At 45.9% G+C, this 60,948-nt stretch overlaps 3 protein-coding genes across 4 annotated transcripts in view; all 3 read right to left on the bottom strand.

Moving 5' to 3' along the window:
- Positions 1-7,486: 7,486 nt before the first annotated feature.
- Positions 7,487-26,242, bottom strand: LOC146337907 (membrane-spanning 4-domains subfamily A member 4A-like). 2 transcript variants are annotated; one of them, XM_084814375.1, is made up of 7 exons: positions 26,141-26,242; positions 23,459-23,613; positions 18,351-18,467; positions 15,422-15,478; positions 12,948-13,118; positions 12,342-12,461; positions 7,487-8,055 (listed from the first exon to the last, which is right to left on the bottom strand). In XM_084814375.1, exons 2-7 carry the CDS (start codon positions 23,570-23,572, stop codon positions 7,975-7,977), a joined length of 660 nt encoding a protein of 219 aa, XP_084670501.1. In that variant the 5' UTR covers positions 23,573-23,613; positions 26,141-26,242; the 3' UTR covers positions 7,487-7,974. The 2 variants fall into 2 exon arrangements, with proteins under 2 accessions (XP_084670501.1, XP_084670502.1); XM_084814376.1 differs by lacking the exon at positions 26,141-26,242 and adding an exon at positions 24,576-24,598.
- Positions 26,243-40,898: 14,656 nt separating this feature from the next.
- Positions 40,899-53,963, bottom strand: LOC146337906 (membrane-spanning 4-domains subfamily A member 15-like). The gene is made up of 6 exons (XM_084816334.1): positions 53,922-53,963; positions 47,108-47,224; positions 45,811-45,867; positions 44,768-44,863; positions 43,930-44,049; positions 40,899-42,833 (listed from the first exon to the last, which is right to left on the bottom strand). The coding sequence occupies exons 1-6, from the start codon at positions 53,961-53,963 to the stop codon at positions 42,753-42,755; spliced, it is 513 nt and encodes a 170-aa protein (XP_084672460.1). The 3' UTR covers positions 40,899-42,752.
- A 5,543-nt stretch (positions 53,964-59,506) lies between these two features.
- LOC146337904 (membrane-spanning 4-domains subfamily A member 15-like) overlaps positions 59,507-60,948 on the bottom strand; it is a 20,768-nt gene continuing 19,326 nt past the window's right edge. The window contains exon 7 of the mRNA XM_084815444.1: positions 59,507-60,948. This exon is cut by the window's right edge and continues 327 nt beyond it. The gene's annotated coding sequence lies outside the window, so the exon portion shown is untranslated.

The raw sequence follows: 60,948 nt of genomic DNA, 5'->3' as shown, positions 1-60,948 counted from the left end.
TTTCCTTCCCTGCTTTTCTGCTACATAACCTCTAAGTGGCACTGTGGTATAGGAGAATAGTGCAATTACACATGTGGAAAAGGTGTTTTCTTTCACTTTACTGCCACACACTGAGACATATTACTTTTTGCTTGTCCCCATCAGTGATCTTGTTTGCCAGAAAATAATGGCCCAGTTTCTCCACATATTGATGCTAGCCCCCTGTCTATCTTCAGATGTTAGAGACAGTCCTGACAGAGTTCTCTGAAGTCTTTTTAAGAATTCCCCTGAAGATCATCCCAAATAATATTGGGCTGAAATGCATTGGGCTTCTTAAAGAATAAATTATTTTTCCAGCACCTTGAGACTAGTTCTCTCTTTTTGGATCTATTTTGAATTCTTTCCAGTTTTCTCATACTTTCCAAATTACAACCTGTTTTTTGGAAGGACAAAACAAACTGTCTGCCAGGGCCAGCCCTCCCATGAGATAGGGTGAATCCCACACCACAGGCAGCAGGTCTGGAAGGATGGTGGATCCCACATAGCGTGCTGCCAGGAGAGCTATTGGCCCCAGTGCCACCACTGGCCTATGCCTCTCAAAGTCAGGCATAGGGTGTGCAGACCCTCGGAAGAGCCTTGCTGGCCACTTTTCTGCAGCAGAAAAGCAACCATTATGGCTCTCCAGAGCAGCTGCCACCACCCACCCTATGGCTTTCTTCACATGGAGCTTTTATCCTGCAATTGAGATTGCTCCTTCATGGATGTTTGTGGGCTCTTTACATGACACCGTGACCCTCATGCACTAAATGCCCTTTGTTCCATTTTTAAATAGATCGCAGATAATGAGCTATCAAATTACCCCATTGTGTTCCGCTTGAGTTTCCTCCATGAAAAGAGGAAAAGTGGCATGAAGAGGAGCAAGATCAATGCGAGATAAGAGTCAGATAGGGGGAGAAGGAGGGGGAGGGGAGGGGAGGGGAGGGGAGGGGAGGGGGGAAAGGAAGCAGGTGAGAAAAGGGAGTTGTCATGATCCTGCGTTTAAAAGGAAGCAGAAAGCCCCATTTTCAATGCAGGATTTTAGGCTGGTGGAGAGATGCCCTTTGCCTCACTCTGAGTAAGGGAAAGAACACAGCAAGAGAGCACTTGGCAGGACCCCGGAGTACCGCCCATCCAATGCCTTGCTCGGAGTGAAGCATAGGGCAGGCGGTGGGTGCTCCACCACTCACTCCAAGGGGTCTGTCATGAGAGTGCTTCTCCTCTTCCCCCCTGCCCAGTGTGGCTATTGTGAGAATTATTTATTCATCGGCATACAGTGTTTTGAAGATGCTTTGGATAAGAGGCATTACTGAGTAGCTGCACATGATTTCCTTATTTGAAAACATGATTGTACAAGGCAAGTCCCTCTTGCTTCCAGCTGGTCCTAGCAGACAATGTATATTTGTGGCCATAGCTTTTATGTCAAAACGTATTGGGGCGGGCAGAGAATCCAAAGTACTCAAAGGGAATGCCAAAACAAGTTCAAACACCTTGGGTTGGATCCAGACTATATTAGTTGCACTTCGTTCCCATTAAAAAGAATGGGACTTAAGTCATGAATTGTTGTTGTTGTTCAGTCGTTCAGTCGTGTCCGACTCTTCGTGACCCCATGGACCATAGCACGCCAGGCCTTCCTGTCCTGCGCTCTCTCCCGGAGCGTGCTCAAGTTCATATTCATTGCATCCGTGATGCTATCTAGCCATCTCATCCTCTGCCGTCCCCTTCTCCTTTTGCCTTCAATCTTTCCCAGCATCAGGGTCTTTTCCAGGGAGTTTTCTCTTCGCGTTAGGTGGCCAAAATATTGGAGCTTCAGCTTCATTATCTGTCCTTCCAATGAGCACTCAGGGTTGATGTCCTTTAGGATTGACTGATTTGACCTCCTTGCAGTCCAGGGGACTCGTAAGAGTCTTCTCCAGCACCACAGTTCGAAAGCATCAATTCTTCGGCGCTCAGCCTTCCTTATAGTCCAGTTCTCACAGCCATACATTACTACTGGGAAAACCGTAGCTTTGATTAGACGGACCTTTGTCGGCAAGGTGATGTCTCTGCTTCTTACTACGCTGTCTAGGTTGGCCATAGCTTTCCTCCCAAGGAGCAAGCGTCTTTTAATTTCATGGCTACAGTCACCGTCTGCGGTGATCTTGGAGCCCAAGAAAGTAAAATCTGTCACTGCTTCCATTTCCTCCCCTTCTATATGCCAGGAAGTGATGGGGCCAGATGCCATGATCTTCGTTTTTTTAATGTTGAGTTTCAAACCAGCTTTTGCACTCTCCTCTTTCACCCTCAACAAGAGGCTGTTGAGATCCTCTTCGCTTTCTGCCATTAGGGTGGTATCGTCTGCATATCGGAGGTTGTTGATAATTCTCCCGGCAATCTTAATTCCGACCTCTGATTCATCCAACCCGGCGTTTCTCATGATGTACTCTGCATATAAGTTAAATAAGCAGGGTGACAATATGCAGCCTTGTCGTACTCCTTTCTAAGTCATGAATACCATGTCCCATTTTCAGTGGAACCTTCTCGACTCACGCTCCTCTTCCCCGTTTCCTCCCCATGGTGATCATGGTGCCCTGTCCCTTCAGGTCTTGCACCAGCTCTACAAACTGTACTGAATAGGAAGATGAGCATAAAATACAGGAACAGTCCAAGGGCGGACTTTTTAGCTCCAACCCAAGATAGTAAATCTTAAAATTCACCCATCACTACACTCAGCTAGAAAGACAGGGCAGGGCCAGCCCACTCGTGCATGTCTCGGAAATTGCCCCCCTCCCCTTGAATAACTAAGAGAGTGGGGGAGGGTTGCCAGCTTTTTCTGCTGCTGCCTGCGCTGTGCCTTTAAATCGGCAACAATTCGAAAGGAATCGCGTCTTTCTCCGTTCCTCCGATAGCACGGCACCTTTTCCTTCGTTGGTGCTGTTAAAGGCTGAATCTACACATAGCAGTTATACTGTTATCATACCGTTATCGTAACTATTAGTACACATGACACCAATGGGCACCAATAGTTATGATGATGGTATGATAACAGTGTAACTGCTATGTGTAGTTTCAGCCAAAGACACAGCTGCAGGGGCCCAGTGGAAAAACAAGAGTTGGCAACTGCCTCTCTGTTCTGGAAACAGTCCCCTGTGTTTGTGCTGGGAAGAAGGGGGGAAGGTGGCTTCTCCTCGGCCTTTCTTTCGCACCGATCTCAGCTGCTGCTAGCCTGTGGTCCCAAACTACCCAAGACTCTGCTTTCTGCAGCTTCTCCTCAATGGGACATAATTCTTCCTTCCTCACATACACGCAGGAGGAAAAATACTACTCAAAAACAACAACACTCTTCCCACTCCATTCTCAGAAGCAGAGCTGCTCAAGAAGATTGGAATTAGGGTGGGAGGATAAAGCAATTTTGTTCAAAAGTTAAAATTGTTTTTAAAAGCCAAAGTGGGGTGGAGGAAGCGGAGACAAGGCTGCACTAGAGAGCGGCTCTTCACTGTCCCTGCCTCCCACAGCGGCCTTCTCATCTGCTTGAGGCAGTTAAAACCGAGGCCAGCCAAGACATCTGCTGCCCAAGATGAAAGTGTTACAAATAGCTGGGATTACAGGGTGAAATACAGACTGAGACTCAAAACCTTAATGCAATTTTTAGAACACCTTTAGATAGAATGCAGTTTGTATCAATCCATTCACACTTGCTGCATTCACTCAGTTAGTTACCCATGTGGGACCAACACAGCCCGGTGGCCAGCCAGGTTGTATACTCAGAAGCAGGAGGTGTGCCGAGAGCAACAGCTTCACTGGTGTTCATGCCTTTCTTCGAGTCCTGCTGACTTTGGTGTACCTTAAATACTTTTCCTCCAAAGGCTTTGCACAATGTGGAAAAACATGTCTTTTGACTACATGTCCTGGTTGTACATTAATTTGGCTCATCTTTTAGGAAATTCCTCTTCTTAATGCTAAAGGACATCACTTTTCCGTCAGAGGTCTTGACCACTACTTCACCTGCTTGAATTATAGGAGCCTTGAGTCAGGTTTTGGGCTTATCTTGGAAGTCTCTTTCCCCAGTGGTTTTCCCCAAACACAGTGAATTACATGCATCTTGTTGTTCATGTTCCACAGTTAGCTTTGCCTTTGCTAATAAATGCACATCTGTTGGTTTTGGTTTTTTTTCCCCAATTCTTCAACCTTTTCCTTCTGGTAACTTTGCACATTTCTTCTGACAACTTTCCTTCATTCAAACCCCAGGAACCCTTTCACCCCAGAGTGAGTCATTATATGATTTTAAATGACAAAGGACAAGATGACCCCACCACCCTCCATTCCATTTACAGAAGTTGGCCAGACTGGCAGCTTCAGTGCTGGAGGGACAGTGTGTGGAACTGCCACTGCTGCCTTCCCCTTCCGTAGCCACCAGAGGTGGCCACCTCACTGTACCTAATGGTAGGGCTGGTCCTCCATGCAGCAGAATCATGAACAGCTGGCTGCTGCTTGGCATCTTCCCGCAAGCAAATAACGAAGCATTCCCCACCTCTTGTCAGGAGTGCCCTAGCTGCCTCTTAAAGTCCCCTCCAGTTGCCAAATCAAGACACAGACAAAAGGGATTATTTCCAAGGCTTTATTCCTTTACATCCTAATGACTCTTTCAGATGCTAATTGCCAGCGACTAAGCAAGGAACTGTATCATAGCAGAGTAACCTAAGCTCCATGTACATAGTTGGTCCCCGTTTGGAGAAAGGTGGGAAAAGCTCTGAAACTTATGTGCTAGGAGGGGAGGCTCCCGCCCTTACCCATGGGGCATCGGGACGTAACTGTTCCCGTAGTGCCAAGTGGGCTGAGTGCCTCCTCTCAGTGCCCACCACCTCATGCCTCTCTCTGCACCAGCACCTAGCGTCTAGCAACAACCGCTCTCCCGCTCTTTCGCTGCCAGGGTCACTCTCTCTCTCAGGAATGTGAACTGCGGGGGCCTCTCCCTGCAGCTGCGCCTCTGAGAGATGAGTGGGCTCCTCTCCCACGGGGTGTAGCTCTTCCTCAGAATCAGAGCTGCTTTGGGGCTCTGTGGGCTCAGTTCCAACCCTAACACCTCTGCTCAAACTAGTCTGGCGAGGGGGAGACACAGCACAGGCTAGGGCAGCTTCTCCATTTACATCTGTTAAAGCCAAAATGCAGGGAGGGGGGAAGCAGAGAAGAGTCAGAAGTCAGTAGCAAGTTGCCTGGATTTTTTCCACTTGTCTCTTTGAAGAAATAGCTTCATTGACACAGTAATAAATTGTTTGCTATGCTCCACTTCTCAAGCCATTACTGATTATTCCCTAATTGTCTCTGCTTTGTAAAAAGAGTGATTGCTGTTAAAATGACACCAAGGGTAGGAAATAAAATGGTGAAAAATGAAAACAAAGAGCCATGGTGACATGGCTTGTCGCGCAAAATGTCACTACTCACATCAAAACTACACCTCATTAAAAACAACAAAGAAACAATTAAAAAAGAGAGTAGTGTTGAAGACGACCCACACATGTGGAGATTGTGCTTCTGTTCCAGGTTATATATAATAACAGATTTTCCATCAGGAGAATCACATGGGATTACAAATGAATGACTTCATGTGGATCCCCCATAAAATGTTAGTGGGCAAGGCATGGAGAATCCACAATAAATGCTTGGATGAAAGCAACCATAATTTCTTAAGGCAATTGCTAACAGTTGGAGACAGGTTACCATAAAGACAGAGACATGGTTCACACATGATGTGTAGCCACCATGAGTAAATTTCCTCATGGGGCTTTTTGTTGTGGTGGCGGCTGCCATTTTGAACATTTAGGGTGTGACAGGGATGCACCATAGTTTCTTGTTACATGCGAACCCAGCAAGGTTGGATTGTTGGGGTGGTTGACAAGCCACCCACAACCCTAAAACATCCCATGGTTTCAAGGTGGCTTGTCAAACATCCCAACAATCTACCCTTGCCAGGTTCACATGCAACGAGAAGCTACAACGCACCCCCACCACGCCCCAAATTTTCAAAATGGATGCCGCTGCAACAAGAAGCCCTGTGGGGAATTTCACCCACAGTGGCTTCACATTATGTGTGTGAACTGGGCCAGAGAAAGGGTAACTGTGGGTGCTTCCAGCCGAAGGGCTCCTAGGGTTTCCAATCAAAAGGCATTGGGAAGCTGTTATGTCTTTTCCTCAACAGATTTGTTGTGATAAGAAAAAAGATGGAAGAAGCCATGATAAACGGGAGGGTTGCAAATGGAAGTGGTTCTCATCTGAATGCCCTGGAAAATTCTGTGAAGGAGGCAATGTGATTGCACAATAAAAGCTTCATCTGGAAGTATCTCTTGTCTAGTTCCTTTCATCAGAAGAGAAACCATTCAAACGTAGGGATGTCAGAGAATTCCGCCATGGATCTCAGTGAGGCCGAATGCCAGTGCATTCGGCCCCCCAAACTCCGTGGCGGAACGGCCTGCCACCCCCCCCGCCACCCCGCGGATCCCCCCCCGGACGAGACTTACCTGGGGTGGATGTTCCAGGCGGCAGCGGCGGCTCCGGCGGCGGCTGGTCTTCAGACCAGCTGCCGCTGCTGCCATTTGCAGTCTTGCCTTGTAAAAAAACAAAAAACAAAAAATGACATGATAGGCTATGTAAAGATTTACATAGCCTATCATAGCTAGGTTAAAAAAAAAAAAACACGTACGCAAATGGTGGCGGCTACGGCCGCCGCCATTTGCGTTACTTAGTTTTGGCCGTCTTAGTCTACGTAAATATTTATGTAGACTATGACAGTGAAAATAAAGGGGAACGCAAATAGCGTAGCGGGCGCTATTTGCGTCCCTTTTTGATTTGCCATTTTAGCCTACGTAAATATTTACGTAGGCTAAAATGGTGAATCAAAAAGGGACGCAAATAGCGCCCGCTATGCTATTTGCATTCCCCTTGATTTTCACCGTCATAGTCTACGTAAATATTTATGTAGATTAAGACGGCCAAAAATAAGGAACGCAAATGGCGGCGGCCATAGCCGCCGCCATTTGCATATGCAGTTTTTTGTTTTTTACCCAGAGCCCTCCGCAGCCGGAAATCCGGCTGCGGACAGCTCTGGCCTGGGCCTGGCCAGCTGCTCCGCGGAGCTGCCACAAAGCACAGCCAGCCGTGGAGGATTCCGGGGGGGAGGAACAGATCGCCTCCCCCCCCCCGTCGAGGATTCCGGAGGGAGGGAGGGACGGAACACCTCCCCCCCACCATCAACATAATCCACAGAAAGGTAAGTGACTTTCGTACATCCCTATTCAAACGGTTCCCCCCATATATATTTTTTACATGTATATCCCACCTTTCTTCCATCATGGAACTCAAGGTGGCTACATGTGGTTCCCAGGTGGTCCCCCCTCCAAGCACTGACCAGACCCAAACCTGCTTAGTGCTTTGTTAGATTATGGAACTATAGTGAGTCATCTGAAAACATAAGATGAGAACCTTGGAATGTAGCTTAATACTGTATGTGTAATATTTTCCTCTTTTGTGTATTGATATATTCTTGTAAGACATCTATTACAATTTCTACAGTGTTTCTTTCTCTTGTATTACTCCTCCTCTGTTACTTTCATGTGTTCTTGGCTTAGTCATCTGTTATATTTGTTTTTAAATCCTTAATGATATATTGTTCTTTCTAAAAAAAACAACAACAACTATTTATTCAACCATTTCCTATTTAGAGGTTGTACTTTCCCTCTAAAGCAATTGGTCCAACAATTGGCTTCTGCTCACTAAAACTAAAAATGTCCATTCTACATTTCCAAAATCTCTCTCCACATTTATTCATGGTGTTCTGCACAGTTCATGATATCCACTGTACTGATAAGGATATTCTGGGTTTAGTTCAAAGAGAACTTGCTTGGTCCACAGGTACATAGTCTTTTTGTGCTTGACTTTGCAGCAGGAGATGGAAGTCCAGGAGGGGTGGGTTGAAAGAACAGCAACTCAAGGGATCTCAGGATCCTTCCAAGCACCTGGCAGGCTAATGGCATTGCCTGAGATCACGTTCTGATAAACCACCATAACCTGAAGACATGAAAACCCCAGGATATAAAATTAGTATCAGAGTGCATTTACTGTGCATTTTCCAAATAAATTCAGTTGTTATTAACAATCTTCAAGTTACTCCTCTTGAGCTTTTGCACACAATATGTTGAATTTTCTACAGCAGAGTTTTAGATTTCTTTTTCTTTGTGTAAAAATAGCAGAGCTGTTTCTTGGGGCAAGTGGTAAAGAAAAGGAGCAACTACATAAACCAGAATGCTAAGTAGACTGTGCCTGGGTTCAGATGGCACACAAATCCACCATGCGTCTCTCCCAAGTGTGAACCATGGTGGGTTAATGCAACATGTGGGGAGCGTTTTCCCTGTCCACAATCAGTAAGTTGCCCACCCTCACTACCCACCCTCTGTAGAGTGGGTATGGGGCCCCAGGGTGGCTTACTATGCCATGTGTTGCACATTGCAGGGATGGCATCAGGAAGGCTAAAGCTGAGAACGAGCTGAGGTTAGCGAGGGATGCTAAAAACAACAAAAAGGCTTTCTTCAGCTACGTGCATAGTAAAAGGAAGAGGAAAGAAATGGTTGTTCAGCTATTAAATAAGGATGGCAAAACGATAACAGATGACAAAGAAAAGGCAGAGGTGCTCAATTCCTACTTTGGCTCTTTCTCCCAAAAGAGGGTCTATGACCCCCCTGGCAAAGGCGAAGTACAGGCTGAAGGGCAGGATTGCAGCTTGAGATCAATAGGCATATGGTCAAGGAACACCGAATTACTTTGAATGAGTTCAAATCTCCAGGGCCAGATGAACTGCATCCTAGAGTAATAAAGGAACTGGCAGAAGAACTCTCAGAACCACTGTCTATTCTCTTTGAGAAATCATGGTGGATGGGGGAAATGCCAGATGACTGGAGGGCTAATGTTGTTCCTATCTTCAAAAAGGGTAAAAAGGAGGAACCTGGGAACTACAGACCAGTCAGTCTGACATCAATCCCTGGGAAAATTCTGGAGCAGATGATAAAGCAATCCATCTGGAAGCACTTTGAAAACAATGCCGTGATTACTCGAAGCCAACATAGATTTGTCAAAAACAAGTCCTGCCAGACAAATCTGATCTCATTTTTTGATCAAGTAACCTCCCTTGTGGACCATGGGAATGCTGTAGACATCATATACCTCGACTTCAGCAAAGCTTTCGACAAAGTGCCCCATGTTATCCTGATGAGCAAACTAGCTCAAAGTGGGTGAAACAACGATCCGGTGGATCCACAGTTGGCTACAGAATCGGACTCAAAGAGTGCTTATCAATGGGACCTTCTCAAACTGGGGAGAGGTAATGAGTGGGGTACCGCAGGGCTCAGTCCTGGGCCCAGTGCTCTTCAACATTTTTATTAATGACTTGGAGGAGGAGGTGCAGGGAATGCTGATCAAATTTGCAGATGACACAAAATTGGGTGGGATAGCTAATACATTGGAAGACAGAAACAAAATTCAAAGTGATCTGGATAGACTGGAGCGCTGGGCAGAAAACAACAGAATGACATTTAATAGGGATAAATGCCAAGTTCTGCACCTAGGAAAAACAAACCAAAGGCACAGTTACAAGATGGGGGATACGTGGCTCAACAACACTACAAGCGAGAAAGATCTTGGAATTGTTGTCGATCACAAGCTGAATATGAGCCAACAATGTGATGTGGCTGCAAAAAAGGCAAATGCTATTTTGGGCTGCATTCATAGAAGCATAGCTTCCAAATCCCGGGAAGTACTAGTTCCCCTCTACTCAGCACTGGTTAGGCCTCATCTGGAGTACTGTGTCCCGTTCTGGGCACCACACTTCAAGAAGGATGCAGACAAACTGGAGAGGGTTCAGAGGAGGGCAAAAAAGACGATCAGAGGACTGGAAACAAAGCCCTATGAAGAGAGACTGAATGAACTGGGTATGTTTAGCCTTGAGAAGAGAAGACTGAGGGGAGATATGATAGCGCTGTTCAAGTACTTGAAAGGTTGTCACAGAGAGGAAGGCCAGGATCTCTTCTCCATCATCCCAGAATGCAGGACACGGAATAATGGGCTCAAGTGACAGGAAGCCAGATTCCGGCTGAACATCAGGAAAAACTTCCTGACTGTTAAAGCAATACAACTATGGAACCAATGACCTAGGGAGGTGGTGGGCACTCCCACACTGGAGGCATTCAAGACGAGGCTGGACAGCCATCTGTCAGGGATGCTCTGACTTGGATACCTGCATTGAGCAGGGGGTTGGACTCGATGGCCTTGTAGGCCCCTTCCAACCCTTCTATTCTATGATTCAATGATTCTATGTGTTGGGCTCCCCATGGATAAACGCACACAATCATAGAGATGGCCACCTAGAGCAACTGGAAGTGCTGGTGATGCTCTAGCCCACATGGCTAATATCTATGGTCATGATTGCATAGTGAGGGCTGGCACAGCTGGTGCGAGGCCACAGGCATGCACAGCTAAAGTGGCAGGCGGACAAGGGGAGGGACCTTGGACAGTGGAGTGGTAAGGGAACTATGCCGCTTGGCCTGGTTTGGCGATCATGTGGTGGGAGGACTTGTCATGGGTTTCCTCCTTCTCCTCCCTGCAGCATCGTTCTGCTACACATCTACCCACTCCCCATGATCGTGTGAACACACGCACTGACTGCCTCTGTTTGTGGTCATTTAGGGTGGGTGGCAGCTAATCAGGTGGTGCTGATGGTGAGTGAGTGGTGATTAGCCAGTCAGAAATGTAACCACCTTGGCATGCAACCAAGCAGTGGTCTTCAACCATTTTGGCCCAGGAACATACCTTTAAACCCATGCTGAAACACAGAATCCACTTTTAATTTTTTACCATTGCTCCTCATCTTTCTGGGTTTTTTTCTTTATTTTATTTCTCTCCCCACTTCATTTTTTTTTTTTTTAAATCACCAACAAAAATACAAAATGGTAGTAGCGCTGCTGATGAAACACTCCTTCATTTACGAGACAACCCAAGTGTGGATTAGGATTACTCTAATAGTTACTCTTTATTACTAGCCATGCTTCCCATGGTAACAATTTTGTGGTGGTGCCCAGGTCAGTTGCCAAATGTGCCCACAGGCCCCAAAAGGTTGCTCACCCGTGCCCTAACCAGTTGAAGAACAGTCTGTGCCCTAGAGCAGGGGTCCCCAAGCTTTCTGGACCCATGTACACATTTGGGAATTTGAGATACTGCTGTGGGCACCACCAAAATATGCCTAAACAGTGGATCACTGCTTTGGTATCTACCTGTCACATTTATGGATCTTAGACTGCATCTTATTCAGCAAAAACTTTTGTTTCATGCCTATGAATTTTGTTTTGGACACTGCATTGCCTCATTAATAAGATATTGCCTAATTCAGCTAATTGCTAGAGGTGCAATACAGCTAATGCTTCTCCTAAACATATGTCCAATAGTTTCTTCTTCTGGGGGGGATATTATTAGACAGATAATTTTTTGTACACTGGAACAGTCTTTAATATTCATTGATGTACATACTGTTTTAAATTATTTTCCTGCTTCATGGAAATAGTCAGCATAAATGAATTCTCTGAACACTTTTGACAGCTACAAGACTGCTATGACAACACTGGAAGGATAAACGCTCACCTCCTTCAATGCAATGGATTGAGGATCTTGCAACACTTTCAATATTTGAACAGGGGGCACATAGACACCACCTTCAAATGGATACTTATTTGGAAATTTGGTCTGCTTTTGTTGAAGCCTATACTAGAAAGTTTTATGCATTTTGTATACATTAATTGCTATGGATATATGCAAATCCCTGAATGCATATTTACAATGGATTTTTTAAAGAAATGCTTTCCAGCTGCCATGTTGGGCAGCCCTATGGGTGCCATTGGAGGTGCCTGCAGGCACCGCGTTGGAAACCCCTTCCCTACCATGATAATACCAAGCCCACATCCTACTGGGCAGGTCTTTCACATCATCTGGTGCACAGCGCTCACCTAGAAAGACACCAGAATATACTGTTACCTACAAAATACATGTGACAGCTGGTGGAAGGCGTTATATTCCATAGTTCTGGAAGCAAAGCCAAACTTTCTGGCTAGGTACCTGTTTCACTTTGCAATGGGAGCTTGGGGATGGAAAGCGAAGAATCAATGCTACAAGCATCTTTGACCCAGAGTTCCAACCCAGATGTTCCAGCCCATTATGAAAACAAAGCCCTTATTAAGGTGCAAGAAAACAAGCTCTATTCCTGCATGTCTTTGCCTACTCATGACTACCGAACTCCACTCTTTTCTAAATGTTACCGTTTCACTGTAGGCGTTCCGGCACGTAGCTTTGCACCCAAAGGCAGCAATGGAGACAGTAATGCAGAACTCTAGGATGTTGAACACCAAGAGAAAAGCCAGTATGGCCAACGGTCCATTCTGTCAATAAAACAGGAAATCATTGTTCTGTGTCATATGTATTCATTGCCCCCTGAGCAACGTAGGAACTACGGAGAACTGTGTAGTTTGTTGCCACCAATAGAAATCCATGGAGGCTGAATTTATGAGTTATTATTTATACTTACTATTCATTTAAAGCACTTTTTACTCTGCTCTTCAGTCAAAAAGGCATTAAGACAATGGGATAAGGAGAAACACAGCAGAACTAATGAGCTGCAGCAGTCCCAAAGCAAAGTTATCACCATTCCTATTCCCCGCACACTCCTAGCACCGCTCTGTTCATGTCAAGCCTCATTATAAGGAATGATGCTAGTGACACCATACAGAACGTTCTCCATCAGTTTCAGGTCAACCCCCACCACACACACACACACACACACAGGGAGTAAGAACCAGCCTTTGCTCTTGTCCTGCTGTGGTTGTACTACCTACCCAAAGCCCAGTCCTGGTAAGACATACACTTACATATGAGTACATTATGGCTTCAGAACATCTGTGAGCCCATTCTGAATCAAGATTGTCACAGTTACTCGTATAGAACCATGAAAGGTAATAAGTCAGTGAATCAGAGAGGAGCATGATCCCGAGGCCAGCTGCCACAGCACTCACCACATTCATTCCCAGCATGCCATTTACCTAGTGGTGAGAAACAATCATATTATTATTTTATTAAGGGACTCTGACTCCATTCTGACCCACGCTTCTCTCATAGTGATAATGGCCCCGAGATGTCTGCTGGTATAGCCCCTGCTGCTGGATGTCCAAGAAATAAAATCTGTAGCAGCATTCTCCATAGACACATCCCTCTTGATGAAGAAAAGTTACCAAACTCTGAACCTGGAATATGCAACTTGGAGGTTTCAAGGACATGTCCAAAGTGCCAAACTGCACAATGGCAGAGGATTTACCCTTTCATTTCTCACCTATGGCGGGGTGTTCTGGCAGTCACCAACAACCATTTGGGGATAGAAGGATACAGTTGAGCTTTGGACTTCATTGGATCAGCCTTTGCTGTCCATGGGAACTCTTCTACATCCCACAATATTAGATTCTGACCAGCTGCATCTAACCATCTTAAGTTTCCTTCAGCCTTGGCAAGCACCCTAGGAGTTCCCAGTCTAGCTAGAACTGATGAGGCTTTCCCACTGAAGTCCTCCTTTATAAGGACATCCAGCCTTCTCTCTCCTCATCTGCTGTCCTGTAGGTACCCAGTATAAATGTAGGGCCCTTATCGGCATGTATGACTGGCTACCTCAGGGAAATAAATATCTGGTCAAGATTTCTGTCTGTTCTTGTGGAACCAAATTACTCACACAAGCAAAACATTCACACGAAGACAAACCAAAGCCATTTAGCTGCCACAGTCCTTGTGTGGGATACATGTCAATCCAATTTGGCTCTTGGCTCGACCCCACTTCAGGGCCAGCACTAGACTTCAGGGGGCCCTTGGGCAGAATGCTTCCAAGGCTCCACAAGTGGCACTTTTGATGCCCCACCACCACCACCACCTCACCTTGACAGACCACTTTGGACAAGATTCTCTAGTAGCAGTGTAATTTCTCAATTACACTATATAGTTGCCTATATGATTTTGTTCTCAGCCATGATGACTATAAGGAAGGCTGAGCGCCGAAGAATTGATGCTTTCGAACTGTGGTGCTGGAGAAGACTCTTACGAGTCCCCTGGACTGCAAGGAGGTCAAATCAGTCCATCCTAAAGGAAATCAACCCTGAGTGCTCATTGGAAGGACAGATAATGAAGCTGAAGCTCCAATATTTTGGCCACCTAATGCGAAGAGAAAACTCCATGGAAAAGACCCTGATGCTGGGAAAGACTGAAGGCAAAAGGAGAAGGGGACGGCAGAGGATGAGATGGCTAGATAGCATCACGGATGCAATGAATATGAACTTGAGCACGCTCCGGGAGAGAGCGCAGGACAGGAAGGCCTGGCGTGCTATGGTCCATGGGGTCACGAAGAGTCGGACACGACTGAACGACTGAACAACAAAATGATGACTAGAAACTAAAAAATGCTTTGTCAAGGCCAAACCTGGAGGGACTCTAGCTCAGGACACCTGGAGTCAGTGGCTCAGCTGGAGCCTGAAGAGCAGCAAGCTCAAGATCCTACTCTGTTGACGTGGCATCGTCAGAAGGCCAAGCTACTAGGGTTTATACCAGGCCACTCCAGTTGTATGGATTAATGTTACGCACTTTATGCACCTAAAGAGGGATTCTCCTGATACACTGAGGTTCTTGGTTTGTGAAATTCTGCCCTTTCACTCAGCTGTGCTTCTTATTCAGATCTCCAAAGTCAACATTTTTATTCTCAGATTAGGATCCTAAATACGTTTGGCTCAGCCATTCAGTCCTTTGCTAATTTCCATGGAACATCTTGGATGCGTAATTTATCTTTTTGAATAATTTATTTATTTACAGCACTTTTATCCCACCTTTCAGACAATTATGCTCAACCCATCAAGGAAACTTGGCAGGGTGGTGGTGAGGGTGAGTGGCCGATACAGCAGCACTTTTAAATTCAGCACTCCACACCCACTGCCCGCCATGTCAGATTTCCCCAAATGCAATGCCCGATATTTGGAGCAATCTAACTTGGTTGATGGCCACATGGAATGGAGCCAAGCGCTGGCTTGGATGCCATTCAAAGCACCACTGTCCACATCATTGCCAGAATCAAGACTTTCTGACCCCCCGGGCCCTTGGCAACTACCTGACTATGCCAACCCCTAACACCAGACCTGCCCCACTTGCCAGATCCCATAAATGACCCACAGTGCTATCTCAGGGCAATACATGACAGTATTCAAGACATCAGACCAGGCATTGTAGCACTGGGTCTTAAAAAATGACACGCCACGAAAGTCCATAATGCTGTATCTCATCAGTCTCATCTTGTATAATCACATCATAGGTGAGTTACCAGTTTCTTCATGGGCTTCCTGGCAGCTGCTACAGACAGGGATCCTGAAATGATGTACTGTAAGAGATGGAAATGGAGGTCAGAGACAATGAACAAGATTCAAAGGGACTGCCTTGTATCCCTCTGTTTTTGTTTATTAGATCATAATCAGATAACTGTAAGACTGGATGTCAGACATTTCCCAAGTAAAGACACTAAAACCAGCATACCTATTCTGGTGGACAGCTCCATACAAATTAGAAGATTTGTGGCCAGTAAGACAAGTTTGAGTCTTCATAACTACAACTGTCTGGAGCAGTGGAGAAATGGTGCCCCCCCCCATGAAAAGTGAAAATATGCCCCTGGAGGTTCCTGTGTATGCACAGAGTTCCCTTAAGAAGACTATTTGTTCCAGGCTTACTGAGGGATGATGATTCCCTTCTCCTTCCAAGGAGCTCCTCCTGATAGTCTCTCTCTCTGCCCACTCCATATTATCCTCACAACAACCCTGTGAGTAGAGATGTCCGGATTTTGTGAAATCCATCCCATGTGTGTTTCATGGATTGTGCATTGATATTCACTCCAGTGTCCATTCACAGACGGATTCGATTTTTTTTTCATTACGCAGAAAAATACAGAAATAATTCTGTAAGAGGGTTCACAACAATAGTACGTAACATTTAGTGTATTGTCCCCCATTCCATTCAACTTTTCCCCATATATGTTCACCAGTCTCAGCAGAAACGTGTGTATTTTCCTACGAATAAATTTGTATAAATTTGGGGAAAGTAAAAAAAAAAAAATCTGAAAGTCCACGGACTCTGTGTGGCCTGAAGGGGGCAGTCCACAGTGGATTCTGCAGGTCTGATTCTTAGAAATCTGAGCTCATTTTAGTCCATCTCGAATTTCTTCAGCATCCCTACCTGTGAGGTAGACTGAAAGTGAGCTTCATGGCTGAGTGGGGATTTGAACCTTGGTCTTACCAATCCTGATCCAACCCTCTAACTCAGGGGTGCAAAGCCTCTTTTAGCTTGATAGCCGAATTCCATTTCTGAGAAGCTTTCGGTGGCTACATTGAAGTAGTGGGCAGAGATGAAGGCTAAAGGGGTGAGACCAAAATGCCAGCATATTTAGCTTAAGGCTCTCACTGCCAATAATTAGGCCTTAGGAGAGGAATTTCAGCCTTGGGTGGAGGGACTGCACAAAAGCTGCAATACCACCAAACAATCAGTGGTTGGGGAAAAGGGAAGTGGGTGGGGCCATCTGGCAGATTGAGAACCCTGTCTTGAGGTTCTGAGCCACTAGACCTCACTGTCTCTCATTCTGAAGAGGCTCAAGACAGAAAGCTGTATTCCAACTCAGCAGTGTTGGAATCGCACTGGAGGACAAGGAGGCAATTGTCTACAATCTTCTCCAGAGTAGCATGGAAGGTGCCAGGGTGGGGGGTTTGCAGGGGACATGGGTGAACATTGCTTCTACATGCCCTTCCTCCATCAGGAAGCCTCTGCTGGATCTCGGTGCTTGCTGTGAATAGAAGCTGGGACACTCTGGGACCAACCCAGAGAACAGTGTACCACTTCTAATCTATCTAGAAAGCCAATGCAGTATAGTGATTACAGTGTTGGACTGGGACTCAGGAGATCTGGGTTCTAGTCTCCACTCAGCCATAAAGCTCACTGGGTGACTTAGGGCCAGTCACCAACTCTCAGCCCAACCTACCTCACAGGGTTGTTGTGAAGATGAAACTCAGAAGAGAAGGATTCTGTTTGCTGCCTTGGGCTCCTTGGAGGACAAAACAGGATATAAATGTACCAAATAAATAAATAAATAAATCTATAGCAATGTGGCCTCACTGCCCTGCCTTGAATTTCCTGACCCCTACGACGTTCAATAAGGTGGATGGGGTGCACCATCTGGTCAGGACAATGGATACACTCAGAATCCTGAAGATATGATGAAAAGTGGCATATACTTCTGCTCAGCCGGCTTTTTAAAAAATTCTGCTTCTGCAAGACATAGGAAAGGGCAAGGATCTGTGCAGGCCCCATCCCATAATGTCTGGAATACATATTCAGCTATCTTCTAGCTTCCAAATGTTCACCAGGCTTTCTTTACATGTTTTCAAGCTTAATCCTATGTTTATAAGGACTAGAAACTTTCTTTTCTTAAATACACTTAGGCTGCAATCCTATGCATGTTTAGACAGAGAAAACTCCTACAACTCCCAGCTGAGGAATGCTGGGAGTTGTAGGAGTTTTCTCTGTCTAAACATGCATAGGATTGCAGCCTTAAAGTGGAACTTCCTGTGATGCTGAATTCTCCACTTAGTACCAGATTCCATGATCCCTCCACCTTGCATTTGTGTAATTGTGAATGATACCCAGACTTGACTACATTACAAGACCAATGTTGTCTTCTGGCCATCCACAGATTGCTCATTGGTTCTGAATAGGGATGCATGAGAAATGTGTTTCAATTCATTGTTGATCAGGATTTTACCCAGTTCGCACCTTCCGGACTGAACGCGGACTCAGACACAATCTGCATTAAAATCTGTACATTTCCAAGCTTGCAATGTTATTTGCGGACCAAAAAAATATGTGTTTCACAGCCTGCATACATTTCCAAAATGTGTACATTTCAAAAATGTGCATAGCTGATGCATACATTTGGGGAAAATACATGCAGATTTTCATGCAAAAAGAAAAGAAAAAGTTTGCAGTCTGATATGGACTTAAGTTGGAACGAGCTTTAAGGTGGAATTCGGAGAAGATCGGTGAGCTTGGGTTTTGCTCATTTGCATATCCCTAGTTCTTAAGCTTTTGGTGGCACCTCTGCAAAATTGGGCTTGAGGCCACAATCTGATTCCGAAGGATGGCATGAGAAGAGCAATCCTTATTCTAATGTGAAGCCTGTAGAGCTGTTTAAATACACCTTTATGTAGAATTACCAAGATGCCAGTCCAATATGGTGTCATCACCATAGTGTACTCTGTTCTGTAGTTAGCCATGTGTTGCAGCACAAGCCCCAAAGCGATTCCAGTAATTCCTGCGAATATCTGTGTGATCTGTGAAGAGAGAATAAAACAGGGTGGCTTTGGCTAGATAAAAAAAAGTCTGCACAGGATCATCATGAATGAAGGGCATCAATCATTAAAATGTAAATATCATTTATCTCCAACTCATCAGTACTATACCGTAACAAGGGCCAAAGGGACAAACTTAACATAAAGTGAAATGTGTTACTGCATATGCCAGTTTTGTTTTGTTTTTTTCTTATGCAAATAACCGCCACCTGGGAGTGGGTATGAACATGAGGAGGGCCTTTCTCCTGTCCTGCTGCGATCTCAATGAAAAGCTGCCACCACCACCCAACAGATACACAAAGATATTTGCATTAGGAGGAATGGTCCCCTTGGTATCAATGGAAGCTTTTATAGCAATGCAGATAGCAGTGGTGGGAAGTCAACTTCGTAGGAATCACAGCAGACAAGGGGTCAAAAGGTTAGACTGCTCCTTTCCAACAATTACTGACCAGATCCTACTTGCCCTCACCCCCTATGGTGGCTATTTCCTCTTTTTTTTTTTAGTATGTTAAATGCATTTAAGCTCACATTTCTTTTGGCCCAAAGAGCAAGAGAAAAAGGACATTCTGATATTTCGGTTACAAATGATCACTCTAAGGGCGCAATCCTATGCATGTTTAGACAGAAAAAAGTCCTACTGCTCCCAGCTTTTCCCAACTGGCTGGGGAACGCTGGGAACTGTAGGACTTCTTTCTGTCCTGCATAGGATCACACTCTAAGGGACCAATCCTATGGCCGCTAAACAGTGGCTAGACAGCCATAGGATATCGTGTTATCTGGGAACTGACCTCGGATCCCATGCAATCAACTGTCTAGCCAAAAAGGCAGGGCAGGAGAAGCGCAGAGGGAATGATCCCCTCCACGCTTCTGCTGCCCTGCTTTGGATAGGCAGTCGCCTCCGAGTTCAGAGGCAGTCGCCTATCTGGATAGGATTGCACCCTAAATATATTAACTTATTTGATTAAGGTAGTGTTATTCCATTCCTTACATTAACTGAAATGGTCAATTGTACAACTTCTACTTTTTCAATATTTCCTGATCTGAAACTTTATCCAAAGGCAAATCCTAGTTTCCATTATTATAGGAAGACTCACTAGATCTGTTTTAGAGATGAGGACAAGCTGATGCTACTTCTTGGCATATTTGGTTATCTTGTCTTGTGGGGAGCAGGGTTTGTTTTGGGAAAAGATTCACTATAGTATACTATTGGATACATACTTGCACCATTGCTTTAAGTCCTCTGTTAGGCTACATGAAAGGAGCCTGTGTGCGCTGAGCATTAGGAAATGGTACAGCTTTTAAGCCCCTTCATGGATCACTGCCTTGTTGTGGCGAAGGGGCTTGCGTAACTCAGTGAAGCCATAAGCTATGCAGTGCAGGGCCACCCAAGACGGACAGGTCATGGCAGAGGGTTCTGACAAAATGTGGTCCACTGGAGAAGGAAATGGCAACCCACTCCAGTATTCTTGCCAAGAAAACCCCATGGAACGTATCACAAGGCTAAAAGATATGACGCCGGAAGATGAGCCCCTCAGGTCGGAAGGTGTCCAATATGCTACTGGGGAAGAGCAGAGGGTATTTCCAAGTAGCGCCAGAAAGAGTGAAGCGGCTGGGCCAAACCCGAAAGGACACTCAGCTGTGGATGTGTCTGGCGGTGAAAAGAAAATCCGATGCTGTAAAGAACAATATTGTTTAGGAACCTGGAATGTCAGATCAATGAATCAAGGTAAGCTGGAGGTGGTCAAACATGAGATGGCAAGATTGAACATCGACATCTTGGGAATCAGTGAACTAAAATGGACAGGCATGGGCGAATTTAATTCAGGTGACCATCATATCTACTATTGTGGGCAAGAATCCCTTAGAAGAAATGGAGTAGCACTCATAGTCAACAAAAGGGTGGGAAAAGCAGTACTGGGGTACAATCTGAAAAATGATAGAATGATCTCAGTACGAATCCAAGGCAAACCATTCAACATCACAGTAATTCAAGTCTATGCCCCAACCACTGAGGCCGAAGAAGCTGAGGTTGATCGGTTCTATGAAGACCTACAACACCTTCTAGAACTAACACCAAAAAAAGATGTCCTCTTCATCATAGGGGATTGGAATGCTAAAGTAGGAAGTCAAGAAATCACCGGGATAACAGGCAGGCATGGCCTTGGTGTACAAAATGAAGCAGGACAAAAGCTAATAGAGTTTTGCCAAGAGAACATGCTGATCATAGCAAACACTCTTTTCCAACAGCACAAGAGGCGACTCTACACATGGACGTCACCAGATGGTCAATATCGAAATCAGATTGATTATGTCCTTTGCAGCCAAAGATGGAGAAGCTCCATACAGTCAGTAAAAACAAGACCTGGAGCTGACTGTGGCTCAGATCATGAGCTGCTTCTTGCAAAACTTCGGCTTAAATTGAAGAACGGAGGGAAAACCACTAAACCGTTCAGGTATGACCTCAGTCATATCCCTTCTGAATATACAGTGGAGGTGAGGAATAGATTTCAGGGATTAGACCTGATAGACAGAGTGCCTGAGGAACTATGGACGGAAGTCCGTAACATTGTTCAGGAGGCAGCAATGAAATCCGTCCCAAAGAAAAAGAAATGCAAGAAAGCCAAGTGGTTGTCTGATGAGGCTTTACAAGTAGCTCACAAAAGAAGGGAAGCGAAAAGCAAGGGAGAAAGGGGAAGATATACCCAACTGAATGCAGAGTTCCAGAGAATAGCAAGGAGAGACAAGAAGGCCTTCTTAAATGAACAATGCAAAGAAATCGAGGAAAACAACAGAATGGGGAAGACTAGAGATCTCTTCAAGAAAATTGGAGATATCAAGGGAACGTTTTGTGCAAAGACGGGCATGATAAAGGACAAAGAAGGCAGGGACCTAACAGAAGCAGATGAGATTAAGAAGAGGTGGCAAGAATACACAGAAGAACTATACAGGAAAGATCTTAACGTCCCCGATAGCCATGATAGTGCGGTCACTGAACTTGAGCCGGACATCCTTGAGAGTGAAGTCAAGTGGGCCTTAGGAAGCATTAGTAACAACAAAGCTAGCGGAGATGACAGTATTCCAGCCGAGCTATTTAAAATCCTAAAAGATGATGCTGTTAAAGTGCTGCATTCAATATGCCAACAAATCTGGAACACTCAACAGTGGCCACAAGACTGGAAAAGGTCAGTTTACATTCCAATTCCAAAGAAGGGCAACGCCAAAGAGTGTTCAAACTACCGCACCATTGCGCTCATTTCACATGCCAGCAAGGTGATGCTCAAAATCCTACAAGCTAGGCTTCAGCAGTATGCGAACCGAGAACTACCGGAAGTACAAGCTGGGTTTAGAAGAGGCAGAGGAACTAGAGATCAAATCGCCAACATTCGCTGCATCATGGAGAAAGCAAGAGAATTCCAGAAAAACGTCTATTTCTGCTTCATTGACTACGCTAAAGCCTTTGATTGTGTGGATCACAACAAACTGTGGCAAATTCTGAAAGTGATGGGAATATCAGACCACCTTACCCGTCTCCTGAGAAACCTGTATGAGGGTCAAGAAGCAACAGTAAGAACCAGACATGGAACAACCGATAGGTTCAAAATTGGGAAAGGAGTACGACAAGGCTGCATATTGTCACCCTGCTTATTTAACTTATATGCAGAGTACATCATGAGAAATGCCGGATTGGATGAATCACAGGTCGGAATTAAGATTGCCGGGAGAATTATCAACAACCTCCGATATGCAGACGATACCACCCTAATGGCAGAAAGCGAAGAGGATCTCAAGAGCCTCTTGTTGAGGGTGAAAGAGGAGAGTGCAAAAGCTGGTTTGAAACTCAACATTAAAAAAACTAAGATCATGGCATCTGGCCCCATCACTTCCTGGCATATAGAAGGGGAAGAAATGGAAGCAGTGACAGATTTTACTTTCTTGGGCTCCAAGATCACCGCAGACGGTGACTGTAGCCATGAAATTAAAAGACGCTTGCTCCTGGGGAGGAAAGCTATGGCCAACCTAGACAGCATAGTAAGAAGCAGAGACATCACCTTGCCGACAAAGGTCCGTCTAATCAAAGCTATGGTTTTCCCAGTAGTAATGTATGGCTGTGAGAGCTGGACTATAAGGAAGGCTGAGCGCCGAAGAATTGATGCTTTCAAACTGTGGTGCTGGAGAAGACTCTTACGAGTCCCCTGGACTGCAAGGAGGTCAAATCAGTCCATCCTAAAGGAAATCAACCCTGAGTGCTCATTGGAAGGACAGATAATGAAGCTGAAGCTCCAATATTTTGGCCACCTAATGCGAAGAGAAAACTCCATGGAAAAGACCCTGATGCTGGGAAAGACTGAAGGCAAAAGGAGAAGGGGACGGCAGAGGATGAGATGGCTAGATAGCATCACGGATGCAATGAATATGAACTTGAGCACGCTCCGGGAGACAGCGCAGGACAGGAAGGCCTGGCGTGCTATGGTCCATGGGGTCACGAAGAGTCGGACACGACTGAACGACTGAACAACAACAACAACAACAACAGCTTTTAAGAGTAGCTAAACTGCAGAGGTGTCATGGCAGAGGTGACGATCCTCTCTGCCGCACCTCCTACTCTACACTGGATGCTTGCAAGCCTCTAAATTCAGAGGCTTATGAGCATCAAGGGTGGATCTCATTGGCCTGCACCCTAAATTTTTTTAATATTAGATGGAAACTGAAAATAAAGAATTAGGATTTAAAACCAAGTGGGTTATGAACCTGTATCTGCAGCTCTTGGATTTGCATTGGAATTGTATTAGAAAGTAATTGGGACCTGTAACAAAATGTTGCAGTACGGAGTGTTGCTGTTCAAGATTCCAGCTGCTCCAATCCCTTCTCCCCCCACCCCACCTCCCAAGGTCAATCAGCATTCCACGGCCACCCACCCTGTCTTCATTGCCATTGTACAGTCAAATATAATTTCCCCTATGTTCTGTACTCACCCCCAGAGCCAGCGGCTCACCCCCATAAAACTTCTTCAGCTGTAGTACAGAAAGATCTGCCTCATCTCTCAAGGGGGATTGGGATACTTGGGACACAATTGGAGTTGAGTCCATGCTGGGACTTGGGGAGCGGTCTCCTTAAGGGTGCAAAACAGCTACAGAGATCAAAGATGTGCAGGGCAAGGTAGGCAAGGGACACCAACAGAGAGAAATAAAAGGGCATTACTGTAATCTTTTGGAAAGAACTGTCTTCCTTTATTTTCATGGAGCAAATACAGGTTAGCTTTTCTCCATAAAGAAGCATCATCCCCTTAACAACTGCATAACAGGCAGAGGTTCAAAAGGGGGCATTTTCCCAGCATGGAAATGCACTGATGGTGAAAGCCACACCTGCTGAACTGCTGCCTGCTGTACCACTCTTAAAGACACAGGGCCTTTGGGGGGGAAACCTGAGAGCAAGGAGAGAAAACTTCTAATTGGTCTCCCTTTTCCTGAGACTTCAAGCCTGTGATGGGAAAAGCTGCATTTGGCAACAGTCCCCTTTCTATGAGGCTCTTAAAGGTACAGAAGGATTTTCGAGGTCTGGCCTTAGGCAACACTAGCTAGAATCCCTGGGTTGTATTCTTCAGCTTCACTCTGTTTATTTTATGCTCCTGATTTAATGGAAATAAAATGAAAGTTGCACTTCTGAGGGTGAGAAAAGTGGGGAAGGGCCAGTCCTCCTCTGAGATTCAAACATGGTATCTCCCTCTCCCCCCCCCCATATTTCTGAAGCTCAAGTGGCTATTAAAGGCACATGTGTAGGGGCTAGTAAAGAAGTTGGCAGACACTTCTTCTACAGCTTTCCCCCACCACTGCACAACTAATCAACACAGACCATCTGCCTCCCCACAAAGAACATCTGAAAGAATACAGGTAAGAGATAAAAGAGAAACCACAATGACTAGAGAAAGAAAGAGAAAAATAGAAGAGTGACCAGTTCTACACCTATTGTCATATCAATTTGATCCCATCGCGGTGACGCTACATTCCGCTTGCTCATTTATACCTTGCAGCAGACACACAACAGCATCTGTTGCAGTATTTTGGATAATATAGGGAAGTACGAATTACTTACCTGCCATTCCGGTGGGGGGGTCCATCCCTCCCCCCGGCCGACTAGCCTATCGCATGAAAAACCCCAGACACAAATGGCGTAGCAGATGCCATTTGCGGCTGTAAAGCTTTTAGTTTAAGCTAAATGCAGCAATTTAAGGCTGCATTTAGCTTAATCTAATTGCTTTCCAGCTGCAAATGGCATAGCAGACGCCATTGGCATCCGGAGTCAGTCAGCCCAGCCAGCGATATGGCAATGGCAGCCGTATTACTGGAGCTCCAGAGCCGGCCGGCGAGGAGGATCTGATTCCACGTGGCTCCGGAGGGAGGCTGAGGGAGGTGGGGCTGCTCCGCCACTGACTCCAGAGGCCAGATTCAAAAGAATCTGGCCTCATGGGACCGTTGCAGAATTCTCTAACATCCCTAATATGGAATGAAAAGCAGGCATTTAGGCACCATCCTAAAATCCTGCATTTAAAATGGGGCTTTCGGCTTCTGTTTTAAATGCAGGATCACCACTGACTCCCTTTGCATGCGCTTTCTTCCCCCTTCCTTCTCCCCATATCTGAGTCTTCCATTCTCTTTCATTGCTCTCTCTCCCATTCTTGCTGCTTTAACTCTTTTCACGGAGGAAACTGGAGCAGAATACAACAGGGTAATTTGATAGCTCATTATCTGCTATCTATTTTAAAACAGAACAAAGGGCATTTCATGCAGGAGGGTCACGGCGTCATGTAAAGAGCCTGTAAACTTCCCTGAAGGAGCAATCTCAATCGCAGAATAAAAGCTGCATGTCATGAAGCCCCGAGGAAGGTAGCATACAGAATGCGTAACGTGCCCCAAAAGTTATCAGCGCACTTCCATACTGATAAAAAGCACTAGTGTCGATCTAGCCCTGGAGAGGAAGAGAAATGTGGGTGCCTTGAAGAGAAGCGGAGATTCCAGAAGCCACAGTTTTGGCAACACCTATATTTATTTATTTATTTTAGGACAATTCAAAGAGGTCACAAGTCGTGAGCAAGTTTCGAGTTCTCCAGAGCTCTTCATTACACTGGATGGTTTAAAAAAAAAAAAAATGGGAAGGGGCGGGTGAGTGGGAGAAACATGATACATCTCGTCGCCCGCCGGCAGTTCGAGAATTCTCTGAAACTGGAGCACAGGAGGCGACCTCGAAACGCAGTTGGATTAGCCTCATAAAGTGCACAATTACAGGATTAATCCAGGCCTGAAGCCACACACACACACACACCCCACACACACACACACACCCCCCACACAGTCCTTTCTCCCCAATATTCCACCACTTTGGGAGAAAAGTAAAATTTAGTCATTCCGGGAGAGCGAAGCGGGAGAGCGCGCCAGCCTCCCCCAAAGCAAACCCGGGATCCTGCCCGTCTCCCTCTACAGGCTGCTCCTGCCAGGAGAGAAGCACGGAGGGAGGGGGGCGAATAGCAGCGGCTGTTCCCTCTGGCTAGGATCCAGGCTGGAGAAGGGAAGCGGGGCTGCTAAGGGAAAGCCGACCCCCGGCTCACGAGCCGAGGCGATCTTTCGCCAGCCCCTTCCCACACCGTTTCTACGACCCCTTACCTCCTCCGCGTTGTGGCCCGGACCACAGCGGCGTGACTGGGCTGACGCGAACGGGAACAGAGAGGGACAACCGAGTTCCCTCGTCTAAATGTGATCCTGGTTAACTTGCAGGCTAACTGCTGCAAAACATAAAACCCAGAGGAAATCCAATGGAGCCCAGATTAATCTCCACTCCGCCCCCACCCCTTCCACTCTGAGCGCATAACAAACATATCTTGTCCCATCAGGACTAGAAACTTGTAATTATGTAACAACAACAACAATTAATAATAATAATAATAATAATGTAAAGGGATCCCAAATGCAGCAACTTCCCGCTGTTGCTCTTTTCTTCTGCCTGCCAATCCATGAGATTGATTGACGGGTGCTTCCAGACTGAGGAGGCGTCCTAAGACTAGCAACCAGAGGGTGTTGTATTGTGTGCAGCTGTTCCCTCTTTTTCTCCTCCCGGGGTTTTCTGCACTAAGCGGGGTGGGGGGGGGGACATATGACCAGGTGGGGAAACCCTGGAGTGTTGCAAGTGAAAGATGGGGATGGGTTCTTCCAGACAAGGCTCTTTATTGTGCCAGTGCCCTGTCTCATTCATGGGATTTTACAGGGGGTCCAGACATCATTGTCATCCTCTTGTAATCCTCCCGCGTTTCCCCACCACTTCTGTCTTTTTGTCTCAACATGGACAATAGGTTAAGAAAGAAAAGACAGAGCAACTGCACAGTGCTAGGACCACTCCATCTGGAAGCACCCGACATCCAGACCCCCATGACATTCCATCAGTGACGCAGGGCGATGGCACAGTTAAAGCCTCAACTGGAAGTGATTCATTTCCACTAGAAATTGGGAGTTCCATTCCTCAAGATAACCGATTCGGCAGGGTGAGATAGGAAGAGCTCAAAAACAGGCCAAATGAAGAGCTAAAATCCAGATTTTGCTAGTTTCTAGTTTAGGAAAAGCAGCACTGACTTTAAATTACAGTAACTCTGGTTGAGGTCGAAGTCCTCTCCCTGGACATTAAATCCACCTGCACTTTGCCCTCCAAAAGCCTCATTACTTTGTACTGAGCATTCAAGAACACGTTTTATACATCCAGTTCCTTTTCAGGATTTCCCCCTTTTGCATACTTCTCCAATTATTTATCATCCTTCATTATGATTCTTTAAATGTTTCTTTTGATGGGAAGGAGAAAGGAGAAATGCTGCACATGCAGGCCCTGGTCCCCAGCCACAGGGAATCCTGCTGGCTTATTGAGAATGCATTTCATCACTCAGGGTAAAAGCCAACTGAAATACTACTTAGAGTAGACCCATTGAAATAGGTGGGATTTAAGTTAGTCATGACTACCTTAATTCCCATTCATTGCAATAGGTCTACACTAAGTAGGACTTTAGTAGGCATCTACCCTCAGTATCTAACATCTCTCCCAGCCACCAGGGATAGAAAGTCACTTTTTAATTATCATTAATTTATTTATTTCATGTCTATACCACCCAATAGCCAGAGCACTCTGGGCACTTCCCAAAAATTAAAACCACAGAGTGCAGCATAAAACAATATAAAATATGAAAGCTTAAAACCACAATATAACAGTACAACCAGAATAAAACCTGGCAGCAATGCAGAGATTTAAAATACAGATTTAGAACACCAGAGCTAAAAGATTAGGAAGCTAAAATGTAAGATACTGGGAAAATAAAAAAAAAGGTCTTCACCTGGTGCCAGAAGGAGTACAACACAGGCACCAGGCAAACCTATCTAGGGAGCTCATTCCACAGCCAGGGTGCCACAGTAGAAAACGCCCTCCTCCTGGTAGCCACCTGCCTCACTTCCTTTGGTGGGGGTTCCCAGAGAAGAACCACTGAGGATGATCTTAGGGTCCAGGCAGGCACAAATGGGAGGAGGCGATCCTTCAGATAACCTGGCCTCAAGCCATTTAGGGCTTTGAATTTTAATACCAACTCTTTGAATTGTGCCCGGAAATGGACTGGCAGCCAGTGCAGCTGGAAAAGTGCTGGCGTAATATGAGCTCATTGGCCAGTCCCTGTGTTAATAATCTTGCTGCCCTATTTTGGACTAGCTGAAATTTCCAGACCATTTTCAAAGGCAGCCCCAGGTATAACACATTGCAGTAATCTGGACAAGAGGTTATCAGAGCATGGATAACTGTAGCTAGGCTATCTGTCCAGCTTCACCATGCATTTTTTAATCCAATGATACGTATCCGTATTTTGTCTTGTCTTTCAGTTCTTTCCATCCTTTCTCATTCTGTTTTGGTCTAGTTTATCAGTCTTAATTTTCCAAATAGAGACCGTTTACTACTCACACAGTACAAACCTAATTAACCTATGCATATCTACTCTAAAGTCTTTGTTTTCAATGGAGCTTTCTCCCAGGTAAATGTGTATACGGTTGTAGCCTCAGGAGTCTAACAACTTTTCAACATCTGTCAAAGTAAGATGTTTTATCACACGACATGTGTTAATCCATTCACCAATACACGGGTGTCTGTGTTATCAACGAACAATTGTTTTGAGAGTGGCAAATAAGGGAATTTTCAGTCTATCTTCTGCATTTCAGTCCCCTCTGCTCTTCCTGTTAATAATTCCTTCCCAGCAACATGTGTATATATACTTGTAAGTTACAGGGTAACACTTCATGCATGTGATGAAATGGAGCATACTCCATAGACGTATATGTCATAATAAATTAGTCCTTAAGGTGCCACAAGACTGTCGGTTTTGCTGCAATAGAGTAACAGAGCTACACCTCTGCAAATAAAGACAGATAACGGGACATCTTGCCTAGTTCCTTTAGTTTGAAGATAAATAATTCAAAAGGTTCCCATTTATGAAAATATAAGAAAATAAATTCTGAATGTAGTATCTTTACATAATATATGTGTTATATTTTCCTCTTCTATGTATTCATATTGTTGCAAGATATCAATATAGAATGAGAGCCAGTGTAGTGTAGTGGTGAGAGTGACGGACTGGGAGCCGGGAGATCCGGGTTCTAGTCCCCACTCGGCCATGGAAGCTCACTGGGTGACTTTGGGCCAGTCACAGACTCTCAGCCCAACCCACCTCACAGGGTTGTTGTTGTGAGGATACAACGGTGAGGAGGAGGATAATGTAAGCCGCCTTGAGTTCCTTGCGAGAGGGAGAAAGGCGGGGTATAAATGCAATAAATAAATAAATAAATAAATAATAAAATGAGCAAATGGCTGGATGTGTCCAATCTTGTCTGATCTCAGAAGCTAAGCAGGGTCAGCCCTGATTAGTAGTTGGGTGGGAGAGACTGCCTGGGAATCAGGCTTCCTGCACTGAGCAGGGGGTTGGACTTGATAGTCTTGTAGGCCCCTTCCAACCCTATGATTTTATGATTCTAATCTCAAAAATGTTTATTACTCCTGTCCACCAGAATTTTGTTTGCAGCTCTTTCTTCTTCTTCTTCTTCTTCTTCTTCTTCTTCTTCTTCTTCTTCTTCTCATGGGCTTTCCCTTAGTTATTTATTGTATTTGTTATATTTTGTTTCTTAAATCCTTAACAAAAAAAATATTAATAAAGAATGGTCTCATTTATTCAGACAGTTCTTATTCAGAGGTTCCTAATTTCCCCTGATCCACTTTTAAAATATTCCAGTCTCCCAAACAAAAGAAGGTCCATTATATTATCAAAATCTCTTTCTACATTTATTCATGGCGTTCTGCATTGTTCATGGTATCCCTTTGTATTTGACTGATTAAAAGGATATTAGGGGTTTAGTAAAAACAAAGAAAAACTTGTTTTGTCCATAGGTAATATATTTAGGGTGCAACCCTATTCATGTTTAGACAGATAAAAGGCCTACAACTCCCAGCATGCTGGGAGTTGTAGGCCTTTCATCTGTCTAAACATGCATAGGATTGCGCCCTTAGTCTTTGTGGTGTTGGCTTTGGAGTAGGAAATGACAGTCCAGGAGGGATGGGTTGAAGGAACAGCAGTTCAGGAGACAACCAGATTATTGAAAGCAGTAGGCTGATGCACAGCATTGCTTGGAGTTATGTTCTGATAAGCCACCACAACCTGAAGGCAGGAACACCCCAGGAATTAAAAATCAGTCTTGAAGTGCATTTACTGTGCTGTTCAGCTTCTAAAGGTATTTTCCCAGCTAATTCATATATTAGATATAACTTGAAAATTGCAGGGCTGACATTGTGGTCAGGGCTGAGTCTATTTTGCACTAAAAAATCAAAATGAAATAAAATTCTGCACTAAGCACCTCCAGTTTCTGTAACCATTGCAGATTTGCATAATGTCCCTCCTTTTCAATCATCATTCTGCATTCCCCCTCCCCAATTTTATAAAATGTATTCCTGTGTTGCTTCTCATGGGGAGAGAGGCATGGAGCTGAGCAGTGCACTGAAGCCCTCTTGGCCTCAGAGATTTCAGGTCAGGCTGTGCACCGCTTTGGTCTGAAGCATGAATAATGAGTTGAAGCAGGCTGCTTTGGAGGTGCCTCTGTGTGATACGAGGTGGAGCAGAACAGCAACAAGGTGCCCCGAAGCAAGGGGATTGTAAGCGAAGCACCTCGTCCGACTCCGTGATTCGTTCTGAGCAGCCCAGACAGCCTGGCGGCAAAAGTATTAGGGATGTACAAAAGTCACTTACCGTTTCATGGATCTGCTTCGCGGTGGGGGGGATGTGCTCCGTCCCTCCCCCGGAAATTTGATGGGGGGGGAGGTGCTCCGTCCCTCCCCCTGGAATCCTGCTCGGCCAGCTCCACTCCGCGGGGATTCGTTTGCATCCCTGTACTTAACCGTGATAGGCTACGTAAATATTTACGTAGCCTATGACGGCAAAGTAAAAAAAAATGCGTACGCAAATGGCGGCAGCTACGGCAGCCGCCATTTGCGTTCACTATTTTTAGCTGTTCTAGCCTACGTAAATATTTCCATAGGCTAGAACGGCTAAAAATAGCAAACACAAATGGTGGCCGCCGTAGCCACCATTTGCGTTCGCTGCGCCCAGCAGCAGCCGGCCAGGAGACCAGCTGCCTCCGCCGCCGCTGCCCCCACCGCCGCACCTTCTGCTGCCGCCTCACCTGCCGTGCCACTGCCCCTCGAAAGTTCAGCGAGGGGTCAAGGAGGAGGGAGGGGGAAGGGGAAGGGGAGGAGGGGAATAGCGGAGGGGGAGGGGGAGGAGGAGGGAGGGAGCTTTGGCGAATGGAAACTCTAGTTGCCAAATCATGGCTGAACGTAGCCCAGCAATCTCCAATCAGTGACAGTGATGGAGAAGGGGGGAAAACTGAATAACTGGAGAAAAACGGCTGCATTTCAGAGACAGAGATCATTCTGGTGTTGTTACTTAGGGATGTGAGCACCCACCCCCATCTGGATTCTCCAGATGCCTGCCTGCTCAGCCCCTGCTCCGTTCGCTTGTCCCTCCACCTCTGCTGCGATTGCCATGTTTTCTAAAAACATGGCGATTGGAAGTCTATGTGCACATAGACTTATTTTCAAAAAGCACTTTGAATCGTCCAGGCAGGGGGAGGAGGAGGTGCGGTGCATGCCCCGGCTGCTAGCTGTCTCCTCGTGAGCAGGAGATGGCTAGCGACAGGGGCGTGCCCTGCACCTCCTCCTACCTGGTCGGCAGTCAAGGACAGCTGACCAGCAGCTTGGCGCATGCCCCCACTGCCAGCTAGCCATTTTCGCCGCGTGAGCAGGAGATGGCTAGAAGTCCTTGACAACCAAGCAGGCAGGAGGAGGAGGATAGGGATGTCAGAGAATTCCACCACGGATTCCAGTGAGGCCGGATTCATTAGAAACCGGCCCCCTGGAATCTGTGGCGGAACAGCCTCCCGCCCCTCGCCACCCCGCGAAATCCCCCTGCGATGAAACTTACCTGGGGCGGATGCGGCGGCGGCGGCTCCGGTGGTGGCTCCGGCAGCAGCGGCTGGTCTCTCCGCCGGCCGCAGCCAGGCTGCTGCGGCCGCCATTTGCGACTTGCAGCCGTGATAGGCTATGTAAGTATTTACGTAGCCTATCACAGCAAAGAGCAGGGACGCAAATGGTGGTCGCTATGCCATTTGTGCCCCTGCTCTTTGCCATGATAGGCTGCGTAAGTATTTACGTAGCCTATCACAGTAAAGGCAGCCATTTGTGTGGCTGCTCTTTGCCGTGATAGGCTACGTAAATACTTATGTAGCCTATCACAGCTGCTTGCAAGGACGCAAATGGCAGCCGCTACGATGGCCGCCATTTGCGGCCACAGCAGCCCGGCCACGGCCGGAACTCTGGCTGCGGACGGCCCTGGCTAGCGGCTCCACGGAGCCGCCGTGGAGCGGAGCCGCCCAGGGAGGATTCTGGGGGGAGGGACAGAGCGCCTCCCTCCCACCACGAATGTCCCTGCATGGAGCCAGGTAAGGGATTCGTACATCCCTAGAGGAGGAGGAGGAAGCAGCGGCGGCACAGGGCTGAGAGGTAGCGCTCTCTGCTTTGAGAGTTTTTGTGGAAAAAATCAAATTTCAGCTGCACATAGCACAAAAACTTCTGGGCCAAGCTGTCTGAAATTTGGCAGTTGGGATCCCCTCCAAGGAAGCAGAGAGGCCCCCTTGTTTCATATATTTATCATGAAAAGTGAAAAGTTCTGGCCATTTGTGTTTTCCCATGCAAGTCAATGGGAAAACTCCCAAACCGAGCGATCCGGATATCGGAATCTTGCTTCAGATCGAGAGCTGAGTTGGAGCAGAGGGGGTTCGAATTTGTCCGAGTCAAAGCTGGGCTGATTCAGAGGGTCTGAAGCAGCATCCAAAGTGAAGCGGGGGGTTTGTGCACAGCCCTAATTTCAGGAATAATTGCCCACACGCCCTCACGTATATATGTATTGGCAGGCATAAGGACTAGAAAACATGGTCTTTAAACTGAAAGCTGGGCGTGCTTTGAGATCAAGGCTCATAGCACTAACAATCAAAAGACATTGTACAGACACAAACATTAAAACTGTCTGCACCACCACCCCCGTAAAATCCTGTGAATGAGGCAGGCCATTACATGAAAATTAAAAAATGCCTTGTCTGAAAAGCACCTGTAGAGATTATAACTAAGGGAACAGAGTTGGTTGTTGAATTTAGGGATGTATGAAAGTCACTTACCTTTTAACGAAATGTGATTCGAGGTGGGGGGGAGGCGCTCCGTCCCTCCCCCCAAAATTCTGGCCGGGGGGGGGAGGCGCTCCATCCCTCCCCCCCTCAATTCTGGCCGGGAGGGGAGATGCTCCGTCCCTCCTCCCCAAAATTCTGGCCGGGGGGGGAGGCGCTCTGTCCCCCCCCCCCGAATCCTGGCTGGCCGGGTCCGCAAATGGCGGCGGCTGTAGCCGCTGCCATTTGCATCCCTGCAGTCAGCCGTGATAGGCTACGTAAATGTTTACGTAGCCTATCATGGCTGAGTAAAAACAAAAAACAAAAAACACGCGTACGCAAATGGCGGCGCCCATGGGTTCCGCCATTTGCATTCCTTATTTTGGCACATCTAGTCTACGTAAACATTTACGTAGACTACGACGAAAATAAGGGGAACGCAAATAGCGTAGATGCTATGCTATTTGTGTTCCCCTTATTTTCGCCGTAGTCTACGTAAATGTTTATGTAGACTAGACAAAGAAACGTGCCAAAATAAGGAACGCAAATGGCGGTGCCCATGGGCGCCGCCATTTGCGTACGCGCAGTTTTTGTTTTTTTACTCAGCCGTGATAGGCTACGTAAACATTTACGTAGCCTATCATGGTATTTTTAAAAAATCTAGCCGTGATAGGCTACGTAAATCTTTACGTAGCCTATCACGTGTTTTTTTTTTTTTACTGGAAATGGCGGCGCCGGCAACCAGTCGGAAGATCGGCCGCCGCCGAACCGCAGCCGCTGCCGCCAGGAAGATTCGCCCAAGGTAAGTCCCGTCCCGGGGGGGGGCAGGGGGGGCAGACAGTTTTGCCACTGATTTCGGGGGGCCGAATGCGCTGGCATTTGGCCTCCCCGAGATTCATGGCGAAATTCTCTGACATCCCTAGTTGTTGTTAATAATCTTCATGACACTCCACCCAAGATTTGCTCAACACAAGTCAATTTTCTACAGTACCATTTTTTATATCTTTTCCTTTTCTCGGTACAGAAAATGGCACAGCTATTTGCTGGGACTCAAAGAGAGGGTCTATAGCACCAAAAATTAGCAGCCCTATTAACCGGATTGCTATGTGGACACTGACTGCTTCTGACTACGTGGTCCTTTAGAGCGGGTAGCTGCTATCCAAGGCTTTCATCACACAGAGCTTATCCTGCAATTGAGATTGCTCCTCCATGGAAGCTTGTGGGCTCTTTACATGATGCCATGACCCTCCAAGGCATCTCCTAGGCTATATGCCCTTTGTTCCATTTTTGAGCTATCAAATTACCCCATTGTATTCTGCTTGAGTTCCCTCCATGAAAACAGGAAAAGCGGCAAGAAGACAAGCGAGATCAATGAAAGATAATGGAAGACTCAGATACAGGGAGAATCATAGAATAGTAGGGTTGGAAGGGGTCTACAAGGCCATCGAGTCCTACCCCCTGCTCAATGTAGGAATTCAAGTCAGATCATCTCTGACAGATGGCTGTCCAGCCTCATCTTGAATGCCTCCAGTGTGGGAGAGCCCACCACCTCCTGAGGTCATTGGTTCCATTGTCGTATTGCTCTGTCAGGAAGTTTTTCCTGAAGTTCAGCCAGAATCCGGCTTCCTGTCACTTTAGCCCATTATTCTGTGTCCTGCACTCTGGGATGATCAAGAAGAGATCCTGGCCTTCTTCTCTGTGACAACCTTTCAAGTACTTGAACAGTGCTATCCTATCTCCCCTCAGTCTTCTCTTCTCAAGGCTAAACATGCCCAGTTCTTTCAGTCTCTCTTCATAGGGCTTTGTTTCCAGTCCCCTGATCATCTTTGTTGCCCTCCTCTGAACCCTCTCCAGTTTGTCTGCATCCTTCTTAAAGTGTGGTGCCCAGAGAAGGAGGGGGAAAGGCGGGGGTGGGGAAGAAGCAGATGAAAAAGGGAGTTGTGATCCTACATTTAAAATGGAAGCAGAAAGCCCTGTTTTAAATGCAGGATTTTAGGCTGGTGTAGAGATGCCTCAAGTAATGGCAACCATGAGTGAGTGGTGGTTAGCCAATCAGAGTCATAACCTCCTTGGCATGTGATAGAGCCATACTCTTCAACACTTTTAGGCCAGGAACACATCTTTAACCCCAAGCTGACACATAGAACCAACTTTTAATTTTTTACCACATTTCTTCTGATTTCTGTTTTCCTTATTTTCTTTCTGCCTCCCTTCCATGTCCCTAAAAAGAACACCTCAACCATCATCACCACCACCACCACCACCACAGAATGGCAGCATTGCTGTTGGTGCAGCTCATGTTTGTTTTAGGCACAACTCAAATTTGAATCACGATTACCCCAACCTATTGAATACCATGCAATATCCTAACAGAAATAAGGCGCCCAGTTCCCATCCTGCTGGGCTGATCTTTCACATCTTCCAGGGCAGTAAACCCTACGAATAGCACAGGTATAAATTAAAAAAAGAAAGAATTGATACAGGTTTTAATGTTAGGGCGCAATCCTATCCAGATGCCCATCAGCCTCTGAATTGAACTCATAGGCTGGTGGGCATCCCATGTAGTCTGGTAGGGGCATTGACGGAGGCGATTGTCATCTCCACACTTCTCCCACTCTGCATTTTTGCTAGATGGGCATTTTCGCCTGTCTAGCTGGGGCTCTGCAGAGGGAGAGGGGCTGGGGATGGCTGGGGATAGCTCAATTCCCCACTTCCCCAGTCTCCTCCCCTCCCCACCCACAGAACCACTAGATCATAATCAGAGAACTGGAAGATGTGACAAGATCAGACGTTTCTCAAGCAAAGGCAATAAAGCCACGCTATCTGTTCTGGTGGACAGAGACATATGAATAGTGATCAGATGACAAGTTTGAAGCTCCAGAACTACTTATTTACTGTCCAGGGCAGTGTAGAACTGGTGCCTCTCCCTCCCTCTCTATGGAGACGTGCCATTGGATGTTCCTGTGCACTGGACCAGTGGACCATTTTCCAGGGCTCACAGGAGTGCAGCATTAGCACTCTTTATAAGCAGGTACACTGGAATCATCTGCCACCTCCTCAGAATTCCCTGTTTCCTCTGAGCTTAGCTGCATTCCTCAGAGTAGGGGAAAGGAGGGGGGAGAGGTGGAAGAGAGAGAGAGAGAGAGGAATTTTCCCAGTGACATGTTGTTCCTTGTGGTCATGTAAAGTATTTTGGTGGTGGCTTGCTTTTGAATGGGCAATTAAGACCTGTTAGCTTTATAAAAGACCTACTCCTTGGAGATGAAAACCCATAGAACTGGTTTGTTGAGATGGATCAACACAGCTCCCTGAAAAATCAGCCGGTGAGATTCCAGGTGAGAGGGGAATTTGAAGGTGTGTCTTTCCAGTCCTCTGACAACAACACCATGCTGGTTCACTCCCTTTGGAAGATGAGCAAAATAGATAATTGTTTACCATTTCCAATCTATTTAGAACTGTGTGCCTCAGCTTGCATTACCTGCCCTCTATGATTACTGGACCACAACCATCCATTCAGAGGCCAAATCAGGCCAGGAGAGAGGATGGAAAATGGCATATACATGTGCTCAGCTTCTGTTATTAATTCTGCTTCTGGAAGCCATAGGGGAGGGCAAGGAACTATGCAGACCAATGAAGCCCCTTCTTATTATCACTGGAATGCATTTTCCACCATTCTCTGGCTTCAACATTTTCTTCAGGCATCTCTTACTTGAGCTCATGCATATCCTCATTTCTATAAGGACTAGAAACTTTCTTTTCCAATTTAGTTCCAAATAAAATTAAAGCTGAAATTCTCAGGATGTGGAATTCTCTGCTTAGTACTAAATTCCATGCCTCCACAGTGCAGTTGTGAAATTGTGAATGACACTCAGCCCTGACTATGTTACAAGACCAGTTCATCTATTTGATGTATGTTTTTCATGTATTCAATTGCTCATTGGTTCTGAAGCTTTTGGCAGGCCCACAACACAACTGGGCTTGATGAGATGATCCAAAGTATGGCACTAGCTAAGCAATCTTTATTATAATGTGAAGCCAATAGAGCTCTGATTTACACACAGAGTTATGTAGGATTACCAGGATCCCAGGCCAAAATGGCAACAGCACAATAATGTACAGCATTCTGGGAATATCCATCATGTGCACCACCAGTTCAAATGCCACTCCTGATAGTCCTATGAATATTTGAGTGATCTGCAAAAACAGTATTAAACAGGGCGTTACCATCTCCTCACTTTGCATATCCAGATCCACCAAGGGCAACTTCACATGTTACGTTTGTCTGACATGGAGATATTCCCCATGCAAATCAGGGTAGCACAACCTTTTTGGCTCCAAGGGTCACATGCAGTGTTGGTTAGAGGGCTGAGGCCACATATGTACATGAGTGTGTGCTTGCAAGCACACACACACACACACATACTTTCCCTTGAAACCCAGAAGCAGGCCCTCTGAATGTTGATTCCTAGAGCATCCTTTGGAAAGCAGGGCCTCTGAGTGGTAGTTCCTAGACTAGTCTAGGAACGAGAGTGGCGTTACCAACAGCTGGACTGCATATACCCTGCAGTGAGAGCATACAGTAAGGGTGACATAACATGCCTCAGCTCTTCATCTGTCCTGAGTATGCATTCTTGCTTTGTAAATTCAAAAAACATTGGTGAACAAAAGAATTCTACAGAATTCAGAAGAAAAAAGGGTACCTTTCAGGGTACTTCCTCTGCCATGATGTATCATCTTACTAAGAAACGCCATCCTTCCTCAAAAAACACTCTGTGTTGGATCTAGATTGAGCTATGCTTAGAATAGACCCATTGAACTCAACAATGACTAAACTAAGTTCCACTGATTTCAATGGCCCCACTTTAAGGATACCCAAATCTGGATCCAGTGATCTGAAAGCTACCATGGCTCTAGATCATGCAGAAGGATGTCCCAAAAAATGGGGAGGGGGTTAAGTAGTCATGAGTTGTTTTTTATTGGCACTCTGTTTTTAAAAATAATTTCTAATGTGGGGGTTTATTTCTATTATCCTTTTATCCTTTCGTCTTTTATTGTTCATTGCCCCAGAATCTGTTTAGATGGGTAGCTAAATGCTGTAAATAAATAAATAGTTGACCACACTACATTGAAAAAGTGTCCCCATGTACTCTTTTACTCACCCCCAGGGCCAGTGGCTCTCCCAAATAAGAATTTATTCAGTGGCATCTGATTACACGAGAAAGGCTGAGATGGTTGGGGTATAATCGGGGTTGAAAATATTCCTCTAGAGCCTCCTGGATCCGTGGTGTTCTTTGGGGCGCAGATCTATGCAGGAACACAAAACAGCAACACTGCTAGGCAGAAGAGATCAAAGATGTGCAGGGGAAGGTAAGCAAGGGACAGAGAGGGAAATAAAACAGAACTATTGTCACCTTTTGGAAGGAATTGTCTTCCCAAGTGTTTAGCTCCTGGATCAAGAAGTGCGGAGTTGGAGCAGTCTATTATTTCTCCTCACAGAGGTGGTGTTCTTTTAACCGCTTGCTGAATTACCGCCTTCCTGTGGAACTCTTACAGGCAGGTTTTCTTTGGGGAAAATATCCACTGGGTTTGTCATGTCCTGGAACTATGGATGCTTCTAGAGGGACAGTTCCTAGCACTAGCAGTCAAACAGAAGTGTGCAGCTATTGGATCTTTGCCTCTTTAACAGATGTTCCAAATCCAAACATACTGAAGAGATGGGTAATCAGGAGGGTTACAAATAGAAGATGTTGTCATAAAATCCCATGTTTGGAGTATTGGGAGTACACCATAAAAGCTGTGTCTGAAAGCCTGCTTTAGCGCTGTGATGGGGAGAGTTGCACTCAGCAACCTTCTCCTTTCTAGGTAACTCTTAAAAGGCATAGGAATATCTTCTGGCTTTGGCAACCGGATTTGGTTGTGGATTTTTTTTTTTTTAAGTGTTGGAAGAATCTCCTACTGTTTGGGGTCCTTCAATGGTGCTGGGAAGCATCAAAGGGATAGACAGGGAAGAACTAATATGAAGATCATTTAGCCCGAAAGACAGGGCAGGGCCAGTCCTCTCATGCATGACTCGCAAAACCACACACATACACACACACACACACACACACCATTAGCTGTCAGGGGGAGGGTTGCCAACTTTTCCTGCTGCTCCTGGAGCTGTGCTTTTAAGAGCAACTTGAACTGCGGCCATGAGAAAGAAATTGCGTCTCTCTCCATTCCGCTTCACCTTCTCCTTCGTGCACATCAAGATGCTGCTAAAGACATAGCGGCAGGGGCCAGTGGGGAAAAACCACACAGACACACACGCACGCACACAGTTGGCAACCATCTCTCTGTTTTTTCCAGAAACAGCAAGTTTTGGAGCAGGGAGGAGGGAGGGAGGGAGGAGGCTTTCTCCTGAGAGCAGAGTAGGAGAGCTTCGGCCTTGATTTTGCCCAACTCTCAGCAGCCAGCCTGGGGTCCCAAACTGTCCAAGCCTCTGCTTCCTGCGGCTTCTCCTTAACGGGACGCAATTCTTCCTCCCATGAGACAAGAGTGGAGTGGATCGCCTGCTTGGAGGAGAGAGTATGAGCCAGGGAGGGGTGTCCTTTTCTCTGTGGAACTCCCTCCCTAGGGAACTCCACCATGCCCCCTCTTTAATGGGCTTCCGCCGTATATTAAAAACGTGGTTGTTCAGGCAGGTATTTGGGGTGGGTTAGGGTATTTTAGAAAACGTTTTTATTGTAGAATTGTATTGTTTTAAACTGTTTTATTATATGCTGTACATCGCCCAGAGTGGCTGGGTGACCAGCCAGTTGGGCAATTAATAAATCTAATTAATTAATAAATGAATCTTTCCCTGCTGTAAAAGCAGCCTAGATCTCGGGGACAGGGGGACAATGTTGGCCCCTTCAGGCATGCCCCCCCCCAGGAGCAAATAAGAGCGAGGAGCACTGGGTACTACAGCACTTCCAACACACCTCAGTCGGATAGCGGCAGGACTGGAGTTAGCAAGTACAACGGAGGAACGGTCGCGTCGTGACCCACCCAGTTGTGCTTGAATACCGCAAAACAGGGCCTGTGAGAGGGAGACCAGATCAACCCCACCGCTTCCACTGGGCATGCCATCCCTCGAACTCATTGCTCATTTTCCTTTCTTAAAAAAAGAAAAAAAGAAATTAATTTATTAAGATTATTTATTAATATTTATTAATGTATTATTATTTATATAAATTCATGGGAAGGAGAAAGGCGATATACAAGGTACTGATGTAATGCTGCCCTCCCCAATCAAGAAATCTTACTGAGCCATCCTGCTGGCATGCTATGTGTCCATTCCAGGACACTCCATTGAACATCCCTGTCAACTATCAGGGCTAGAAACTTTAAATGAAAGCTGAAGAATTCTTGTTGTTTATTACTTTAAACATGTATATCCTGCTTTCTCTCTTTATCACTGGCTTCATTTAGGCTACAATCATAGGCTGTAATCATATATCCACTTTCCTTGGGGGATTACACCGTCAACTTTCTTTTCCAACCAATTTCAAGTAGGATTGAACAAAATGGCAAAACTTGATGATGGTTATATTCAGTAAGAAGAACAAACAAACAAACCTACAATTCAGAATACAGTAAATCAAAGAGGAATATGAAAGGGAGGTTCGGCTATTCCAAATGTTAAGATTTATTGTGATGCAGTCGAACATGACTGAGCGACTGAACAACAACAACAAAGTTTGTTTACAATGAATGGACCTGGAACAAAAAATGGGGTCCAGAAATAAAACAGACCTTCTGAGAAAATTGTACAAGCATGTCTTTGGAATAAATCAAACATAAGAAAACAGGAGAGGACAATAAATGATAGCCAGTGTGGCATAGTGGTTAGAGTCTTGGACATGGACATGGGAGATCCGGGTTCTAGTCCGCACTCGGCCATAAAGCTCACTGGGTGACTTTGGGCCAGCCACTTGACTCTCAGCCTAACCTACCTCATAGGGTTGTTGTGAGAATATTGAGAGGAGGAGAACTATATAAGCTGCCTTGGGTCCTTTGTGAATGGAAAAAAGGTGGCATACAAATATAATAACAAAACTTAAATAAATGCAAACTTATTAAGGAAATAATGGGTTCGATCCAGACTTAGTCATACTTGGCATAGACCCACTGAAATCAACAGAATAACCCTATTCTCATGGTACAGGAATTGTGGTGAAAGAGACAGAAAGGCCATATGTTTAGCCTCAACCCCAAAGTCACACCTTCCTCTCCCCACCCCCCAGCCTGACCCCCAGCATCACTGGGTCCTGCATAAGTTCTGACTGTGTGTGTGTGTGTGTGAGAGAGAGAGAGAGAGAGAGAGAGAGAGAGAGAGAGAGAGAGAGAGAGAAAGAAAGAAAGAAAGAAAGAAAGAAAGAACAAGAACAAGAGAGAGAGAGAGACCTCCTGTACTCTTGGAGGCTCCTGTGCACTTTAGAACCCTGCATAATCGAGGTTCTAAATCACACAGTGATGGCGGCAAGGGCAGAAGGAACAGCATGACTTTGTGGGTGAGGTTAAACAAACTGCCTCTTTCACCATGATTTCTCTATTCATTAATCACTGTAGCAAAAGCATCCATTTCCACAGTTATTATCACAATTTTAATCTGCAAGCAGAACCATTGCTTCTATAAACACACATGCTGTGAAACACAGGTTCAGTTTAGACCAGCTTTCGATCTGGGAACAGAATTTCTTATACTCCTTCCAATGATAATTTTTTTACATTTTTAATCATCACCAACTAACCAAATAATACCTAAATCCCCGACCACTTTCTCATTCCTCTGATACCCATTTTTGCTCAGTTCTTTCCACTCCTTTTCATTCTGTTTTACTCTTGGTTTATCATCAGCCCTGCTAACTTTCCAGATTGAGACAGTTAAGTTAACTATTCTCAGGATTGCCATTGCTTTTCTACATCTGTCATAGCCAGTGCAAGGTCATCAGTGATAAAGGCTAACTTTACATTCAACATTTTCAAACCTCTAAATTCAGTCGTTTCTTAAGGCAATTGCTAATGGTCACAGGGAGGTTATACTAAAGACAGATAAAGGGCAGCCTTGTCTAGTTCCTTTCATCAGAAGATAAATCATTCAAAAAATTCCCATTCAAACAAACACGGGATGGCTGATGAATCAGTAGGAATCCTCTAGACTCTAGAGCATTTGGAACCCTTCTTTAGATTTTGGAACCATACTAAGCCATATGAAAACATAAGGCAAGAACTTTGAATATAGCATAATATACTTATATATGTGAAATATTTTATTATTTTGTGTTTTCATATATTGTGGTAAAATGTCCAGTATAATTTTGAGATATTTATTCCTATTGTCCACCCAAGTATTATTTGCAGACAACTTCTTCTTCCTCTTCTTCTAATGACTCTCATGTGTTCCTGCTTAGTGATCATATTTTTTAATAAATGTTTCTTTAATGGCAGTCCAGGAGAGGTGGCTTAAAGGAACAGCAATTCAGGCAGTCTCTGGATCCTTGCAAGGAGCTGGCAGGGTAGCAGCATTGCCTGGGGTCACATTCTGATAAACCACCACAACCTAAAGAAAGGAACACACTAAGAATAAAACTAGTGTCCTAGTGCATTTACTGTGCCACTCAGCTTCCAAAAAAACAGGGTTTGGTTGTTATTCACAATCTTCAAGTCACTCCTCCCAAGATTTTGCTCCAAGTACATCGAATTTTCGGCAGCACCATTTAAGGTGTCCTGTTCTTTGCAGAAACAACAGCACAACTATTTGTTAGGGCAAGTGGCAAAGAATGACAATGTGGCAACGAAAATGAGCAGCCAGATTGCTAAATGGAACTACCTGCTTCTGTCTGTGGTTATTTATTTAGAGTGGATAGCAGCTTAATCAGGTTTATTATTATTATTACATCAGGTTGTCCAGATCAGCCAGTCAGAGATGTGACCTTCGTAGCTTGCCATAGGGCATTAGTATTCCTGCTTTTAGGCCAGGAACCCACATTTGTTTAGAGCACAACCCAAATGTGGAGGATGACTGATTACCCTAACATGTTAAAGAGCAATGCCCTAGAGCAGGGGTGAGGAACCTCAGACCGAGGAGCCAAATCTCCCCCTCCTGAGGTCCCAACCTGGACTTCCAGTGTTTCCCAGTTGGTCATGCCCCCCCCCCGCCACACAGATCATTTAGTGGTTTCCCAGCTTTTCTGCAGATTTACCCCCATTCCCAAAGGTTAAAATGCCTCTCCAAAGGTTTAGTTACTGGCAGTAAGCTACAATATCCAGGTATTTTGTGTGGTTTTGGCCCCACCAAAACCTTTTGCCTTTAGCTTTGCCCCCTTTGCCATCAGCCCACCCACCACTGGAATGCGGCCCCCAAGAGGTTCTCCAAAATGTAATTTGGCCCTTGGACTGAAAAAGGTTCCCCACCCTAGAAGATACGAGAGCACTAAGTACAGCACACAGCCATAAACCACCTGAAGAAGATTCCATTCCCTGCAAGACTTAATATGTGCAAAATGTGTGTGAACAGGCCCCTTGTGCATGGAAGTAAGTAGGAGGTTTCGTACCGTCCTAAAATCAAAGCTGATCTTTCTGGCTAGATTGACACCGTTGGATACTGCCCATCATTTACTCTTGACTACCAGTCTACACTCCCTCCTAAATATTACCTTTTCAGTGTAGGCGTCCCGGCACACGGTCTTACAGCCAAACGCAGTGGTGGAGATGGCGATGCAGAACTCTAAGATGGTGAAAACCAGGAGAACAGCCACTATTCCATGTATGACAGCCTGTCAATCAAGCAGATATGCCAGCAAAGGCAATCATTTTCCAGTGCCATCGGTATATATGCTCCGGTCATGTGAAGCTTTGTTATTAGGAATTATACTAGTGGCACCATTCAGAGTCAGTGGCAAGACACACTCGTTCCTCTAGTCCTGTTGAGGTTGGACAAGCTCCCCAAAGCCCAGGTTGGTAGGACATGAAACTATGTGAGAGATAGCGTTCTTGGCATCAGAACACATTGGAGACAACTGTGAATTTATTTTATTGATTGATTGATTGATTGATTGATTTGATTTATTAGCTGCCCATCTACCTGGCCACTCTAGGCGGCATACAATGCTAAACAATGCTAATAAGAAATTTACATAATCAACTGAACAACAACAACAAAAATAACAAAATGACACTGCTCTAAAAAAACCCTAATCCACCCCAAATGCCTGCCTGAACAGCCAGGTTTTTAAAGCCCGGCAGAAGCTCATCAAAGAGGGGGCATGGTGGAGGTCACTAGGGAGGGAATTCCATAGAGTGGGGCCACCACAGAAAAGTCCCTCTCCCTAATCCTCACCAGCCTAGCTGGCCTGGCTCATGGGACAGACAGAAATCCTGCCAAGGCCAATCACGTTGAGCGGCATCCCTGGTGTTGTTGGAGGCGCTCCATAAGATAGACTGGGCCGGATCCATATAGGGTTTTTAACTGATGTCCTTGCACCGAAATATTACCTCTGATTGTTGTTGGACCACTGTAGAAGAGAGGAGCGCAATACCAATGCCAGCTGCCACGGCACTCACCACATTCATTCCCAGCATGCCTTTCACCTAGTGGTAACAAACAATGATAGTGTTATTTTATTAAGGGTCAGCCCTATTGTGACCCAGATCGCTCTGATAGTAATAATGAAATGTAGGCATCCTGCTGCTGGATCTCCTAGAAATAAAGTCCAAAGAAGCATTCTACATATCTCTCTCTTAATGAAGGAAAGTTACCAAACTCTGAACCTGGAATAAGCAACATGGAGGGTCCAAGGACATATCCAAAGTGCACAGCGGCAGAACACCGACACTTTAGTTTCTCAGCTATGGTGGGTGATCTGGCAATCATCAACCCCATTTGGGGATAGAAGGACACAGCCTGGCTTTGGACTTTGTAGTATCAACTCCCACTATCCCTGGGAATTCACCTTTATCCCAATACATGAGATTCTGACCAGCTGCATCTAACCAGCTCTCTCATGTCTCAGATCAGTGTTTTCTGGGGCATCTCACTGTCTCCTTCACCAGATAAGTTCTCTTCAACTTTCCCAAGGACCCCATTAGCTCTTAGTGTATCCAGAACAGAACAGCCATCTTCCACAGATGACCTCCTTTTTAAGGATGTCCGGACTTCTCTCTCATCTGATTTCTCGGAGATGCTGAATATAAATGTAGGCCCCTCATCTGCATGTATGACTGGCTACCTCTGGGAAAGAAATACTAGGCCAGGACTTTTGTCTCTGTTCTCATGGAACCAAATTACAAGTTTATCACACAGAGACGAACAAGAGTGTTTAACTGGCACACTCACTCTGTGTTATCCATGTTAATCTACTTGCCAGATCCCATAAAGTGATCCACAGAGCTGCCTCAACATATGATGTTGTACAATACAGCTTCGAACCAGGAATTCTAGGATTGAGTCTTAAATGACAAGCAATGAATGTCATTAATTCTGTGCTCCATCTCACCATCTCTCATCACATCACACATTTCCTAAATAGGTTAGTTACCCGTGACATCTTGGGGTTCTTGGCAGCTGCCACGGACAATGATCCCGAAATGATGTACTGTAAGAGATGGAAAAGGAGGTCAGAGGAAATGAATGAGATTCATAGGGACTGTCTTGTATCCATCTGGTTCTGTCTCCTAGATCATAATCAAAGAACTGTAAGACATGACAAGATCAGATGTTTCTCAAGCAAAGGCGATGAAGCCACAATACCTGTTCTGGTGGAAAGATCCATACTAATCAGATGACAAGTTTGAAGCTCCATAACTTCTAATCTAGGGTCCAGAGGAGGGTAGAACTGGTGCCACTCCCTCTCTCCCCATGCAAAGCGAAGGATGTCCCTGATGTTCCTGTGGGCTCACAGAGGCCTCTGGATAAAACTGCTTTTTGTTCCAGGTTTGCTGGATTATTATTATTAATCCCACCCTCACCCCAAGAAGTTCATGTCCATGTATGGCTCTCTTACCCCCTTCATATTATCCTCACAATGACCCTGTGAGGTAGGTTGGCCAGAGAGAAGTGTAAAATCACCTGTTGAGCTTTTTGGCTGAGTAGGGATTTGAACCTCGGTCTTCCAAGCCTTAGTTTAAGCCACTGCACCACACTGACTCCCCTCCTTTGGAAGATGTACAGAATTCTCCATTCTGAGCCACTTCCTATCTGTCTGTTACTCTGTAGCCTGCCTGCATTCCCTGCCCACCACAAAACTCAGCCCATCCCGCTTGCTGAACTCCAACCAATCTGTCAAGAAGGTAGATACACTCAGAAACCTGAAGAGATCATGCAAAATGACATCCACATTTGCTCAGCTTGCATTATTGATTCTGCTTCTAGAAGCCATAGGGAAGGGCAAGGACCTGTGCAGGCCAATAAAGGCCTGACTCATAATTACTGGAATACCATTTCAGCCAACCTCAGGCTTCCAAATTATCGTTCATTACAAGTTTTCAAGTTTATCATCATGTCCATGAGGACTAGAACCTTCCTTTTCCAAAAGAAAATTAAAGCTGATGTTGAATTTTGTGATCAATATCAAATCCCATGCCTCCACATTCTAGTTGCAGAACTGTGAAGGATATTCAACCCTGACCACATTACAAGACCAATTTTGTCTTCTAGTCTTCCTTTGATGTTCTTCATCCATTAGACCATCCATGAGTTCTGAAGCTTTTGGCAGCCCCTCTGCCAAAAACTGGGATTTAGGACATAATCTGAAGGTGGGCACAAGCTGAACAATTCCTGTGCTAAGGTGAAGCCTGTAGAACTGTTGTTAACACACGCAGCAGATGTAGAATTACCAAGACTCCAGTCCAATATGGTGTTTTCAGACTGAAGTAGTCTAGTTCGTATATGACCAGCATCTCCATCACAAGCCCAAAAGCCACTCCTATAATTCCAACAAATATCTGCGTGATCTGCAAAGACAGCATGGAACAGGATGTTACCATTACCTCACATTTGAGTCCAATCTAGGCCCACTTCATCCATAATGTTTTTCCAACCTGGAGGTAATCTCCATGTAAAGAGTGGGGGGGGGATTGTGTCTGTCAGGATTCCCTTAGCCCCCATTAGGGATATACGAAAGGCACTTACCTTTCGCGGATTATGTTGATGGTGGGGGGGGAGGCGCTCCGTCCCTCCCCCCGGAATCCTGGACGGGGGGGAGATGCTCCGTTCCTTCCCCCCCCCCCCCCGGAACCCTGGCTGGCCGGATGTGCTCCACAGGGATTCTGCGGAGCCGCCAGCCGGCTCCGACAGCAGCCGGACATCCGGCCGCTGGCTAGCAGGGACGCAAATGGTGGCAGCCGTAGCTGCCGCCGTTTGCGTCCCTGCAGTCATCCGTGATAGGCTACGTAAATGTTTATGTAGCCTATCACAGCTGACTTTAAAAAAAACAACAACAACGCGCTTACGCAAATGGCGGCGGCCACAGCCGCCGTCATTTGCGTACGCGCGTTGTTGTTGTTGTTGTTTAAGTCAATCGTGATAGGCTACGTAAACATTTACGTAGCCTATCACGTTTTTAAAAAAAAAACTTAGCCGTGATAGGCTACGTAAATCTTTACGTAGCCTATCACGGGTTTTTTGTTTTGTTTTGCTTTTTAACTGGAAACGGCGGCGGCGGCAGCCGGTCAGAAGACCGGCCGCCGCCGCCGGAGCCACCGCCGGAGCCGCCGCCACCAGGAAGATCCACCCCAGGTAAGTCTCGTCCTGGGTGGGGGGCAGACCGTTCCGCCACCGATTTCGGGGGGCCGAATGCGCTGGAATTCGGCCTCCCCAAGATCCGTGGTGGAATTCTCTGACATCCCTAGCCCCCACTTCACTTCACGTCTAGACATACACAGACAAGAGGCTTCAGTCTACAGCTTTTAATCCATTACTTCACAGGGTCATACAGATGCAAATTCTCAGAGACTCTCCCTCTACAAGGAATGCCTTCAGGGGATTCAAATGGAATTTACGAGAGTTGCCCGTGGTTTGAAGAGGGAGGCGGTCTCGCTAGCCTAACTTAAGTGGAGGAGGTCCCTCTCTTGTCGTGAGACCTCTAAGCGCAGCTTTTCATGTAAGGCCAATTGGGTAGACTATCTAAGTTCTGCCCCTGCCTTCTCTCTCTTTGCTCTGCATCTGTGCCTGGCATCTAGTAGGTCCTCCTCCTGTTCACTGCCTCTCATGGGGGGGCGGGGTGAGGAAGGACCCTCAAGCTCAACCATCTGAGAATAGGGATGTCAGAGAATTTCGCCACAGATCTCGGGGAGGCCGAATGCCAGAGCATATGGCCCCCCGAAATCAGTGGCGGAACGGTCTCCCACCCCCCACCACCCCCGGGACGAGACTTACCTGGGGCGGATCTTCCTGGCGGCGGCGGCTCCGGTGGCGGCTCCGGCGGCAGGGCGGTGGCGGTGGCTGCGGAGGCCGGTCTTCCGACCGGCTGCCGCCACCGCCATTTCCAGTTAAAAAAAAAAAGTGATAGGCTACGTAAAGATTTACGTAGCCTATCACGGCTAGATTTAAAAAAAACACCGTGATAGGCTACGTACATCTTTACGTAGCCTATCATGGCTGACTTGAAAAAAAAATGCGCGTACGCAAATGGCGGTGGCCATGGCCGCCGCCATTTGCGTTCCTTATTTTGGCACGTCTTAGTCTACGTAAACATTTACATAGACTAAGACGGCAAAAATAAGGGGAACGCAAATAGCGTAGACACTACGCTATTTGCGTTCCCCTTATTTTCGCCGTCTTAGTCTATGTAAATGTTTACGTAGACTAAGACGTGCCAAAATAAGGAACGCAAATGGCAGCGGCCATGGCCGCGACGATTTGCATACGCGCGTTTTTTTGTTTTTGTTTTAAATCAGCTATGATAGGCTACGTAAACATTTACGTAGCCTATCACGGCTGACTGCAGGGACACAAACGGCGGCGGCTACACAAACGACGGCCGGATGTCCGGCTGCTGGCAGAGCCGGCCGGCGGCTCCGCAGAATCCCTGCAGAGCACAGCCGGCCGGCCAGGATTCCGGGGGGGAGGAACGGAGCGCCTCCCCCCCGGTCAGGATTCCGGGAGGAAGGAACGGAACGCCTCCCCCCCAGCATCAGCATAATCCGTGGAAAGGTAAGTCACTTTCGTACATCCCTGTCTGAGAAGCAGGCCTACTCATGTCTGGACTAGCCTGGGAAAACACTCCCCCATGTCTGATGGTTCTCCTTCAGAATCTGAACTGCTATCCCACTCCCTGTGCTCAGAAACACCCCTGACAGCGTCATACCTATATTCTTGGTTTTTATTTAGATAAAAATGAAAAAAAAGAGAATCAGAAAAGGGCAACTGAAAGGATCAAGGGGCTGGGGCACCTCCCTTATGAAAGAAGGTTACAACAGCTGGCATTGTTTAGCTTGGGAAAAAAGGAGGGTAAATAGAGACATGATAGAGGTCTACAATATTATGCGTGGTTTGGAGAATGTGGATAGGGAGACATGTTTCTCCCACACTCAAAATATTGGAACCCATGGTCATCCTATGAAGCCGATTGGTGGGAGATTCAGGACAGATAAAGGGAAGTCCTTCTTCACACAGCACATAGTTAAACTATGGTTTCTCTACCACAGGATGTAGTGATGGCCACCCATTTGGACAGCTTTAAAAAGGGGTTGCACAAATTCCTGAAGGAAAAGGCTATCAATGGCTACTAGTCTTGATGGCTATGTGCTCCCTCCAATACCAGAGGCAGTGAGCCTATGTACACCAGTTGCTGGGGAACATGGGTGGGAGGGTGCTGTTGTGCTCATGCCCTACTTGTTTAAAACAATTTAAAACAATTCTACAATAAAAACATTTTCTAAAATACCCTAACCCACCCCAAATGCCTGCCTGAACAACCACATTTTTAATGCAAGACGGAAGCTCATTAAAGAGGGGGCATGGCGGAGTTCCCTAGGGAGGGAGTTCCACAGAGTGGGGGCCACCACAGAAAAGGCCCTCTCCCTCATCCCCACCAGTCTAGCTGTCCTGGCTGATGGGACAGAGAGAAGGCCATCCGAGGCTGATCTTGTTAAGCGGCCTGTCTGGTGCTGCTGGAGGCGCTCCTTAAGATAGGCTGGGCCGGAACCATATAGGGTTTTAAAGGTCAAAACTATCACCTTGAATTTGGCCCGGAAAACAACTGGTAACCAGTGCAACTCCTTCAGCACTGGAGTGATGTGATCTCGCCGGCGGCTGCCTTTAATCAGGCGAGCCGCCGCGTTCTGTACCAGCTGCAGCTTCCGAACCATCTTCAAGGGTAACCCCACGTAGAGCGCATTACAGTAGTCTAACCATAACTATATTGGCATGCATAGTTTGTTTGTTTATTCAGAAAATTATGTATTAGTCACTTGCCTCACTCCAAACTTCCACCAAGACAATCTACAACTTACAACTTTAAAATAAATTCATAACAAACAATACAAGAAGGACAAGAGCAAACTGATCTTTGACAACATAAAAGAGCAGAATGAATAACATTTCAAAATCCTACAGAATCCAAGCAGAAGAAGGGGGAGAATATCTGTCTAAAACTAAACAGCAACGGAGCCAGTCTAACCTCCTTAGGGCGCAAACCTACGCATGTTTAGACCGAGAAAAGTCCTACAACTCCCAGCATTCCCCTGCCAGCATGGGGAAACATGTAGGACTTCTTGCTGTCCAAACATGCGTAGGATTGCACCCTTAGGGAGGGAATGCCACAGTCAGGGTGTTGCTGTGGAAAAGACCCCATTCCGTGTTCCTACCTTTTGGTAGCAGCACATACAGTCGGGCCTCAGAAATACATTGGAAACTACAGGCAGGTTCACACAGGAGGTGGTGGTCTTTTGGATATTCTGTCCCAGAAGCAGAATTTCGTGGTTCACAGATCCAACACCTTGAATTGGGCCTGGGAACAAACTGCAAACCAATGCAGCTGGTATAACTCCAGTGTAAAATGGTCAAGCAAGCACACAGCAGAAAATTATTTGGCTACCACATTTCCCACCAGCTGCAGTTTCCATACACACTTCAAGGGCAGCTCCACAGAGAGAGTATGGTAGCAATCTAAGCAGGTGATTAGGGCACAGATCACTATAGCCAGATAAGCTGACGATAGCCCTATCATCTTCAGAAATACTCAGGCAAAACTCCCTCACAGGACCTAAGCCCTCAAGGAAAATGGTTCAAATGTTAGCACTGACAATGGTTTCCTCTCCTCAAAAATCCCCCTCTCTCAGTCCCCCTCCTTGGAGAGAACCTATGCAGTGATTAGCCCACTGCCTGTTTTACACAGCCTTACACTTCACTACGGGACTCTCAGTAGCCTGGTGGATCTCCCAATGAGGTTACAGATCTGGTCCACTTATGCTTCACTTCGGCAAGGCAGCTCCCACTCCCGCTCATTGGGTCCCACTCCTCATGTGTGTGAGATACTCAGGATCAACTAAAACAGATTAAACATGGCCCTATTCAGGCATTATGCTGAATAGGGTACAAGCAAGAGGGACACACTGAGTTGCATAGGATGGTCTGTAGCATGAACAGGGCTACAGGTTTCAAGTGTTAAAAGGTTGCGGCTACATGCTCTTGCTTTGTAAATTCAAAACAGTTCTATGAAGCATAAGTAAACTGGCCAAAATTCAAAGGAAGCATAGACTGCACAGGAATGAAGTCCGTGTGCCCTTGCCCTAGGTTACACCCTCACCCCCGTGGCTGTGATGCATACTGCAGAGGAACACTGGTAGTCCTGGGCAAATTGCCTGTCAAGGATGCTTGTGAGCCATTATTGGTTCTCTGGTTGAGGAACCCCATTGCTCCCCAGAGGTCATGTAGAAGGAAGCTGAAAAGAGGGTGGATAGTTCTTAACTGATACAAAGTACAGTCAAATATCATTTCTCCTATATTCTGTACTCACCCCCAGGGCCAGCGGCTTGCCCAAATAAAAATTCTTCATTGGCCGTGGCATAGAAGGGTTCATCTGATCACTCAAGGAGGGCACAACGGGGGTTGAATCCATGCTGTGGTTTAGGGCACAGTCTTGTTAAGGCTTGGGAAACAGGAACAGTGTTGGGCAAAAGAAATCAAAGCTGGGTAAGTAAGGGGAGGGAGAGAAAAAGAAAGGGGAACTAACATTAGTTTTTTGAAGGAGCTGTCAATGTTTAGATCCTGGATCAAGAACAATGGGGTGCGTGCAGTTTAGCTTTTCTCTCAAGCAAGAAACGATTCCTGTAACAGCTGCATGACAGACAAAAGTTCAGCAGGGGCCATTTTCCTACCATGGAAATGCAGTGATGGTAAAAGCCACACCTGGTGAATTGCTGCCTGCTGTAGCGGTGCACTTAAAGATGCAGAGCCTTTTGGGGAAAACCTGAGAGCAAAGATGAAAAACTTCCACGTGGTCTGACGTTTCCTGAGAACTCAATCCTGTGATGAGAAAAGCTGCATTTGGTGACATTCTCCTTTCTCTTAAAGATACATGTGGATTTTCCAGATCTTGTGTTGGGTTACATTAGCCAGGGTCCGTGAGTTCAGATCTTCAGCTTTAGAAGAGTCTCCAGGGCATGTTTGTGCTCCTGGTTTAATGGAAGTAAGAAGGAAGCTGAACTTCTGAGGGCAAGAAACGTAGCTGGGGCAGCCCCCCTTCACAACCATTGCAACATGTCTCCCACCTCGCATTATGGACCGGGAGCAAGCAAGTACTGAGGGAAAAGTTATGAAGTTTCCCACTGCGCTGTAATAGCTGCCTGATCAGTAACAATTAAAAGAGGGTAAGATTTGATTTCTCTCCCTGCCTGTGGTTTAGGTTCACCTGCTAATTATCAAGCCACCATTAAAGGCACCGCTGCTGGAGCTGGTAAAGCAGTTGGCAACTGTTTTTTCTAGGTCTAAGGATCTATCTGAGGCTTTTTCTCCTCCAGGGTACAACAAGTCCACGCAGCTCCTCTAATCCAAGAGCATCCCGCTCCCCCAGAGGAACTTCTTCTAAAAGAAGGAAAGAGCAACAGAAAACAGGAAAGACGCAAAGGAAAAATGACCGAGAAGAGAAGAGACAGACCGAGAGGAAGGGAGGGTGCCTCAAACGGAATGGGGGAATCCAAAACCCACAGTATGGGCATACCTTTTAGTTATTTTTTTCCGGACCAACCGAAGGGTCTCAAAGTTGGGAGCAAGTTTTCTTCATCAGCCTGAACGGTGACCAATCCGGGAGAAAGGGCGTTGGGGAGTAAAAAAAGGTAAAGGTGTCCCCAACCAGTCGTGTCCAACTCTAGGGTGCGGCGCTCATCCCCGTTTCTAAGCCGAAGAGCCAGCGCTGTCCGAAGACGCTTCCGTGGTCATGTGGCCGGCATGACTGAACACCGAGGTGCACGGAACGCTGTTACCTTTCCCGCCGAAGCGGTACGTATTTATCTACTTGCAATTTCTTGCTTTCAAACTGCTAGGTTGGCAGAAGCTGGGACTGAAGACGGGAGCTCACTCCGTCACGCGGCACTCGGGTCTCGAACTGCTGACCTGCCGACCTTCCAGTCTGCAGTTCAGCGTCTTGACCACTAAGCCACCGCGGCCCGTTGGGGGAAGTAAAATACCATAATAAATTAAGGGCGCAACCCAGCGGAGGCTGGTGGCTCCTATGCCGGTGGGGCGGCGCATCCGCGCTGGGTTTCAGACAGACCTCTAAAGGAGCTACGCAAGGGGCTGAACCCGTTCTGGGGCCGGGGACCAGCACCTTGGCGAGCTCCTTTAGCGTCCTGACTGAAGCCCAGCGCGGATGCGCCGCCCCACGGACATCGGAGCCACCGGCCTCCATTGGCTCAATCCTACGCACGTTCAGACAGACAAAAAAGTCCTACAACTCCCAGCATTCCCCAGCCAGCTCGGCTGGCCGGCATGCGGAGGAGTGCGCCCTACGCAGTCCACGATTTGCTGCGCTTTGGTGGCACCCGAAATCAGTTGCCGGCCCGGTTCGTGGGGAGCGGGCGCGGAACGTGAGCTCCGGCCTCCCTCGATACAAACCCGGGACGCGCGCGCGCTCCTCCGCGCTGTGCCGGGGGGCTGAGCGCAGCCGCGTTCCGGGACCGGAAGGATGAACGCGCGACAGCGGGAGAGCCGAGCACGCCCCCGCCCCGCGCCCCCAGACGGGCTGCACCGCCAACTGGCTGATCAGAAAGCCGGAGTGGGATCGCCGCCCCGCCGCAACTGGGGCCGCCAGCCTCCCCTGCGAGCACGCTAACACGAGTCCGGCTTAATCGCCTCCTCCACGCCAAGCGCGGAGCACACGCGTCTCCCACCCTCGGAGCTGGACGCTTTGAGGGTCCCCCCAACGCCGCCGCCGCCGCGTCCCCAAACGGGAGAAATGAGCCGATGTCAAAACCCAGCCGCTTCCGGATGCTTTGCCTTCTGCCTGCCAAGCCCCGGGATGGGTTCACGGAGTCGCTGCCACGACAAATCGACAGTTTTATTCCCCCCCCCCCCCCCCGAGAGGACCGATGGCGCAAATTTAGAGGGATGCGCGCAAACAAGCAAGCAAACAAGCCACAACCCAGGCCTCCGGTTTTGAGCAATAATCATGTGGATTTTACAGTCATTTCCCACCTTCCAGCCTTAACTCAATTTGAGGTCAAAGTATTCTAACAGGGTGTTCTGGGTATTCAAAGGAGTGTAACCCCTGGCACTTCATTCATTATTTATTTACAAGCTCCACATGAGAAGATTTCGGAGCAGTGAACAACAAAGATAAACGAATAAAACACCAGCTTAAAACAGTTTTAAAAAATGTTTTAAGACAAATTCCAATAAAGAAGGGAGCCACCACGCTGAAGGCTCTTTTCCTGGTGGACTCCAACCGGACCATGGGTCCATGTGGCACCATCAGGAACATGCCCTCTGATGACCTCAGTGACCAGGCAGGTTGGTAAAGAAGGAGGTGCTCTCTCAGGTCTCCTGGTCCCAAGTTCTTTAGGGCTTTGTTTGTTGTTTATTCGGTCAGTCGCCTCCAACTTTTTGTGACTTCATGGACCAGCCCACGCCAGAGCTTCCTGTCAGCCATCGCCACCTCCAGCTCCTGCAAGGTTGAGTCCGTCACCTCCAGAATATCATCCATCCATCTTGCCCTTGGTCGGCCCCTCTTCCTTTTGCCTTCCACTCTCCCTAGCATCAGCATCTTCTCCAGGGTATCCTGTCTTCTCATGATGTGGCCAAAGTACCTCAGTTTTGCCTTTCATATCATTCCCTCAAGTGAGCAGTCTGGCTTGATTTCCTGGAGTATGTACTGGTTTGATCTTCTTGCAGTCCAAGGCACTCTCTGAATTTTCCTCCAACACCACAGTTCAAAAGTATCTATCATCCTTCGCTCAGCCTTCCTTATGGTCCAGCTCTCGCAGCCATAGGTTACTACGGGGAATACCATTGCTTTAACTATGCGGACCTTTGTTGTCAGCGTGATGTCTCTGCTCTTAACTATTTTATCAAGATTTGTCATTGCTCTCCTCCCAAGAAGTAAACGTATTCTGATTTCCTGGCTGCAGTCAGGGTCTGCAGTAATCTTTGTGCCTAGAAAAACAAAGTCTGTCACCGCCTCCACGTTTTCTCCTCTATTTGCCAGTTATCAATCAAGCTGGTTGCCATAATCTTGGCTTTTTTGAGGTTTAACTGCAACCCAGCTTTTGCACTTTCTTCTTTCACCTTCGTCATAAGGTTCCTCAGCTCCTCCTTGCTTTCAGCCATCAAAGTGGTATCATCTGCATATCTGAGATTGTTAATGTTTCTTCCAGCGATTTTAACTCCAACCTTGGCTTCATCAAGCCCAGCACATTGCATGATGTGTTCTGCGTACAGGTTGAATAGGTAGGGTGAGAGTATACAACCCTGCCGTACTCCTTTCCCAATCTTAAACCAGTCCATTGTTCCGTGGTCTGTTCTTACCATTGCTACTTGGTCGTTATACAGATTCCTCAGGAGGCAGACAAGATGACTTGGTATCCCCATACCACCAAGAATTTGCCACAATTTGTTATGACCCACACAGTCAAATGCTTTAGAATAGTCAATAAAACAGAAATGGATGTTTTCCTGAAACTCCCTGGCTTTCTCCATTATCCAGCAGATATTGGCAATTTGGTCTCTCGTTCCTCTGCCTTTTCTAAACCCAACTTGTACATCTGGCAATTCTCGTTCCATGAATTGCTGGAGTCTACCTTGCAAGATCTTGAGCATTACCTTACTGGCATAATAATAAGTGCCACTGTTCGATACTTTGTACATTCTTTGGTGCTTCCCTTTTTTGGTATGGGGATATAAGTTGATTTTTTCTAATCTGTTGGCCATTCTTGAGTTTTCCAAATTTGCTGACATATGGCATGCATCACCTTGACAGCATCATCTTGCAAGATTTTAAACAGTTCAGCTGGGATACCGTCATCTCCTGCTGCCTTGTTATTAGCAATGCTTCTTAAGGCCCATTCAACCTCACTCTTCAGGATGTCTGGCTCTAGCTCACTGACCACATCATCAAATCTATCCCCAATATTATTATCCTTCCTATACAGATCTTCTGTATATTCTTGCCACCTTTTCTTGATCTCTTCTGCTTCTGTTAGGTCCTTGCCATCTTTGTTTTTGATCATACCCATTTTTGCCTGGAATATACCTCCGATGTTTCTAATTTTCTGGAAGAGGTCTCTTGTCCTCCCTATTCTATTATCTTCTTCCGCTTCCGCGCATTGCTTGTTTAAAAATAATTCCTTCTCTCTTCTGGCTAACCTCTGGAATTTTGCATTTAATTGGGCATATCTCCCCCTATCACTGTTGCCTTTTGGTTTCCTTCTTTCTTGGGCTGCTTCCAGTATCTCAGCAGACAGCCATCTTGACTTCTTGGTTTTCTTTTTCTTTGGGATGTTTTTTGTTGCCACCTCCTGAACAATGTTGCCAATTTCTGTCCATAGTTCTTCCGGGACCCTATCTACTAAATCTAGTCCCTTAAATCTATTCTTTAATCTATTCATGAGGAATATTAGTGAGCTCATATCTACCTGATCTGTGGGTCTTCCCTATTCTCTTTAGTCTGATTCTAAATTGTGCAATAAGAAGTTCATGATCTGAATTACAATCAGCTCCACGTCTTGTTTTTACCGACTGCATAGATGTCCGCCACCTTTGGCCAGAAAGGATGTAGTCAATCTGATTTCGGCATCGACCGTCTGGTGAAGTCCATGTATAAAGTCGTCTCTTAGGTTGTTGGAAGAGAGTGTTTGTTATGCACAGTGAGTTGTCTTGGCAAAATTCTATCAGCCTATGTCCTGCTTCATTTTGTTCTCCCAGACCATGCTTGCCTGTAATTCCAGGTGTTGTTTGACTACCCGCCTTAGCATTCCAGTGTCCTCTAATGAAAATAACATCTTTTTTTTTGGCATACTATCCAGTAGGTGCTGCAGATCCTCATAGAACTGATCTACTTCTGCTTCTTCAGCATCTGTGGTTGGGGCGTATATTTGGATCACTGTGATGTTAAATAGCTTACCCTGAATACCTTAAACCTGGCCCGGTAGCGAATAGGCAGCCAGAGGAGTTACATGCTGAAAAGGAGGAGGAGTTACATGCTGCGTTCTGCATTAGCTCCAGCTTCTGGACCAACCTTAAGGGCAGCCCTACATAGAGCGCATTGTAGCAGTCCAGTCTTGAGGTTACTAATGCCTGTACCACCATGGTCAAGCTATTTTGAGCTGCTCAGCCCCCTTAGCTTGAATTGGGAATTCAAGAACATTCTTTTGTTCGTCCAGCTCATCTTAGAGCCCCCTCCCTTTGCATAATTCTCGCAGGACTTCACATCATTTATTTTGATAAAATGAGGTTTGGGGGTGGGGGGTGTATGGCAAGGAGAAAGAAGGTATGCTGGATACCAAAGCCTTTGCTCCCCGACCACAGAACCATCTTTCTGAACCATCCTGCTGGTTTACCGAGAATGTATTCCTTCACATGTGGTCAAACATTTCTGTTAGTGCTGTGCCAAAATTTCTCCCACATTTTTTTTTTAAATCATTCTCACTCAGTTTGATAGGAAAGAAATTGCTTTTGAAAAGAAATTCAATGGTGGAGACATTTCAGAGAAATTCTCATGGGTTGAGCTTGGGTTCCTTGGGCTTACCTTACTTAGGAGGTGGCTGAGGAGTGAGCACAAGTGCCCTGCATTTCATTGTACGATCATCTCTCTGGCAGCCTGTAGCCTCCTCAGCTTCCCACACCTCAGTTAAAGCCCAGTGGAAGGCACCATGAGGTAATTCCTCCCACAGAGCTTCTTCAGATCAGGATGTGCGGGCAGCCTGGGAGGTTAGCTGTTATCAGGTAAGCTCAAAAATGCCACAAACAGAAATTATAAAACATCCTGAATGAGGCAGGACAATGGAAGCCTCTTTCATGGGGGGAGAAAACTTTCGGGAAATTGGAGGACAGGTTTTGGCAGAGCACTAACTCTTCTTAATCCCTGGAGCTGGACACAACACTGCCCCACCTGCATTGCAGTAGATGCAAACTGGGGGCCAGGCTGCCAAGACAGTTAATGCTGTTGCAGCATGACCCCCCCCCACACACACACACGTACCAAAAAAGGAAGAAGCTGTGCTACAAGCCCTGCCAATGGGGAGCCCTGCCTGGGAGAAACTGTTGAGAATTTCTCCTCCCCCTGGAAATTGTCTTCCATATTTCTCTGCCCACAAATAAGGTGGAGAATTTCAAGAGGCCGTTTGCGCACAGCTCTAATTTCTGTCCGTCACCAGGTCTAGAAACTTAACTTTTCTTCTTCTTTTAAATAAAAGTCAAGGATTTCTAATCATTGTCTCAAATATATATGTATGTATGTGCATGCGTGTGTGCCTGAACACACCCACATCCATTGTGTATTATTGTTTCCTGTATCTTCAACAAATCTGAGCATTTGGGGTAGTATCCAGTGATTGTCCTACTTAGAGTAGACCCCTTGAAATTAATGGGACTTAAGTTAGTCATGATGACCCATAGTTTTTGACCAGGGCCAGTTTTCATTCGAACTCAATAACATTTTGTAGAACTTAGAGGTGTTGCTATTTTTAGTAATTACAAGAATTATCTCCTGAAATTCAGTTCACTTCACCATTTCAACATTTTGTAGTCTCAAGTTATTGAAATAAGATCTAAACTGAAGCAAGTCAAACCCAAGTAGGCGTACATTACACATTGTAGATTTATTGTTCTTTTATGGGTAAATATAAATATATACTTGAAACAAATATATCTATACAAGTTGTTATCTCAGCTTTGAGTAAATTGATCAAGCTATTCCACAACCAACAGCAGAATCCTACACATGTCTACTCAGAAGTAAACCCCACTGGATTCAAGGGGACTCATTCCCAGGTAAATGTGTATAAGATTTCAGCCTTACTGTACAATCCTATGCAAGTTTACTTGGATGTAACTCCCACTATGTTTAATGTGGATTACTCCCAGGTTAATGTGCATAGGATTGCATCACCCATTTCCTCAAGTACTGATTATCATGATTTAAATCTGCAATGAGATTCATTGTTACTACAGACACACATGCTGTGAAAGGCAGGTTCAGTTTCAACCAGCTTTTGATCTGGGACTGGAACTTCCTATATAGTTCTCCATTATTTTTATATATCTCTTGTTATTACCAAGAAACCCCTGTGCACTTTCTTTTGCCTTGTTTTCCATTGTCTCCGTCATCCTTTTCTGTTCATTCTATTTTGCTCTAGTTTATCATTAATCCTGCTAACTTTCCAGACTGAGACTGATAACTACTCTCAGGATTGTGATTATTTTTCTACATCTGTCACAGTCAGTGCCATCATCAACCATAAAGGCTAACATTCAACATTCTTTATTTTCAGATCTCTAAACTGAGTCATCATTTCGTAAGGCAATTGTTAATGGCTGCAGTCAGGTTCCAGTAAAGATGGATAAATGGCCATCTTGCCTAGTTCTTTTTGTCAGAAGATAAAGGCTCTCTTTATGAAGAAAAAAGATGAACACTTCTGAACATAGCATAATATATTTATATAATATATGTGTATTAGTTTCCTCTTTTGTGTATTCATACATTGTTGAAAGATATCTAGTGTAATTTCAAGAATGTTTATTCTTCCGGTCCTCCCAAATCTTGTTAATAGCTTTTCTTTTCCTTGTTATTTTCATTTGTGCTCCCTTATATTTGTCCATCATATGTGTTATATTTTTGTTTTTTAAATGTTTTTAATTAGTATTTTTCATAAAGAATGATCCCATTCAAAATGGTTTCCTTTGAGATGCTGAACAGATGTCAGACAGAACAAGGTCCATTCTATGTTTTAAAAAAATAATAATATCCAAATTTATTCCTGGTGTTTTGCATAGTTCATTATATCCACTGTATTCGACTGATTAAAAGGATATTCTGGGTTTAGTTTAAAAAAACATGCTTGGTCCATAGGTATATATTTAGAGTGTCTCTGCATTAAAGAAAAAACCTTCTGCCTTACTGTTATGAAATCTTTCTGCGTTTACAGTGATTGCTGAGAGGGGACGTTCTTAATTCTCAATGTTCCATAGAGCTCAATGAAACAGTGCCATCTCGTGGCTGTTTAATAGTGCAACAACGAATGGG

Source organism: Heloderma suspectum, chromosome 10 (genome assembly GCF_057233095.1).
Source record: "Heloderma suspectum isolate Gila_16-S chromosome 10, 16-S_ref, whole genome shotgun sequence".
In the NCBI taxonomy this organism is placed as follows: domain Eukaryota; kingdom Metazoa; phylum Chordata; class Lepidosauria; order Squamata; family Helodermatidae; genus Heloderma; species Heloderma suspectum.
The sequence above is the reverse complement of the archived record's forward strand: the minus strand, read 5'-3'. Positions and strand labels throughout refer to the sequence as shown.

Excerpts from the sequence above, each read along its gene's own strand:
- LOC146337907 (XM_084814375.1), bottom strand. The coding sequence starts at position 23,572 with ATGGACTCAACTCCAATTGTGTCCCAAGTATCCCAATCCCCCTTGAGA. Across the intron at positions 18,468-23,458 it reads GTGAGCCGCTGGCTCTGGGG|ATCACACAGATATTCGCAGG; the intron begins GTGAGTACAGAA and ends CTCTCTTCACAG. Across the intron at positions 8,056-12,341 it reads GGAACGCCTACAGTGAAACG|GTTATGGTGGTTTATCAGAA; the intron begins GTAACATTTAGA and ends TCATGTCTTCAG.
- LOC146337906 (XM_084816334.1), bottom strand. The coding sequence starts at position 53,963 with ATGCGCCGCCCCACCGGCATAGGAGCCACCAGCCTCCGCTGG. Across the intron at positions 47,225-53,921 it reads GAGCCACCAGCCTCCGCTGG|ATCACGCAGATATTTGTTGG; the intron begins GTTGCGCCCTTA and ends CTGTCTTTGCAG. Across the intron at positions 42,834-43,929 it reads GGGACGCCTACACTGAAAAG|GTTGTGGTGGTTTATCAGAA; the intron begins GTAATATTTAGG and ends TCCTTTCTTTAG.